The sequence below is a fragment of the Malus sylvestris genome, chromosome 16 (genome assembly GCF_916048215.2).
Source record: "Malus sylvestris chromosome 16, drMalSylv7.2, whole genome shotgun sequence".
Lineage (NCBI taxonomy): Eukaryota > Viridiplantae > Streptophyta > Magnoliopsida > Rosales > Rosaceae > Malus > Malus sylvestris.
This window is the reverse complement of record NC_062275.1, coordinates 4,191,120-4,256,548: the sequence shown is the minus strand read 5'-3', so window position 1 is coordinate 4,256,548 and position 65,429 is coordinate 4,191,120. Positions and strand designations below refer to the sequence as shown.

Here is a 65,429-nt window from a genome sequence, read left to right as displayed (position 1 = left end):
ATTCATTACATAACAAATTGGGATTCCATCAATTTACCTCACAAAATAAATGGACATAAATCCTCTCCAGATTTCACTATTTGAAGTTAAGAACACGTAATTCGAACTACTCAAATTGAATATGATGGTCTTCATTAACTTATTTTGTTGATTCACCTTCCACACACTAAGAATTTCGATATTTCTTTCATACAAACCAAAAACCCGAACAAATTAACTAGTTTTTAACTAATTTCAACAATTTTTTTTTTCGGTTCAGCGGAGCCTCTCACCAAATTACCCATCAAATGATAATAAAATTAGCATTACTTGACCAAAAATCAAACATTTTAATATAAAACGCTTGAGTCAATCAAAATTTGTGGGACCTCATGCACCATAAACCGTTGTGGGGACCTTAACATCTTGTTTGCCAAATCTTCCACTAGTTGGAAAGCCACACACATTTTCCATGAAAGTGACCACGGGGGAAATAACGTTGGGAAAAGGACCACAGTTTAGGTCTAACGTTGGGAAAAAGATGGAAAAATATCTACGTTGATTAAATAAGTACTTAACTGGCACCCAGTTATTCGCTGTGCTTAATTAATTGCATTTTGGCATGAATGAATTTTTCATTGTGATCGAAATACAAATGGTACACCATGTATTTTTACAGAAGTAGTGAAATTTTTTATATTTTAAGTTATTAACTTTTTAAAACACATATCTCATCATTTATATAGTGACACGTGATATACCATTCAGTGTACCGGTCACACTGAAAAATCTTTCGTTGGCATGGTAGGTTGGATGGAATTGAGAGTTTGTTTATAGTTAGGGTAGAAGAGTGGGTTAAGCTTTACACTGGGCTAGTCATAATAATGTGGTTCGAATTCACCTTTAACGAGAATTGAATTTAAAACCTCTCATCTACAACTAATTTCTAAAACATGTGCTCTTCGTGTGCTTCATAAGTTTTCTCACTTGTATGGGTTGAAAATTTAAGTGCCCGTTTGGTATTTAGCTCAAAATATTTAATCAATTTTCAAAATAACTTAAAAGAACTCCTCTTTAAAAGTTTACTTTTTATTTTATTTTATTTTTTAATCCAAAAATTTGTTTGGTATTGAACTCGTAAACTGTTTTAAATCTTAAACTTACTCGTAAACTGTTTTAAATCTTAAACTTAGGTAAGTCCTAGTCTGGTTTTATCGTAATGGTCGGGCAAGTAGGTTAGAATCTCATTGGCAACTACATTCCCCACTTCTTCCCTCACCATTATAGCACCATCCAACGCCGGCATTCCCTTAATCTTTCCGCGTAGAAATAACTAAGTGGAGCTACGGTAAAGTCGAATTGGTCGCATCGAACACAGGTCGACAGTGAACCCGAACTGATGCCCGACGGAACGCAGGACTTGATCGATGCTGGTAGCGAAGATCACGAAAAGAGAAATGAGTTTTTATAAAATAGGCAAACCAAACAAGAATTTGAGTTTGAAACTCACAACTTGTTTTTAAGTTATAAAAAAGTATGATTGGATCGAATGTGGAACATGCTCTAACATATCAAATGAAAAGGACGAAAAGAAAACATGAAACAAATACCTTACTTGTTTATAAGGTTATTTCTTAACCTACGAAGAAATTCGAACTCAAATATATTTAGAGAGCGCTCATTTTCAACTAAAGTGGCTTCAGTTACGTATGCTGCTTATTTCATTATCCTTTGACTATAAAAGTTGTCATTTGTTCAAACTTATAAAAGGGTTTAACTATATATTTAAAGTAAATTGCTTGAATATTTTTGGGTGAATTAATCAAAACCACTAGTGTGTTATGAGGTACAGAAAATTCTGCATTTAAAAAAAAAAAGGTTTATATAATATATACTACTGAGAAAGAGGATTGAAAAGGAAGTTTGACTCAATGAGTATGCACGAGAAAAGGTTTTCATGTCAGCTAAAGACAATTAGAAGTGGTAGATCAAATACAACTAAATAATATATTTAAAAAAAATATATACGTAATTTCTATCTTGATCTTAAATTAATTTTCTAACATTAAAAAAAGGGGTTTTTAGATCTAGGTCCAAAAATATAGATGGTTTTTAGGAGTAAGTCCAGTTATCTAATTACATGTTTTTACTTCTTTTATACTCATTTTATATTTTTTAAAAATATTAAAAATCTTCTAATATTATGCATTTTTCAACTCCAAAAAATCTAATTAATAACAAAAAAAAAAACTAATATACTAACATAAATTATCTACAAAACATTCTACCTTAACTCAAGTAACAAATATATGAATGTATATTATACCTGTAAGCAAGATATGAAACCTAAGTAAAAGGTAGGAAAAAAACATAATATACCTACAAGTAAGACACATTAATATGTGACACGTTGATTATAAAAAAGAATATGTCATATAGATACATAAAAATAATTAATCTGTGATATAGGTTGCTTATAAAAATTAAAAATAAAATCTATAAATGAGGTTTAAAGCAGGTGGAAGAACAAGAAATAACAAAAATAAATAAATAAAAAGAAATAATCAAAGAGATAATTAGGAAGAAATTTGATTTTTATAATAAATCTTATCATTGAATAGATAATTATTGATAATAAAATAATTAAATTTAAAGAATTGGACTTATTTTAATAAATTGGACTATTCCTACTATTGGCTAAAAAAATTAAACTTATATCAAGTTTTCCCTAAAAAAAAATAAAGCAGACTTTATAGTGCCAAGTTGACTAAAACAAATGTGCTCTCTTGTAAAACCTGAATCCCGATTACGATTTCCTCTCCTTGCCTTTAGGTTGCTGCAACTTGGTTTTGATTTTTTGACCAGATTTGCCCTAGGGTTTTGGACAACTCAACCTCCATATCTCTGTCACTTGAGCTAGGCACCATGTTTAGTTTATGTCCAAAACTGGTATCCACCAGATGCATTGTTTGCTTTGCCTACACCCATCCACTTATGCCTTTTTTGGGATTGTTAGGTGTGGTTCCCATTTTTGCTGGTTTTGTTTGATAGACGTTTCTATATATATACATATATATATTCTCTGCTAGCTCTAACACTGGATAAGACCCGAGTAAAGTTGAGAGAGACTAAAATATGTTATTGTTCAATGTGCTTTACAGATGACGTGATTATGTGAGTTTCCTCATTTTCAATTAAGTACTAGTTTTGACATTATGGATTAGAATTACAGGAATTTTCAAACGTCATTTTCGGACAGAGTGAGTTTTCAAACTATATCATTGAGATAGTAACTGACAAATATTTAGTAAATTAAGATTTGCTAACCAAATTAATGGATGCATTTACAAACTTTTTATTTCGCGAATAATACATTTAAGGCAAATTAATTTATGAAAATCTAGTATAACCAACCGCAGATTAATGTCACCTGAGTAATTAGTTTGGTAAAACGAAAAATCATGATTAATTAGCTTGTAATAAAGTGATTAACTCTCCTAATTGACCTGGCACACGCATCGTGAGATTTAAGATTTAGCTCAAAAAAAGCCACGTGGCACAGGCTCCTACATTATCTGCTTTTATAAGGAGGTACACAGTTTCCGAGCGTTCTTTCAAATGACAGATACACACACACTCGCTAGTACAAGAAAAACAGAGGATCGGCCAATCACTGCCAAACAGCAGAAGCATCGAGAATCCCATTTCCGTAAATAAAGTATACCCAGAAGGGCATTTGTTTCCTGTCCCTAAAGCCTTAGGAAACCGCATCCTTGCCACAGTACCAGGGGGACCCACATTTTGTCTGCTGGGATTAACCGATTAATCACTGATTAAAATGGAAAATTGCAGTGCTTTTTGTGCTAATTAGTAATTAATCAGTCTTTCTTTTTTTAACAAACCTGGGCTCGGAAAGCTGCTTTGGTGTGCCTGTGCCCCCTGCTGTTGCAGCAATGCAGGCGTTGCATATATAAATGCATAATATATATATATATATATATATATATGTATATGTATATTTTATCTGATATGCAGTCTAAAAAGACTTGTTTAATATTATTTTTTGATATCTGTACCAAAAGCAAGGAAGGTGGAGAGAATCTAGAAATGCCCATTTCTTTTCATTTTCTGAAAAACCCATAAATAAATTATTGGGTTATAAATGTTAATGGAGAGAAAAATAAATAGAGAGAGAGAGTGAGAGAGAAGTGAAGAAAAAGCAGAGAATAAAAAGAGACCGGATGTTGACAAATTTCGTGTCACTGTTCTTAGAAGGTCGTTTGTTTGTGTGAAGATTTCTTATCTGGGATCTCTCTCTCTAAAAAATAGAAGTCTTTCTCTCTCTAAAGTTCTGTGCTTTTCTTTTTTAATTTTTTTGTTAGAGAGAGAGAGGGTGAGGGAGATAGAGATGGAGAGAGAGAGTGGCCCATCAGATCGAAATCTCCTTTTTTTTTAACCTGATGACGATCTAAGCTTCCTGAATGGTGTTTGCAAAAGCACCCACTTTGCTGTTTATTTGTATAATTTCAGATATACAGTTTTAGTTTTCAGCTGCTTTGCTGTTTTTTCATAGCGTGAATTTTCCACCATGTGAAAGCTTCTGCTGAATGATTCAATCTGCTGGGGATGATGCTTTGAGGAGGAGAGGTGAAAACAGGATGTGGGTCTGAGGTAAAATTCTTATATTTTTTTCTGGGTAGATTGAATTTTCTGAATTCAGATAGTTATTTTTTTGTGGTGATTTGGTGAATTGGGTATTCAAATTGACCATCACGTTCGGGTAATTTGTTGGGTTTTATGGCTTGAATGTTTGGGTTTATGGGTTTGTGCATTTGTTTCCTCATTGCAAATTGTCGACTTTACAAAAAAGTTTTCAGGTTCTTTTCTTTGTTGATTGGTTTGTTGGAAAATTAGATTGTGTGTGTGTGTGTGTGTCTGGGTAATTTTAGACTTAGTTACTGTGGATGCTGGGTTTCTGTAGTCTGCAATTTTTCGAGATCTGTGTAGTTAACTTTTATTGCAAAGTTCAATTCTCGATCATAATATTTCTGAATGTTCCAGTAAGTTGGGCTTTTCCCCTCAAATTTCGCTCTGTATTGGTGATACTGTGAAAGCATGTCTCTATTTATTGCTTATTTTCTTTCAGCTTTTTTGGCCTTTTCGGTTCTGCTTCGAATTGCATTAGTTAAAGATACCTCTTTTGTTTTCTCAAAGCTTGCATTCATTAGGCTTGAGATCGAAGGGAATGGTAAATTTAGTTTCAATTGTTGTTGGTTCATTGAGGTTTCTATTGGTGGGTTGACTCCGCTTTGGTTGCATCGATACCCATTAAATGCAATGGTTTCCCAGTTCGAATATAGATGACATCCACTGATTTGGAAATCATATTAAGTGTTCACTTCTGTGTGTCTTTTGTAAATTGAATGGTTTGGTATATCTTTCAATTAAGCTGTAATGTCTGCTACTTGAGGTTGTGAAACACTTTGTGCATATGCTGTTTTGGCTCAATTCCTTTAGTTGTCGCTGGTTTCCCTTGTATACGACAAATGTGGATTCCTGCTCTTTTATCAGCATTATGTTTTTTCTGGTCGAATAGCAGCAGCGCGTTGGATTTTGTTCGAGAGATCATGCAGAATTTTCAGCTGAAGTGCATTAATATTCGTTGTTGAGGCTTTCAAGCGTGCAAAATTTTCTATATTTGGATGAATTATAAATAGACTTCGGATAGTAGCATTTATCATATTTGAGGCACCGTCAAGTTTTCAACTATAGTGTACAGGACTCGAGAGTGTCTGGAGGTCTTTTTGTGTAGCAATCACTTGCATTACTCTGACAGTTCTCGGTGAAGATGGAATTCATGTAATTTGATTGAAGAAACATTAGTTTCTTAATTTAGCCATAGTGAAAGCAAACCATGTTGCACCGTTGGCCCTTGCCCTGATTTGTGCATGAGAATTTCCTCATCTTTGTGTTCCTAGTTTGTACCAACTTAAGCGGTTAGCACTGTTGTCATTCCCTTCATCTCACCTTATTTCAGGGTGGGGTGGGAACATGGATGATTTAATAGTTCTTATGAGTTAAATCTAAGCATCTTTCTTATTCAGGCTAGTGTGTCATATTGCACGGAAGATTTTTGTTTCCTATATATAACTGAAACCATTTCCCTCTCCGGTCATATGGAGAGCCGGCATGAGTAGTTCTGCTAAATAGGATTCTTTAACATGTACTTGATATCATTTTCCTTCTGTTGTCCATCAGTTTCCCTGTTTGGTATGCCCTTAATTTTGACACTGAAATGTTTCTTTATTGTTTTCCTTTTCCAGGAATGGGAACAAAAATGCAGTGTAAAAGCTACATGCCCGGGTATTACTCAATGAGGGATCTTAATGAGGATCCAAACAATTTTAGCTGGCCCTTATATTACGGAGATAAAACCTTATCAAATAGGCAGTATTGCAATGGTTTCTTGCCGAGGGCCATGACTGATGCTTTTCCACGGTATGATAAGGATGTAGTCAAGCAGACCATGCTTGAGCACGAGGCCATATTTAAGGATCAGGTACTTACTAACCTTCTTATCATACAATATTTCTCAAACCTTGACAAATTCTTCGTGATTCTATCTGTTGGATATCTTTGTATATTTATTGAATTCTATATTTGGAGGACCTTAATTTGGTGTATTGACTGTTTGAACCCACATGTAGAGCCTTGTTTGCTAATGTATTATTGTACTCGATATAGTAGGAACTTGAACATTTATGGGATTTTCATGTCTTCCAGGTGATTGAACTTCACCGGCTGTACAGAATTCAAAGGGACTTGATGGATGAAATAAAACGGAAAGAACTACATAGAAACCATATACCCATGGAGACATCATTGTTGTCAAGTCCCTTAGCATCTCAAATTACATCTGAAGATGCTCGGAAATGGCATGATTCCAGCTTTCCTTTGGTAAACTCTGTTAATGCTGGACCATCGATTCCAGGTGTTGAAGGTACCCATTCTCCATCTAGTGCCGTGAAAGGAAACAACCAAAAAATTGGTTTGTTTCCATACCAAAATGGGATTAGTTCGAAAGTTGTTGAGGTGATGGAGTCAAGACCCACAAAAGTGAGGAAAAAAATGTTTGATCTTCAACTTCCAGCTGATGTGTACGTTGATTCTGATGAAGGGGAGCAGTTCACTGATGAGAAAGCTTCTGGCACTCCTACTTGTCAGCCGAATAAAAATTGTAAAACCACACTTGGGGGTGGTGCAAAGCTCTTTTTCTGCGAAGGTGCGAAGACAGATTGCAAAGGACATGTTTCAAGATCTGATACATGTTCGAGGAGCACAAATGGTTTGGCTGACTTGAATGAGCCTATTCAAATTGAAGAAACAAATGCTTCAGAATACGCTGATCCTCTGGGCCATGACTCTTATCATGGAAAGATTCAGGGACCCGATCAGGCAGCTAATTCTAGGTTGCAGCTTTTAGGTTTGCCGAAGGAAATATCACTCAACCCTCATCATCTCAGTGATAAGGTTATCCCGAACAAGATATATTTGGAGAACGAAAGTGGAAAAGGGTGGTTTTCCCATGTTCTTGAAGCAGGTATACATGAAATTTGATTAAACTCTAAGTTAGTCCTTTTTGACATCTGCATTTCCTTTTATTTTAGTATTCGTATGTGCAGTTATTGTAGATTCTAGATTGTTTGAAAGAAATTTAATCAAAATTATAAATACGAATGTATTAGAAAAAAAACAAGTTTAACAGAAATATAAAAGATGAAATAAAGGATTAATCAAACAACTTATATTAGTCTTCAGAGCTGTGGGATCATCTCATTCTTTCACAATTGACCATGCACGTATTTGGTGAATCTTTAGGCACCTGTTAAGGGCTATGTTGCCATTCGGCTAGGCTTTAGAATGCAGAATTTCTTGTTATAGATTTCTTCCATTATAAAAATTAATATCAGCTCTCATTGTATTACAGGGCAAAGTAAAAGCTGCCTTAAAACTGTTTCCCAATGTCTCCAAACAGAAAGGTTGCCGATAGCGTCCCATCCAATGCAAGTTTCTATTAACAATGTTCACGAAACCGCTTTCTATCTGACTGATAAAAGCAAGGTGGACTTGTGGAGAGAGAGGACAGTTTGTGGTGCGGAGAATTCGGATAGAAGTCATGAAATTTCCAATAATAAGCATCAGAATATTTTTGTGACTTCTCATATGCCCAGTCCATATCATCACATTCTTCCTTCCTCGGATGTGGCCAGGTCATGGACTCACTCGGTTTCATCTTGGGAAAAGCCAGGCAGTGGCGTAAGCCAAAAGCCAATATCAGCTCTAACTCACCCGTGTTTTCCTTCATCTGCTACCTTGAGCAAGAGTTCCCAGTCATCAGTTCAGAGCAATGGGATCTTTGGAGATAGGTGGTATCTTAACAGCAATTCTAGTTCTAACCATGGTTCTGGAAGTGAAGTACCATACCAAAATGGTTTTCACCATGGTTCATCTTCAGGGTCTAAGGAACTAGTTTGCTTCCCATCTCTCAGCTGCGACTATCAGAGCAGCAGTAACGATCACAACGGAGGCCCTGAGCAGTTGAGGAGTCAGGGTTCAGCGACACACTACAAGGGTTCAAATTGCAAGGATGTGAAGTTTGCAAAGGAAGTAAACTTAAATGTAGTGCTTTCAAAAAGCTCATCGGATGAAGAAATGCCCCAGCAACGTCTTAGGATCGTAGGGGGGGAACAAAAGCATGAGGACCATCTTGCAGCTTTGCCGTGGCTAAGAGCCAAGCCTGCTTCTAAGAATGAGTTTGCCAATGTAGGCAGAGTTTCAAAGACTGATATGCAGGATTTAAATCAAATTTTTGCTGAGGACATAAAATCAGTTCCTTGCGAGAATGATGTTGAGGCCAGAAGGACTGAACTAGGCGACAGCCCGTGCAAGAGAAAACTTCTTGGGTTTCCTATTTTTGTTCAGTCCCATAACACTAAGAACGAGTCTTATTCTGTTACCTCCCCGTCTGTGGAAAATAACAAGAGAAATGGAGGACTGGATATCAACTTGCCTTGCGATCCTTCAGCTCCTGACTTGGCCACAAAGAATGTAGAAGAAATCGTAGTTGTAGAAGAGAGAATAGATACGAAGGTTGCAAGTTTCAGACATGTCATCGATTTGAACTCGTGTGTCAGTGATGATGAAGAATCTTTGAAACCTTCTGCTCCAACCACCAGTGTGAAGATCACAGTAGACATAGATTTGGAAGCCCCAATTGTACCCGGGGCTGATGATGGTGTCATTCTTGTGGAAGCATCTGCTGAAAAGCAGAAAGCAATGCCTTTAGCATCGCCACAACACCCAGCTGAACCTCCTCAAGGGGAACTTGTGAGAGTAGCAGCGGAGGCAATAGTTGCCATCTCATCATCTGGTCCCTACAATCATACTGATGAATCCTCTTGCAGTCCACCGGAAGCTTCTTCAATCGACCCCCTTCTGTGGTTTGTGGAGATAGCTTCCACTTGTGGGAATGATCTTGAGAGCAAGTTTGACATCGTTGTGAGAGGCAAAGATGGTGATGATGATGATGAATCTTTATCAGACGCGTTTGATTACTTTGAATTCGTGACTTTGAAACTGAGAGAGACCAAGGAAGAAGATTACATGCCTAAGCCTCTGGTTCCAGAAAACTTGAACCTGGAAGACACCGGAAACACATTACTACCAAATCCTCCCAGAAGAGGCCAGTCAAGGAGAGGGAGGCAGCGGAGGGACTTCCAAAGGGATATCCTTCCCGGTCTTGCTTCCTTGTCAAGGCACGAGGTGACAGAAGATCTCCAGACATTTGGAGGATTAATGCGGGCAATGGGCCATTCATGGCAGACGGGACTAACCAGGAGAAACTCAACAAGAAACGGTTGTGGTAGGGGCAGGCGACGAGCAGTGGTGAATCCCTCTCCCCCTGTGGAAACTATCCCAGCTTGCAGTCCACTGGTACAGCAGCTTAATAATACAGAAATGGGACTGGAAGATAGAAGCCTAACCGGTTGGGGTAAGACGACCAGAAGGCCTCGTAGGCAAAGATGCGCGGCAGGTAATAATCTCCCATCATCCGTTCCTTTAACCTAAACAATGGGAAGAAGGTCTTAACTTATTGATTGAGTTTCCATAGAGAAAAATTAGGGTGGTGGTTTCTGTGGCTGCAGGGGTTTGAGGTTGCCATGGGGATTGACTGCCCTCTGTACATTTCTTAGCCCAAAGTTTGGGTTGGTTTGATTTTTCTGTCTTTGGGTGGTACCATCTTTGTATTTTTCATAAATAATGTTGCATAAATTTATTCCCGGATAGATACCACTCCTCTCTTTTATTTGCTCATACATTGCTTCTCTTCTGGGAATTTAGATGTGATTTTATCATTTATTTCAGATGTAAATATTCTTCTTCTGATTTATGTTTATTCAACCGATCCAAACTTCGAAGTTGGAAGGAGATTCGAAGTAGGGTGCAGAGGCGGGAACACATTTTTACTAGCCAACTTGGCTACACTCAGGTCTACAATATGTTTCCTAGATTGACCCCGAGTTCTTTTTTTTCTTTATACAACGATATAAACGGATGAGGTTTGAACAAAGTCACACAACGAGCCAACAATAATCTTTAGCATCAAATTCGCTTTTCATGAAAGTTGAACTTAAAACTTATCGCTTACGAGAGTAAAGAAGAATACTACAAAATTGTAATGTTAGTGGGAACGGAAATTTGATATTTGATTCGTTTTGGTTATGTTGTTGCCACATGAGCACGTAAAACAAGAGACCAAGTTTACACGTAGCCACATGATGTGCCTTGTTTGTTTGCGAACCAGGAAAGCGATTATAGTTCATTGTCTAACTTTTTGCAGAAATTAGTGAAGGTTTTGGCCAAACATGTCCCACCAATAAGCTTCCTTTAATTTCCAATTTGCATTGACAAAGCTAAGATTAACAAATTAAAATATTATGGACCCAAAAGCATGAAAAATGAAGGACAAAAGAGGACCAACCAACAAGCTCTAATTGGAATTTGCCGTGGTCGACGCAATCTCTGCCAACCTATTACTTTACCTAACCTCCACCTTCTCGTATCTTCTTCCTTTTATTAGTAAAAAAGTTGATCAAAACTTTCGTAGTGCTGTACGATCACATTATTTATAAAATAAATTAAATAAATACCAGACTTGTCGCGTGTTTTTGGCTTAATTGATCTTACGCAACCTATTCGGTGGGAGATTATGACATTAATCAAAGATTTTGATATTTAATATATTTATTCACAACGAATAGAAGATTGACATTAATTGATAGTAAAAAGTTATATTCTTTTTTACTGGTAAATGAGAAATTTTATGTTTGAATCTTGTTGATGGCGAGTTTAAACCAATTTACTCTCCCGCTCTTTAATGTAAATATATAGTTGTATTTGAAAAAACTTATTATTCGTGAATAGAAAAGTTCTCTTATCACCAAACAATGCAAGAGAAGCAAACGCACGACTTGAAGCAGACCCTCTCTCTATCTAAACACATATACATATTCATGCATATGTAAGGAGAGAGAGACACACACACACTATGCAACGCATGCATGACTTCCTAAAATCCAACCCAGGATTTTGATGAAATTAAAGGATAGATGTCCTATTCTTGCTTTGTTTTTTGGAAGGGGATCATCTCCGGATCCCTTTCCACCTAATCCACTTAATTCCGGATCCGGACTGTTGAAATTTGATCCAACGGTTACAATTATTATCACTTTTCAAAGGGCTCTCTGTTTGTAGCCGTTAGATCAAATTTCAATGATCCGGATCCCGGACTATGTGGAAAGGATCCTCTCCGGATCCCTTTCCTTGTTTTTTAACCAAAAAATAAAAATAACAAAAATAAAACAGACCTTAAGCTTCAGAACTGGCCCATAATATTTGGGCCGACCAATATCTCAAGGCCCATAATGTAACTCAAAAGTCAAAACCGCCATAAAATCAACAGCTTTTCAAAAACTGAAAAATTTTCCGACAAAATTAAAAACAAAAGGAAATTTGATGCGGACGGCGGTGAAGAAATTCGTCTCCCCCTTACATCTGCAAATACCCAAAACGCCCTTACGTCAGGGTCGGACTCTGACGCATGCCATCTACCAATCACCACCGTCGGAGCCACCCGACCTTTCTCAAACCATAGCGTCGACGCACGCGGTGTTTTCGAACCCGTGTTTTAATCTTCTCGTTTTGTGCAGGAACATCGATTCCCTGAAGAAAGTCCACAGCTTGCTCGTCCTCCACGGCCTCGCCGACGGTCTCCTTTGCCGAACAAAATTGATCAGTTTATATGGGTCATTTGGGTACATCAAGTGTGCCCGGTATCTGTTCGATAAAATGCCAAGCCCAGATTTTTACTCGTGGAAAGTGATGCTGAGGTGGTACTTTATGCACAATTTGTATGAAGAGGTTATAGGGTTTTATAATCGTATGAGAGTGTGCGTAAGAGAGCATGACAACGTTGTTTTCTCGATTGTGTTGAAGGCGTGTAGTGAGTTGCGAGATTTTGATGAAGGGAGGAAGGTGCACTGCCGGATTGTTAAGGTGGCGAGTCCTGATAGTTTCGTATTGACGGGTTTGGTGGATTTGTATGCGAAGTGTGGATGGATTGAGTGTTCTCGGGCGGTTTTTGAAGGGATTGTTGATAGAAATGTGGTTTGTTGGACTTCAATGATAGTTGGGTATGTGCAAAATGATTGTCCGGAAGATGGGCTGGTCTTGTTTAATAGGATGAGAGAGGGGTTGGTTGAAGGGAATCAGTTCACGTTAGGAAGCGTACTTACGGCGTGTACAAAGTTAAGATCTTTGCATCAAGGAAAGTGGATTCATGGACATTTGATTAAGAATGGTATTGAACTTAACTCTTTTCTGGTGACATCCCTTCTGGACTTGTATGTCAAGTGCGGGGACATTGGAGATGCTCGTTCCATATTTGATGAGTTTTGTGGGAGGACCGATCTTGTTTCATGGACAGCAATGATTGTAGGGTACACTCAATGTGGGTATCCCGACGAGGCTTTGGAGTTGTTTACGGATAGGAAATGGGTTGGTCTCTTGCCCAATTCCATAACTACTGCAAGTGTGCTTTCGTCTTGTGCACAGTCAGATAATTTGAGTTTGGGAAGGTCAATCCATGGTCTTGGGATAAAACTTGGGTTGGAGGAGCCTACTGTGAGAAATGCTCTGGTGGACATGTATGCAAAATGCCATATGATTGGTGATGCTCGTTATATCTTTGAAACAATCTCCGACAAGAATGTGATTGCTTGGAATTCAATTATTTCCGGGTATTCCCAAAACGGGTCTGCACATGAAGCCCTCCAACTGTTTCATCAAATGAGATCAGAATCATTCTCACATGATGCGTTCACATTGGCAAGTGTCCTCTCAGCTTGCGCTTCCCTTGGTTTTCTTCCAGTTGGTTCATCGCTTCATGCTCACTCCATAAAGGATGGCCTATTAACTGCAAATATCTATGTTGGCACTGCACTTTTAAACTTCTACGCCAAGTGCGGGGATGCTGAATCTGCTCGTCTAGTTTTTGATGCAATGGGAGAGAAGAGCACTATAACATGGAGTGCAATGATTGGCGGTTATGGAATTCAGGGTGACAGTACAGGTTCCGTTGCACTTTTCAGTGATATGTTGAAGAATCATCTGGTGCCCAACGAAGTAATCTTCACGACCTTATTGTCAGCTTGTAGCCATACGGGAATGATTGCAGAAGGGTGGAGGTATTTCAATTCACTCTGCAAGGACTATAACTTCAAGCCCTCAATGAAGCATTACGCGTGTATGGTCGATCTATTGGCTCGTGCTGGTAAACTTGAAGAGGCCCTGGAATTCATTGAGAGAATGCCGATTCAGCCAGATGTTAGTTTGTTTGGGGCTTTTCTCCACGGATGCGGACTCTATTCGAGGTTTGATCTTGGCGGAGTGGCGATAAGAAGAATGCTAGAGCTGCATCCTGGTGAAGCTTGCTATTATGTGCTAATGTGTAACCTTTATGCTTCAGATGGTCGATGGAGCCAGGTTAATCAGGTTAGAGAGCTAATGAAGCAGAGAGGATTGAGCAAGTCCCTTGCATATAGCCAAGTAGAGATGGATATCAGAAATCACATTGCACCTGTTAGGTTGGCATGTGTTGCTTAGGATATAAAGAGTCGATTTTCGAGTGAGGAGATGTAGCAATGCCAGGCGTCAAATTGCAGGGGTGCCCTGTTGATTACCGGTTCTTGCACAGGAACTGCATCCAAGATCTGGATGAATGGATGCAAAATTTGAAGCCCCAAGAGTAAGGCACTTTCTGCAACTTCAGCATACTGTTGGTCTGAAGGTAACGTTCTCGGGCATGCTTCTTCAAAAGCTAATGAAGAAACATGGCATTCTGTACGGCTATCCTGGATGACTTAACAGCATTCGATTAACAGATCATCCATGACGATCGTTGATGCAAGACTTGAAAGGCACAATGTTCAAGGCGGCATGCGGGTTGAGTGAACAGGTTTGTACTTGGATGTGAATAGTGGTGCACCAGAAATGAAAGAAATAATGGGAAAATTCAAAATTAATCGAATGTTTGTGTTACTATTATTGTCATTTGACAGAATAAATTAGTAAAATTACAACCCTTTGGGTGTTGAGCTCCAAAAATACAATGAACAAACTCAAATCTCTTACCTGCCTGTGATTTTAGTCTTTAGACACACTTCAAGAACGAGTAGCACGCACAAGGCAGGCGTTCCTTAGAAATTCAAGTGCCAATTCTGAATGATCTGCCGGCTTCACACTCCTACTTGTATATAATTCTAACAGTGTCAGGATTCAACATATCAAATTCTACGTTATCCCTTATTCACGAGCGAGAGACTGAAATTTTTCCAAGAAACTGTAAACCTCCTTCATTTGGGGAAGAGGGGTATCTCCAGCTCCAAATCTGTGAACTTGCTTATCAAGCTCAATTATACTGTATCCGGGGACCTTCCTTAGACCGATACCTTTCATCATTAGTCTCACATTTCCAAATTCATCCCAGTTCCCCCCTTCAGCGTATATGTTAGAAAATAAGGTATAGTATCCAGTGTCATCTGTGCTGATATCTAAAACGTCTCTTTTAATGCTTTCGATCATGTCCATCCTCTGGTGGATTCGACATCCATTAAGCAAAGCGCCCCATATGCTGGCATCTACAGGGGTTGGCATTGATTTGATAATCTCATATGCTCCGTTGAGATCACCAGCTCGACTTAGAAGGTCAACTATACAAGCAAAATGTTCAGCAGTGGGCTCAACGCCGAAATCCCTCATTGATCTGAAATAGAACCTTCCCTTTTCGACAGCTCCTGCGTGACTGCAAGCTGAAAGAATATTCATGAAAATGATCTCATTTGGTTGCACTCCTGTTTCCACCATATGATCAAAGAGTGATGTGGCAGCATTAATCCGGCCATGCATACCATACCCAGCAATCATGACACTCCATGACACAACGCTTCTTTCTTCCATCATATCGAAGACTCCCTGAGCTGACCGCAGGTCACCACACTTGGCATACATGTCAGTTAGAGCTGTATCAGTAAACAAATCTTTCCTGATGCCCAAGGTTATGAGCTTGTGGTGAACCCATTTCCCCTTTTCCAGATAACCTAATTCAGAACAAGCTTGGATAATACTTAATATAGTGACTTCATTGATCTCATGACAGTTCAAGTACATTTCATCAAAAAGACTGATCGCCATGACAGGGTTACCATTTTGAGAAAATCCGGAAATCATAGCATTCCATGTTACGAGACCAAGGTGTTTAATCTTGTCGAATATCATGTATGCTGAATCTACAAACCCACATTTTGAGTACATGTCAATCAGTGAATTCAACACAAATTCATCCAAATAGCCTCTTTTGATTATATGACCATGTATCTGATGTCCAAGCTCTAAAGACCCGACCTTTCCACACGCCGAGAGAGCACTTGACATGCTGAATGAATCTGGCATTAGTCCATGGGTCTGCATCTGCACAAAGAGTACCAATGCTTCTCTCAACAAACCTTTCTGACAATGGCCTGAAATGATTGTGTTCCATGAAACAACATTTCTCCCTCCAATTGTATTAATAACTTTCTGGCAATAGCTTAGTCCCCCAATTTCAGAGTACAATTCGAACAACGCAGATCCTAAAAAATCAAGGTCAGGGTCTACACCATTCCTAATAGCAAAGCAATGAACAGAACTCCCTTCTCTGTGCAAGCCTAACCTAATACAGGACCGCAGAACACACATCAAGGTTACCGAATTCGGTTCCACCTTAGACTCTTGCATCTCAACAAAAGCGTCCAGCGCTTCCAAAAAAGAACCAGTTTGATTGTAGCAGGATATCATTGCGGTCCAAGATGCAGTGTCCCAATGAGTAACACTACGAAAGATCGTTTTTGCACTTTGCAAGTCACCACATTTACTGTACATTGAAATGAGAGAATTATCCAAAGACCCATCAGTCTTAATTCCCCTTCTAACAACATGGCCATGTACTGACCTTGCTTCTCTCAACAATGCCAACTCCCCACAAGCCTCAGCCACACAAAGCATTGTAACCGAATCCAGTTCAACACCTTCAAAAACCATCCAACGGAACATATCCAACCCTTCACTTGCTTCCCCATTCTCCACGGAGCACGAAATAATCGAACTCCACGACACCACATCCCTCACCGGCATTGCGTCAAACACCTTCCGGGCATCACCTAAGCTACCCAGTTCTCCATACAAACCAAGCAACGAGGTCTCGACCACCGCATCGGAGTCAAACCCAGATTTGATTATCCTCCCATGGACCTTCCCGCCAACACCCAGATCACCAAACCCCGAACAAGCTCTCAAAACAGAAGGAAATATAAACCTGTTCATGCAGTTTTCGCGGTGCAACATTTCGTGATAGAGAAGAATCGCTTCTTGGAAGCAGTGATTCCACACGAAGCACTTCATGAGCACGCCGCACATGAAAGAATCTGGGTTAGGAAAGGTTTTGAAGACGTGGGTGGAAGATTGGAGGGAACCCATTTGGGCGTAGGATTCTATGAGCTTGGTGGAGGCCTGTGGGTCTCTGTGGAGACCCGAGACAACGAGGTGGGCGTGGAGTTGGGCGAGTGTTCGTGGGACGGTGCAGGACCTGAACAATGGCATGTACAGGGTCATGGCCAAGCAATGACATGGGAGATGGATGAGTCAAGGACGAAAAGTGAGATTCTGCGTGTGTCTGTGTCTGTGTCTCTCTCTCTCTGTCACTGAACTTTTGGGTCAGAGAGTGGCGGCAAAACTCGGCAAAAGATTTAAGTCCATGCAGCTAGCTCGAGATGGGAACGGATCCCACGAGTCAAATCACACGGACTGTTGAATTTTGATCAAATGGTTACAATTATTATAACTCGTAAAGAGGCTTTGTTTGTAATCATTAAAGAATCAAAATCCAACAACCTGTGTGATTTGCGCAGAAGGCTTAGCCTCCTAAGCACAGGAGGGGATCCGTTCCCGTTCACTTTCGTCCGTGTGATTTGCTAGATATGCTTAACATGCCCATCTATGTGATTTGCTCAGAAGGCTTCACCTCCTAAGCTCAGGAGGGGATCCGTTCCCGTTCACTTTCGTCCGTGTGATTTGCTAGACATGCTTAACAAGCCCGTATTTCGTTTCTAACATTGGTCCAATCCGGCCAAATAGTGCTCCTGAATGCAATAAAGGAGCACTAACTGTGATTTATGTACAGCTTATTGTGCATTTTGTACCCCAACTACTATTTTTGATAAAGAGTTTGTATCCGTTCCCGTTCTAATTGTGCAGATTCCTCAGTTTAAATTCAAATGTTAAAAGTAGCACTATAAAAATTATGACAAACCGCCGTCGTATAAGGCAGAATAAAATTTCAGACAAACAGATACGAGACTTGTTTAGATAAAGAAGAAAATAATATATTGATGGGCAGTACGTGAATCAGCGTCTTATAATACAAGGGTCTGTTGCCGGGATTTCACTAAGCATCTCTTCCTTCCCCCTCGTCTTGAGGATCGTAGGGGATTTCATGTCGTGGCCGATTGTACTTCTCTCGCAATTGCTTGATGGGGATGAAATCTCCAGCTGCATCCATCCCATAGAATAGAAAGGAAATGTAGGGATGATCAAATTGATCCTGCACAAGGTTAACGAACAACGAAACAGACTGGATTGATAGGGAAACTTTTTATGTTCCTTGAGGACAAATACAGCTCAACACGAGGAAACAAAACATCAGTGATGAAACGAAACAAAAAGAGGGAGACTTCTACTTACCAAGTCGGGTTCTTCAGGGGCTAACAGATTCTCCTCAGAAACTGCAAAAAAGACAGGCGGATTAAGTGCCTAAAATGCAGATTTATAGATAATGCGAGAGCAGAAGACTTAAATCTGAGAAGGAATTGGGTCAAAAAGTTCGGGTATTACCATATGCCACCAGAAGGTTGGGGTCCGCATGTACATCAACCAAAATCTGAGGAAAGATGATGTAGATATCATTCAAAATCATATTGCATTGCATGCAATGCTTGCTCACCCGCACAGCGGTAGTATGATAGAAACAGGGATGGAATCAAAGCAATCAATCAGAAACAAACCATGCATCGTGTGCCATATCATTACTGTTGTTATTACTGATATTCCAATGCATTTTAATAGATCGTATCAGAAGCATATGTGGAGTGCATAGTCATGAAGGGCTTTAAAATAGGTTTCAAACCTGATAAAATGGCTGATTAGAACCGCGTCTCAACTTTTCAACCTGTGCAGTTTCCATCCATGTACTTGATTCAGAACACACCGGATCCATCCCACAAACCACGGCGCGATAGCCTGATAAAGTAACATAAGATTTGTATAACAGAAGAAAGCACGAAAGAAAATGAAACAATGAAACACATAAAATCCAGTTTTACTTTTTCAAGCTGCTACTTGTTAAACAGATTCTTCAAGGTTTTTGTAGTGAATTTCATTGAAATTGCTCCAGATTTATAAAATACAAGTACCCAAATATGCACCCAACATGACTAACACAATCGAGAAGCATACTTTTTCAGACTGCTGGACACCACAGCTTACATAAAAAATAATTTGGAAGACAAATCTCAGCAAAAAAATACGGAATACATACCAAAAATTTTATGCCTCACTCTCTGTCCCAAACGAAATGAATAATTTGCATTTTCATGTGCTAAAGCTTTGGCGGATGCAGCCAGTGACTCTGCCTCCAGTTTAGAAATTGTATCTCGTAGCTTGGCTGCCACTGCATAATTCTCACTCTCAATTGCTTTCTGCAGGTCTGCACTGTAAGGAAAGACAAAGAAGCAGTATACTTTAATGAATAGTTGACCGCATATGCCAAAATCTTCGAAGGGTCAAAAGGAAATAGAAAGAAGAAACATATAAATTCCACCATTTGTACTGAATTAAACTCTTAATTAGATAGAATATGGAAAATTTTGGGGAATTACCGTAAGCGAATGATACTTATCGCCTTATCTTGAGCTTCACTCTTTGGGGACGAACCCCTTTTTGCCTCCTGCTGCTTAATAACCTCAGCTTCAACCTTCCAAGAAGAACACTTATTAGGAAAGCCGCAACTATTTCTTTCTCCGTTCACCAGGAAGCTTACACATATTGATATGGGACACACCAAAAGATTACATCCCAACAGTCCTTTTCAAAGACCAAAAAAGCGGCTACCATAAATCCTGTTTACAGCACTTTTTGGTTTTTGTAATGTTACTAAACTTTAAAAGTAATCCAAAGTTTCGTCATTGGGTTCATAGAAAAGCTAGGAACACCAAACCTGCATTAACAATTGCTACTGTTTCTCAAGATATTCCTAAGAAAGTCTACAGAAGATTAAACGGCCTTCCTTCATATTCTTTACCTTTTGTAATTTGAAGCTCAAAATTTGTTAGATTAAAAGAAAAAAAATGAAATTCTAAGCAAGCCTTGCCCACCTGGTTAGCATATCACTTATAATCGGGATGAGAGATCTAACCTCAGTCAGCTTGTTTCTTAGTTGTTGTGCAACATCATACTGTTCCGTGTTCAAAGCATACTGCCAATGCATCCCAAGAATCAAATGCTTGTTAGACTAACAAAATTGAGAGAAATCCACACTAGTTAAACCTAATACGAAATGAAAGCTATAAGAGAAGAACCATCGAACCTGTACTCGTGTTGCCAGGTCCAGCTGAAAAAAGAATATCAAAATATCTTCATTAGCACTCTCGCTCTGCTCCGAGCTTGCATTCAACCCCTGATCACCCCCTTTAAACAGCCAACCAGCTTCCACCCTCATATTCCTTTGTCTTACCACATCGGTGTTACCTCTTAAGAATAAGCTTTGACGGCACAGATGCCAGATACCACACCTTTCGACACCAGTACTTATCCGGGTTTTGCTCATTAGTTTGAAATGCCTCCTCCACGAAGGCATTGATCCACATACCCCACCATTGCAAGACGCAGTCAGAGCACTCAGTGACAGACCTTGCTCCATTTTGTTCTACTGATCAAACTCGATACCCTTCACAGGATACTACGCTTCCTCAGTTGTTCTTCCACACTTGTGTATAGAAATATCAGCATCTATACATATACAGTAAGTCCACATTACATTTCAATTCATGCAGATATCCATTTTTGAAACATGCAACCAAAACAAAAACACAAAATACGAACCGGGTCCCGGGTCCCGGAAACCCCACTTCAACAAAAATCATTCAAGCAAACATTCCTGATATGTACAAAAACAAGTGCAAGATATCAACTTCCAGGTGTGAAAAAATGGAAAAGTAAAATAATCACATAAACCCAGTGGAAATTCACATAAACCCAGTTGAAAACTCGAATCAAAATCCCATCTTTCTAAATTATCCCATTAAATAATCATTAATTGTGTTCTAAATTTTAGCGGAGCAATCCTATTCCAATAATCAAACAAAATAGATTAGCCTGAGTATTTATTTGCTCACCGGAGAGTGGCCGGAGAAAGCAGAGAAGAAGCAAACTCCGGCGGCCTGGTTTTTGGGTTCGCCTTCGTCTTCAAGATTTTTATGAGAATTAATTTGCAGAAAATGTAGAAAATAGTGTGTGGAACCGGAACGGTTTCAAGCTGAGTTGCACTGGGATTTATCGGGTGCGCCGTGGATTAGGATATTGACTGTGTTTCTCTGGAAAGTAATCTGACAAGTGTAACCAATAGACTTGGACAGCAGACGGAGAAATATCTATATACTTTTCTTAAAATGAATTGTTATTAGTATTTCAAAAATCTCATTTGACACTTCAAACTTTCTATAATTAGAAATGAAAAAACTGTGTAGAATGAGATTTTTGGAGTACTCATAATAATTCATTTCTTAAATTAAACTAGTTTTTATATTACCGTGCGACTTTTTAATTTTTTTTGTTTTAAAATGGAAGGAGAGAGGAAGATAGTGAAAGAGAACGTGGGATGAGGAGAGAGAGGAGAGAGCCTTATTTATCTATTTATTTATTTTATTAGAGACATGTTAGAATCATAGGTAGGTGAGGCTTTAAAAAAAATAGCAAAATTTTGGTTGTGTGAAATTACATTACTACCCACATTTCTTATTCAGTTTTAATTAGAGGGTTAGAATGGTAATTTCATGAGCTTTTGGTGGTTCTATTAATATGTAGTTTAGATTAACCAACTCCTTATTTCCAACTTTTTTTTTCGGTAATTTTAACCTTTTGGATTCAATAAAAAGAGAACATTTTTTAGCCAAAATAGTTCATGCGATTGGCTTTTGAAATTTGAAAGCGATAGAATTGGTCTCTAAAATCGTCCACTGTCTATTATTTTAGTCATTTCGTGATAACTCTCCATTAAATAAGAATGAAATGACAAAAATACCCTGACTTTTTGTCAAATTATTTTCGCCAATTGTTTATTAAATTGAGGGTATTTTTGTCATTTTGCTTATTTAATGGTTTTTTCACTAAAATGACCAAAATGATTGATAGTGGACAAACTTAGGGATCATTTTTATCAACTTCAAATCAAATCTTAGGGATCAAAGTGAGGAGTTCAACCAATATCGGGGACCATTTTAACTAAAATGCTAAAAGATAATCAATAGACAAAAACAAAAAATGCATAAAGAAAAAACTAGTGTGTAAATCTACAGCAAAATATATTTTTTGCTGAATCACGTAAATCTTGAAATTCTTTGTGAAAAATGATCATGAAATAATTGAGCAGCTTTAACATTATTTGGTGAAAACTAATTTTCACACATAACATTCATCTTTGGTTATCCGATTAATTAAATTAAATAAAAATAACAAACATGATCAAACAAGAAGAGAAAAATAATGTGTTCTAATCATTTCTCTTTGTTTTTTCTTTCCCATTACCTTATTTATTTACCCAACCAATGTCATGTTGTAACCAAATTCGACCATGGTTATTCTTAACTGGTCATGTCATGTCAAATTCGTTATGCTAATAAGTTTTTAATGACCAGAGAACGGCCTAATTTATTAACAGGTCATGTTGTATCATTTTGTGTTGGGTGACAAGTCATGAAAAAATTGCCATGTCTAGTATCTAGTTTTGACAAACAATATTTTGTTGAATTTTTAACAAATGACCCGTCTCATTTTTTTTTTAAAAAAAAATTGCTTATTTCGTGGCTTTTTGTATTAGTAAATTGTGCAAGAAATAGCCATGCCTACTAGCCAAAACGGACTTGGGAATTTGACAAACAATATTATTGTATGATTTTAACTTGTCAAGAACCCTTCTTTCAGAAATCTCAAACCAACTTTACATTTTATTGATAATTCATCCAAGACAATACAATAAAAGAATATTTATTATCAATTTCCATCTTTAGTTTCAAACAACATTTGCTTCATAAACAACTTTCCCAAAAAACAGAGAATATCTTTTTCTTCACAGGAAACCGGCAAATTCAACTCCCATCTACCTATAAGATGCAATAAAAATAAAATAGAATCAAGAAATCGCAAGCCATGGCCCTCCTTCATTGCCTCATGGAACCCTGTATTCGCAATGCTACGGTCGATGATACACATACTTGGTTCTCGGGTCCACGATAAGACCCTTCCCACCGTTCACTTCCAAATCGTGCCTGCATTGATCACAGACCCAAAAATCATTAGAATCAAACGTCTGTTTACCTTCTAATGTAATCATTGCATGCTAGGATGGAGAAAAGGAACAAAGAAACTCAACTGGAACACAAAGTCGGGGATGGTCAACTGCTCACGAGGAACATATCGAAAGAGCTGCAGTAATCTATCTACATATACCACTTTCTTCCAGACCTAGGAGCATACGTTAGAATAACATTCACTTACAGCAGACTTTTTAAGTGATGGAAGTCTTGATAACAAGAAATCGCAAACAAACTTAGACATACCACATTGTCCACGAACAGTTGCAGGGCAAATATTGCAGCCTTCAGCCCAAATGTCGGGTGAAGGACGTATATTGCCTATGTAAAAAAGATAAAGATTAGAGAGAGATAAAGATTAGAGACATGATAACGGACATAGTTCCTAATGTATATGGACAAACGCAGTGATACCTACATGCAGATTACGTTGGTGTTTACGACCAAGTATCTGTTGTACCCTTTTCATCCACCCCAAGTCTGGCTGGCTGCAAAACATGCACGAAAGGATACTCAACCAGTTGCAGAGACTTGCTATCAATATACGCTATTAGTTTACTGATCATCACTTGTGTTCATAATCAGAAATTAAAATTCCACCGAAGAAGTTACTTCAATCTACGTTATTTCGGCAGTCATTGTGAGTGTTTGAAAATTCTTTTTTCATCTTTCACAGAAACTGAACTGTCACCTGGAGTGTGAGTATAGAATGACGTGAAAAACCTTATGACCCTAGAATTGTTTGAAGTTTTGCATTTTCTGAAACTCAACTACGAACAACTTACAGCTGTAAAGATGCTGCTGAGTGGAAGTATACAATAGTATAAGGCTTTTGTATTAAGGGTTCAAACTCCTGCAAACCAATAAACAAGATTAGATATACTAATCGCCAACAACATAACTACCAAATATACAATAACTCTACAACAAATGCAGATTAACCCCAAATTTAATGCTGTACTACCTTAATAACATAGTGTACAAATCGTTCTAGATCAAGACATCGCAAAAGAAAATGTGCCCCCACAACCACCATTACAGGACGACCCTCGCTGTCAACCCCACCTCGGTAACTGAAATAGACAGAAAAATAGACATTAGTTTAAATGAATACATCTCATACAACCATTTAGATGCAACCATTTTTGGATTTCATAATATTATTAGGTTCAGCCACCATTAGGTAGCAACATATCAACATTTGCATTGTTTTCCTTTTTTTCTGTGTACAAGATATGAGCTAACGGAAGTGCCACTGCTACCAATAGCAAAGAGTAAATTAGAATGAAAAGCACTTTACATATTAGCAACTGTCCAACTGTGAAAATCTACAAGCTTAAGACTCCACAACTGCCACTAAGTTAATGATGAAAGAGTTATAAATCCTACACAATTTTCATTTCTGCAAGTTCTGAAAGATTAAGAGAATTTGCTTTAGCAAGGTATCTTGAATGAAGCGAGTATTCTTCTGCAGCAGACAATGGAGGTCCACCAAGGTCGCCAAACCCAAGAATTTTAGCACAATTCCATCCACTTTGTGCTTGAGCAGTTTTCTCCCATTGTTCCTTGCGTCTCTGATCTGGATCTTTTATTAAGGACATGAAGGCAGGATCCAAATATGAATCCAAATATGGTGAGTTCCTATATAACAAATTCAGCAAGTTAGTTAAGAATTTTAACCAAAAGAGCTAATGATAATGGTATAGCAAAAGGAACAATAAGCTTGATAACCACAATAACAGAGAATTTAAGTGCATAGACATCTATGAAATATGAAAATTGACTTATGAAACATGGAATTCTTCAGCAGCTTTCTCCGGCAAGAATTTTCTAGGCATTTCTCTTGATTAGTCAAAGCTGCCCTAAGTTTTTCATGATATGCTAAAAAATTCTAAATGAGTCATTGACTGACCTTTGTACCAAGCCAACATCACTCACAGGAAGCTCAACTGGAGCCTGGGGAGGCTTTGGAATATTCTTCTTGGGCAAAGGCTTTATTCTGATTTTGCGCTCATCTATAATTGTCTCGCCATTTTCATCACCTACATCTGCAGGAAGCTTCGACAAGGCAATCTCCTCTTCAAGTTTATCTCGGGGAAAGTAAAGCGGAAGCAATCTAGGTTGGGAAAAAAAAGTGAAGGGGAATGATTTCTCAATATTTTGTAACAGTAAAACCAAGAATGGAGTTTATAAGTCACATATATCATGGTGAAGCAGCTTGTGCTCCATAAATAAATAACTATGTTTATTAACCTTTTGTATATCTCTGTATCCATTGATGTGGTAGTACAAAAAACAACAGCTGCGATTTTATCTTTCTGCTTTTCCAGAAAACGTCGTACAGTCCCTGAAAAAAAACAGAAGATAGATAAGTTGGAGAGTAAAGAATGAGAGAAATAATCGAATATTCAGTGAATTTTATCCAGCAGCAACTAAAACGTTGATGTATATACATGACTAAAATTTGAGTAATCTGGCACTCATACTAATAGATAAGCAAGTTATATGTATCATAGAATGCAAAAGACATGCATATATTTTAAAGATTGTACCATAATCTAACTCATCATAAGAGACTACATCTGCAAGAGATAACAGGAGCCATCCTCACATTGTTATCCTTTTACTCTGAACTTTTATTTTGAATATTGGTTGATTGTTATCCTTTCCTTACCATGCGATATTAATGTTATGATTTTTTTTGTATATAATCTAACAAAAGCTAGTATCAGGCCTTTCTATTTCCCATGGATGCACAGATATGCTCAATGTACTTCACGTGCTTCACATAATACATCATTGCAAAGAAACTAACTTCTGAAACATGTAAGAAAGTAACTCACTTATAGCAACATGGGCAGCTGGCTCACGAGGGTAGTTCTTAGCTTCTGTATATATACAGCCCATTGCAATGCTACAATACATTGGCCAAACAAAATAAACTTCACACTTTACAAAGAACAAAACAAAAGGGAAGAACAATCGATAGCACAAATCATCTGCCAAGCACCTTTGCAGCCCATTTTCAATGAGAAGTTCAAGGCAAGAACGATAACAATGGCTCAGAGCATTTTCTGCAGCAGTATGGTATTTCACTGCATACTTGGGACCGACAGTATGGATAACCCTCCTGGAAAAGTGTACAAGGAAAGAAACATCATTCATTTAGTCAAAATACATACATGAAATAGTACTTGTGCACTATGAACTCTCTAAATGAAAACTTTACTGCTATACCCACCTAGCTGGAAGGTCATACGCTTTAGTAACCTTTGCCATCCCTGTTCTACATCCACCCTGCCAACAAACAAAGGTATATCAAATCAGTTGACTCTTAATAAAAACTAATTCTGACAGAACACCACAGGAAGCTTTAAAAAGCCAACGACATTGAAAATTCCATGTCGTATCCCATTCAACATCTTCAATTTACCCATAAATCTGTATTTACATTGGATTTCAAGTTTCAAGAACCGACGAAGAATGTTTGAAGACAAGAGTGCATACCAGTGATGCACATTCTTCCGCAAGACCAGGTCCAGCCGCAGCATGCAGACCAGGACTACAATGCGCTTCATCCATGTTCTGTAAATCGTCCAATCGAAAAGCATGTCAGACTGGTACAATCTATTAGAAACTTGTTTCTTTAACCAATGTCACCAGGTTTATATATCACGAAATCTCTTTCAAAGATTCATCATCATAACCTAGTACTCACCTCATTTGTAGAATTCACTACCGCATCAACTTCGAGATTCCATGGGTTCCCTCTCCATAGATATATCTTTGAATTAATTTCATGGTCAACTGGAAATCTTGAGACTATCCCATTGCTACTGCTCTCTCCCCCAGATTGGGAAGTTAAAGGATCAGGAAAAAACGAATTTGAAAACGAAGGATCTTCATTGTCATATTCCAAGGAAGAACGATGCTCTGAATTGCTCCACCGTGGAACTTGATCCAAAGTGACAACACAATCCCCACTATCAGTCGGAGATCCGCCCCTGGTTGCAGTTGTGGCTGTAGCCACGGTCCGGTACATTTTTGTGACTCCGAATTGCAGTCACAATCCCGCAGCGAAAATCACTAGTATACACCAGAAATTTCAAAATTCAAGCTTTCAACCCCCACATGAATTCTACAATGCTAACCAAACTAATCACGCAGAATTTCCCTGAAACCGAAAGAAACAAGCTATTTAACAATCAAATTTATCACATTTATATACAAATAAGATCATGATTTTCAACAAAGTTACACAAGTTAGCTAAAAACAAATTTGAAGTTTTACACAACCAAATAAACCCTTTACCTAATTTTACCAGTTACAATTCCGCGCGTAATTTCAACCGAAAAATCACCTTTTCTTCTTCCTCCCCTCTTTTTGCTGAGAAGCCCCAATTCCAATTCAAATTCTGATAGAGCAAACTTTCAAAACACCAAACAGCCAAATTTCTTAGAAATCCCGTTTACCTGTGTGACAGAGAGAGAGAGAGAGAGAGAGAGACAGCTATGATTGCTGGGTTGCTGAGCTTGCAATCCCCATGGGATTTTGGCCAAGATTAGGATATACACACGAATAATGTAAAACTAAATTATTAGTTTTTTATATATTTTTTTTACTGGACTTATAATTTTTTTAATTTGGTTTTCTTATCTTTTGCCTTTGATTACCTAGGAGATCTATGTTTGCCGAAAACATAAATTGCGTTGTATATCATTTTAATATTGTTATAAAAGTGAATAAGAGCGTTATTGAGTTTCGGTTGTAAAAGTGAATATGGTGAGAAATTTTTTTTTTTTTTTTTTGAAATAGAAGAAGAGACGAAGAGAGTGATAGAAAATGTGGGAGTGTACAATTTTATTTATTTATTTACTTTTTTTTTAAATTAGAGATAAGTTATGATTACATGTAAGTGAGGTTTTGGAAAAAAAAAACAAAATTTGGTTGTGTGAAATTACATTTCTGCCTCATATTTCTTATTCATATTCTCTTTTAATTAGAGAGTTAAACTGGTAATTTCATAAAATTTTGGTTGACAATAAGTGTTTTATTAATTAGTAGAGATATTAGAGATCCACATATTATGAATTGAGTAAATAATAATATAACGCATTTTAAATTCATTGAAATTTTTCTCAAAAATCACATTTTTCCTATAATTCATTGTGAGACCATGCATTTTAATGTTTTGAGAAAATAATAGTCACATGAACGCGTTTTCAATAACATAAATTACCCTTTTTCTCAAAATTTCTTCATACGATTATGAAGCAAAAGTAGAAAAATCCGCATGACTATCACTATGAAATGAAATCATAAATTCAAATGTTTGGAACTTTGTAATTTAAGATTGTAAAAGCCTTTACCTACTTTTTAAAGTTCATTATTTTCCTTTGTCCTACATCTATATATAAAGCCAACACAAAAGGTAAATAGTGATTTTGATGTCACCAAGTTTCAACAAAAATATTTGAACAAAAATGCTCCCAAGACAAAAAACTTCTAAGGCATCCCAAAATAATGCATCAAATAAGACTAAGGGGGAGGGGGTGGACTTAGCCTCACAATGGGCTAGCAATAATATGATTTAAGTTGTTTATTAAATATTATTTTCTCTATTTTAAACGTGTTCAAAACATCTTAAGAGGCATGTAATGCCGGTTATAAAAAAAGTCTTTTGCACGCAAATAATAATGTGATTAAATTAATTGTCAAATGTTTTTTTTTTAACAAACGATATTATCTACACTAAAGGGAATGAGGTGGGCTTAGCCTCATAATGGGATAACAATAATGCGATTCAATCAATTGTTTATTAAATATTATTTTCTCTATTTTTAATGTAAATTCTACATGGACAGATTTTATTATGTGAATTCAACTACCTTAATTGGTTCATAAGGGGTTTCTTCTAGCATGATATTAAATTATTTATTAACTTCAAATATTTGACTTTCCTTTTGTCAATTTACGCATATAAATACATTTAAAATGTATAAATCGCGCGTAGCACGCCGTGATTCAAAAAATGTCTTATGCATGCACTTAAGCGCGTGCAGAAATGCTAGTCTTTGTAATTTGAGGGTATGTCCTAAATCATGCAAACACCTACATAATCCTCTTACATACTAGTCTCTTACGTGCATAAATATCATAGTTGTACGCTCGTAATAGTCGTGGTCGTATCTTCCATACTGCGCATGAATTGAATCGTTGTATGCTCGTAGTAGTCGTGGTCGTTTACTCTTATTACAAATTTATCCATCTCTTCAAACGAGAAGATCCTACGAGTTACTTGGAAATTAGGGTTTACAGAAAGCAGAGAGCTTGCACGAGTTAGTAAAAATCAATCCTTGACGCCAGCCTTCTCCTTCAACATTGCGATGAACTTGTCTTTCTCGTCAGGTGTCATTCCCTCCGCTGAGCAATCTCCTACTCCCCACTCCGCCCCGCGTATGCAGTACTTGTCTTGAATTTCCTTACTATTCCTGCACATTTTCAATTTCGATTCACATAACACTTTACTAAGTAACATACTCGATTCATCTGTATTTTGTTTCAACGTTGGAATTGTTGCTCATTCCTCAACAACACGATTGTTTGACATAAATGATATCAAAACCTCGGTCGCTCCTTTGAAGCTTCCAGGCTCGTGCTACTGTATATTTACTGTTTATATATAGCAGTAGCACAAGCCTAGAACTTTGGCGGTTGAATTATGCAAGAACTGACTTACTTTTCTTTGTTGAGCTTGGACTTTTCTAGTAGCTCCTTGAGTATTTGAGTTGATCTGAATCTTGCATCATTTTCTGCATACTTCTTCTGATTTTCTTCTGCAACAACATTTGGTCACATATTTGAGTAAGCTTGATGAATGTAATTCTCAGTGGACCGGAAGAGGGTGAAAGTTGAACCATTGAAGCGTTTGAGGAAGTCGATTTGAGGCAACTCAGGACCCGGAACTGATTCTATTCCGGTCGATCCTGATAGAAATCCTGCTTCAGCTGCAAACAGGGTACATAAATTTAATTTTTCGATCTTCTCAGCTTCCCTAATTTGAAAACTATGCCAGAGGACTAATACCTTACTCAATCATAGCAATTATTCATAAACAATACCATGATCTGCATTCTGTTCCCTTAGTTCTAAAACAATGGTTTAGCCATCCTCCAATTTAAGGGCAAGTTGCATGGTTGACCGAACGGCCATACCTACTGTTTGGTTACTTACATGTAAGATGTCGTTCATTCATTAATGTCAATCAAAATTCGAGACATGCAAAACATTTCGTTAAAACTACAAAAGGAAAAGTTGCTACGAACATGTCAAATTCTAATTTGTCTACAAACACGTAACTCCAAGAGGCCAAATAATTTCCTTTTTAAAATCCAGGGACGAAAATGCAACTAGGGTTTCAAGTTGAGGACAATTGTTACAATTAAGCCTTTTCGCATTTGTTATGTGTTACCGATATCTCAAGGGGAACAAATAAAGAAGAAATCATCTTTGGGTCCTTTGAACTACATACCTGGATTTGAGCAGAGGAGAATGGCAGCTGAAGCAGCCAAAGAAACGGAGCTTTGGAGAAGAACGCGGCGGCGAGACGTCGGAGCCGGAGAAGAAGAACCAGAACAAACTACGACTGTGGTAGGTCTTTTACAGCTCTTTACTTGGACTCTGCTATGCAGGTTACCAGGTTTTTCCCAGACATTTAAATTGGTGCTTGAAATATTAAAGGAAGAGTGGGAGAGAGCTGAAGGTGAAGAGGAAACCATGGTTTTGTTTGGTCCCCAAAGCCGAATAAGAGATAACAAGCAGAGGGATATTAACTTATATTTACGGCTTATATCGACCACAGAAGCATCCAACTACTTTTGGCGCTTTTGAACCTTTTTTTGGCAGTGTTTTTGTACTCGTCAAGATGTCGTTTGAGGTGACAAAACAAAAACGACGTGTTTTTATTTGCTCTGTTGTTTACGGGAAACAATGGTCGGTACGTTAAGTGTTATAACACAAGTAATTGAATTTTTTTTTAAGTATCTAACTACTTATACTTTAATACCTTGTGTACCAACCGTATTCTTGACACACTAAAAAGCTTCTTGCCGTTTAGGCTTTTGAAGTCTTTTTGATAGAGGCAATAGTAGAAGACTTTGAGTAATGGAGTAAATGTTCTGAACTTTGAAAGTTTGAACATGTGTCATCCGTACAAATCACTACAAAAATATGAGTATTTTTTTAATACGACTGTCACACTATAATGTGATGTTATTAATTCATTTATAGTATATCACGATTCACGTATATATATTATTTACTAGAGGATGCTTGTAGCTATCCCAAAGTCCACTTCGATACCCGCTTAGTTGTGATATTTAAATGACGATTAAGAATATGGATGATTCACGTGAAAATTCAATATTGTTGACACATTATTTTCATAAGAAAATTGCTTTGCCTTTATTACTGAAACAGAAACCAGACTGAGAAAACAGAGAAAGCTTGCCAAGACATGCCTCATGCATGTTGCTTCTTCCAATTCTCAATGAGCTGGTTGAACATTTATTTATAATCGAGAATAATAAAAGTACATGATAACTCTCACTATTTTCTCCATATTCTTCTTCCTATTTTTTCTCTCTTCCTTTCTCTTTCTCTCTGCCGTCTGTTGTGTCCTCCTTCCCATTTCTTTTATAAACACAATTTGGGAATGAAGCCAAAAGATGGTGCTTGCTGCCAGCCAAGATGTGCTGCTCCCACTCAAAATTCCCATGTGCGAAAACGCAGGTTTGTGACCTGCATGGGCGATCCATATTTTATAAAGAAATATAATGAAAATGATTTGAAAACTTTGAGTTTTAATGATAAAGACAAAAAATAAAGAGTAAAATGAATAGTATCAGAATTAACTTTTTAATATAAAAATGTAGTTTTTCGTTAAAATGAACCGTAATGAGAACTTTTCATTAAAATTCCCTATTTTATAACATGATACATTATTGAGAAATTATTGACATTATTATGTGGTCTTCCTGGATGTGAGATATTAGTTTCACTCGGTAGCGATGTAAGCAAGTTTTTCTGAGGCCCCATGTAACTTACGAATTGAAGCATATAATTGACTATTGCTACCATCAAACCAAATATTGTAAAAAAACTAACACGTTTATGGGTTGCTCACGTATTATAATCAATGTTAAATATCGGTATTGTGGAGCAAAAAATAATCAAGAAAAATATGAAGGTGACACGTGGATTCTTGAGTTAAAAAGACAAAATTATCCTCGAGGCGCACCGAAACTCCCACACGCGAGCAGCGGACAATCATAACTCAATCAAAGTCAAAAGTAATCAAAATAGGTATTTATTTAAAACATATTTCATCAATCCTCATCAAATCATCCACACAAGGTAACCTCCAAAATATTTATTCAAAATATGATTAATTACCTAAATTAATTGATTAATTTTCTAATTAATTAATTAATTTTCTAATTGATTGCAAGATATTATTTTGACATAATATCTTGCAATTACACCCAAAAACCACCAAATGTGGCCGGTTCCCATCTATCTCAAAAGGGGCCGGCCACACCCCTATAAAAAAAAAAATTTGGACAAACAAAGTAAAATTCATTAAAGAGAAAGCTAATACAAGGTAAGGAAAACTCCAAAAGAGAGTCCAAAAAAGCCAAGCAAAAGCCTAACACCATAAACGAAAATTACAATGAGAAGGGCCCAAAGTGAGCAGCCTATAACAGCAACCAAATCAAAAACCATAGACAGCCACCTCCACCAACACAACCGCATCGCCACCGCGGATCTGTCACCACCACCCGGAAAAAGGGCCAAAGAACTAAAATGATGAACAGAAAATGGGGGTAGGCAAGCTCCTCGTGTTGGAAGCGCTCCCATAATCCTACAAAATAGTGCAAAAAACACTTTAAATTATGCGAAGTAGCAAGGGTAGATGGTAGGAGATTCACGGTGAGGAACGATGATTGGAGAGGAACAAGGCAAAGAAAATAGATCTGAGATAAACTCAGGGAATACTGAGACCAAACTCAGAGCAACCTGAGACACAAAATGCTCAAACAGAAAGTAAACGAAAGCTAAAAGCATAAATAGATAAACTAAATCTCCAACCATGGTGGCTTGGAGAGGTGGAGCTAGAAGAGAAAGGGGAGATGGGGAAATCGGGAGGACAGAGAGGGAAAGATAGGGAGAAAGAAAGGAAACAAGGGTGAAGAAAAATGAAGAAGAAGAAGGGCGAAAAACAGGAAGGGATAGACGAAAAAGATGAAAATATAGGGTGGACGGGCGAGGAAGATAGAGGAGGACGAGGAGGGGAGGGCTAGGCTGCTGCCGACCTCAAGCCGGAGCAAAGAGGCCGACGGTAACGGAGGTTTCAGAGGTTAGGCGCTTTACTTTGGGGGAAGGAGATGGCACAGAGTCATAGGTAGGGGCACTATGAATACCTCATTTCTCCAAAAACCTAAGTCCAACTCTCTTGCTAAATTCTCCAAATTTCTCTAAACACTTTTCCCTCAAATTCTAACTTTGGCATTGGAGTTTCTTCGGCCAAAGCTCCCTCCCCCCATTCATCGTGAGCGCATGAGGTTCTTAGCCTTGACCTAAGGTGTTAATTGTTTTGTAGGTGAAGAAGAAGGTGGAAATTTGCATCTACATGTATTAGTAGAATTATCGATATTTAAATTTGTGAAATGTCGACGAATATATCGATATCGGCTGTTTTCAATGAAAATTATGACAATTTGTTCAAAAACATGAAAATTTAAATAAAACTTTAGAGAATGTCAAACACTGGTTTAAACAAAATATAAAAGTTTTTCCGATATTACCTGATATGTCAAAAATATCGAGGAAATCTATCGATTTTAGCTAAAATTTAAGAATTTCTTTAATAATGGATTAAGTTTCCATATTTGTCTCTGATTTTTTCTGATATTTTCACAAAGATATTAACCCTATTGAAAAAATCTCAAACAGTGGTTATGAATGGACAACAAAGTAAAACATTGTGCATAACATCTTCCACACTATTTTCTCACCATTTTAGAGTCATAGACTTGTTACATACTAAATGGTCACACACAAATTTGGCTACGCTTTTATTACCAAAACTAGAGAAACACACAAAAACATAAAAAAGTCTGCCAACCAGCTGCAAGCCTGCAACATTTGGATTCAACTCAAACCGGCCATACATGCATAAATTCAACTTCAATCACTAAACCTCCTTCTTCCTCCACTCCTCAACGAGTCTCTTCAGCGTCTCCTCCCTTGCACCACCGGCTCTGGCAGCTTTCTTAGCCGCTTCTCCGATCCTCGCAGCCATCACTGTCCATCAATTCCTTAATCTTCACAGCAATCTCATCTCCCTTAACCAACTTCTTCTCACGGTCGCCACTCCAAAGCCATGATTTCTCCCAAATTCCGAGCCCACATATCTCAGCCACCTCCGCAACCACATTTTGGTCCCCGTTCTGCGGCCATGCAAGGTCCCTAACGCCGTGCCACGCCGCCTCAACCACCGAGTTCCACCCGCTGTGGCTCAAAAACCCGCCCACTGCTCTATGCCCCAAGATTTCCCCTTGCTCCGCCCACCTTCTCACCACCAGCCCCCTCCCCTCTATTCTTACCAAATTACCCTCTCCTCCTTCCTCTTCACTGTCAACCATCTTCTCCTTCACCACACACAAGAACCTGAACCTGCTTTTCTCCAAGCCATCTCCCACCTCTCTGATGTGCTCACTTGACAGAGCTGTCTTGCTTCCGAAGGCCACATACACCACCGACCCATCAGGCTGTTCATTAAGCCACTCAAACGGTTGCGGTTGCCCTGGATCACCGCCGCATTGATCACCATCCCCATGTGCAGGCAGCTTCTCAAATTCGCAGGGTACGAAAGGCCCGACAGAGAAAACTGGAGGCGACCCGCCGCTGATCGCCTCCGGCCCCTCTGCTTCCAGCGCTTCAAACGTGAAAATCAGAACTCCAGCTAGTTTCTGGAGATTCGGACCGTCCTCTATGAAGATATTGGAAAAGAGGCTGTTGGGAACGCAGAGCAATGGAGGAATCGTTGATTTGCGTAATGGCGGATTAATGCCGGGGATGGGAAGAACATCGTCATCGTTGAGTTGGGCTATGGAGGAAGCAAATTTGTGAAAAGAGATGACAAGAGAGAGTACATTCTGGTGTTGGAGGGGATGATGGTGTAGGCAGGAAGATGATAAGGGAGGGTTTGGATGACGGGGAGGACGGGGGAGAGTAAACTGATGTCGTAGATGAGGGCGGAGGCAGGAGGAGAGAGAGTGGAAAGCAAAGGAGTTAGGAGGTGAGCGGAGCAGCGGATGACTTCAAACTGGATCCAAAACGGGTCGGTGGAATTCACGGTGGAAGGGTCTATAGAAAAAGGATGGAACTGGAGGTGAGTAACTCGGTCGTGGTAAGCTGAGAGGAAGCGGGAGATGAGAGCTGACTCGGCGAGGGAGACGGTGGGGTGGGCGGTGATGAGGGTGAGCCTCAGTGGGCAGTAGTTCTGGGCAAGTAATAAGGCGGCAAGTCGTAGCATGGGTGTCAAGTGCCCCATCTGGGAGCTGGGTAAAAGAACGACATGAGTTTCGGGGGTTTGGAGAAGGCTGCCGGAGTCTGCTGCCATCTTGGGAGGGAGGTGGTGGCGATGGTGGTCGTTAAAACAGAGAGCTTTGAGTGTGGAGAGGCCACCTTGTGAAGCACTGAAGCTTGCATTAAATCATGACTGAATTGAGAAAAATGCCAAAGGGTATCACACCGTAGAGGTCAATTTTGTGGGGTCAAAATTGTGAAATTAGCATTAAATTATACGGAGAGACCAAATTTTTGCAAAACCAAATTATTTGTCACGAATAGAATATAAGACCGAATTTTTAAATTAAATTTTGTAAATCAAATAATGTGATTGCTGATAATTAGATTATTATTTAAGTGTTGATTAACGAGCTTATTTTTTATTTGTAACACATCATTTAATTTACAAATTTAGTCTTCTTAATATTATCCTTACAAATTCAGTATCTATAACATTATCCTTTTTGGATGCATTAACCTCCTTAACTATTTAAAATCAGCCAATTAACCCTTACCATGAGATTTGAAGAAATTCATCTACTTTGCCGTCGAATTTGAGGATAAATTCGTCTTCTTAATCTCAAATCCAACGGCAAAGCAAATTAACTTTTTCAAATCTAAAATTGAGAGATAATTGGTGTGTCACCAATCGGATATAAGACCAAATTTTTTAAACTAAATTTTGTAAACCAAATGATGTGGTTGGTGAAAAGAGGAAACAGAAAGGGATGGTGATAAGACAGGGCCGACATAGGCCCAGTGCGGGCACGGCGACCGTCCAGGGCCCAAAAAAATTAGGGGCTCCAAAATTATTAGTGTGGCATATTTATATACGTTTTCATAAGAGTATAAATTTATAAAATTTGGTTCAACGACAAAGAAATTTAATTAGAACCAGTAATTTTGTGTTTGAAATTAATGAGGATGTCTTGGGTTCAAAACACCATGTGTGCTTATTTAAATTTCAATTTTTACAAATTTCTTTTCATAACAATATAAATTTATAAAATTTGACTAATTGATTAGAAGTTTAATTAGAAGCAAAGATTTTTGTATTTAAAATTAACGAGAGGTCATAAGTTCGAAATGCTATGTGCATGCTTTTTTTTTCAATTTTTACAAATTTTTGTTTGGTTATTAATTTATCTTTAATTACTAGCTAGTAACTATGTAGGTTGTTATTTTTAAACATTAGTTCCAATTCAAGTCTAATCTTCAACAAAGGGTAATGCGTAAACTAAATTTTTAGACCAAATTTGCAAATCATATGACGTGTCATCCAAAGGTTAATTTGGTGCCTTTTCATTACTTATACATATCCTTAAAGACTCGAAAATATCATTATTTTTTTTATTCTTATATTGACGAGGTTAGTAAATAAGAAAAAACACCTCATGATTTATACAAAAAACTTTAAAAGTTCATATGGAAGACAAAACTCATAATCCATCTACTTGTAAGTCTGAAGTTTTTTGGTTTCCTTCTTTCGATACAAAATAAATAAGTTTTTCTGTATTTCTAAATTACTGAGTTTGAAGTACTTTTCTAAATATAATTTTATCAATGTCTTACGTGTAAAAACAAATAATTTTTTTATATGAAGTGAGGGCACATTTTTTCGCTTTGCCCCAGACCTCAAAAATCTCTGGACCGGAGAGATAATCCTAATCAAATTTTCTTTGTTAAAAAAAAAAAGAGAGGTAATAAATTGATTTAAATATTTTAGGGAGTTAATTTACCAAAAAATAGATCATTCAAATTTTCATTTTTTTCTGAGAGTAGGTCAACATGTGGGAGGAGTACTGAAATAGTGAAACCGAAATTGTCGATAGCCTGCAAGAAATCCTTTGGTTAAACAGCACGCAAAATTCCTATTTCCTCTTTGTTTCTGAGTGGCTATTTAAACATCACTCGTGCAGTTTGCTTCCACAAAAAACAAAGCAAATCGAGAAAATCATCCTTCAATCATGGCCTTAGCAGCGTCGATCAAAAGTGGTCTAAATTCTTTAGAAGCTCGACCAAGCACCGTGTATCCTTCCTTGTCTTCCACGTCCACGTCCGCTCCGTGCCTTATTAGAAGGAGACAAACCTGCCATCGACACAAATGATTGGAGATCTCAGAAAAACTATGAATTATGCCTTCTGTTTGACAAAATTAGATGTTAATACAAACTTCTTCCCATGTCAACTTGGTATTAAATTGATGACTGAGAAGTGCACCGTTAACACGTACCAATGACGAAACTAATGAAAATAACTTCAAAATGTTGAATCTTAATCAAAACGTCTAATAACTTTATTGAACAAAATATAATAAAATATTAACCAAAACACAAATTAGACTCTCTCCTTTCTTTCTCTCTCCTTGTTTCCTCTTCACCAATGCCCCATCCGTTTCTCTCTCTCTCTTCCCTGGGGAGAAATTTTTAATTGTGACGGGAACATGGATGGTACATCATGTGTTTTTATGCAAGTAGTGAAAAATTATATTTTTTAAGTCATTAACATTTTAACATTCATATCTCACTATTTATGTAATGACACGTGGTATATCATCCTGTATGATAATTCCACTATTTATGTAATGACACATATCCCACTATGGAGTGATGGGGAGAAAAAATGAGGGAGAGGGATGTGGCAAGATGCACGGGAATGCGTGTAAGTTTTTTAATATTAATTTTTTTTATCATTTCATTAAATTTCAAGTTATTTTTATTAATTTTCAGTCTTTTTCAATCAATAAAGTTATTAGATGATTTTTTTGTTCACAAACAAATTTGGTGAAGCTTTTTTCAATAAACCTCCCTAAATTATATATAACCTAAACCTATACAACAATATGGTTCAAACCAAGAGGGAAACAATATATGCAGGTCATAATAACTATTGCAACCTCTGCAGAATTTCTCATCATTTTCTCTACAGCATCAACACACTGACCATTGTTCTATCCTTCGCATTACTTAACCCGAAGGCAGAAATCACTGAGCATAACAGTTAATTTACTTCCCGTTTACAACGGGCCTATTTGTCTAGCAATAACAAAAACAGAGATGTAAAAGAATGCCACGAAATTGGAAGAAGAAATTAAACACCACAGGCAACATGCATTATATATCACACGCCATCAAGCTAGAGTGAACAGGTTAAGCACTCATTCAACGGGCTCTAAAAAGCCAGGATCAAGGTCAGTGTTTAAAATCAATTGGAGAAACACCAAAGATCTTCAAGCCCTTCTTCACAATAGTTGCCATTAGGCAGAAGCATTATATGATATGGAGCTGTCAAGCCGTTAAGATAGTAATTTAAGGCGCATATTACAGTCAAGTCCATATTAGTCAAACAAAGACAGAACGAAACACAGTAAATTGCAACCAAGCATGCATTTCCTAAGACTAATCTCTTTATAACCTTTATTTCATTGCTCTAATCCGAATCAGAAATGCTCAATCCCAACTGGCGTATTAAAACGAGAGTGTAGAGAGTAGACTCAAAAGGGGCAATAAAAGTGGCATTCATGGTGTAATTCTTGACCAACCAAACAAATATCTCCATGTGTTCGGCAAAAATAAGAATCTCTTTCTCAGAGTCACCGAAACATACCTCTTTGTTATCGCAAATCACCGCACCCATAAGAGGAGTCTGACCAGCTCTATCAATAGCATCAACCTCTGCCCCTTCCTCAATTAAAAGCTCACACAGTTGTGATTTTGCAGTGCTAGCTGCCCGGTGCAATGGGGTGCAACCAACCTGAGCACAATGCATACCATATGTTCACAATTTAGCAATTACAAATAAACTAAACACTCCATCAGTGCACGATGTTCATTAAACTGGATACATACTTAAATTAAAGGTTCCCATTCCCTAGATAAAACACCATTATGTTAAGTTACAAACCTTGTCCTTCAGATTAACCTTTGCCCCATGGGAGATCAAACTCTGAGCAACCTCAAACCATCCCTTACTGGCAGCATAATGAAGGGCAGATCGACCGCCATTGTTTTTTAAATTAACATCAGCTCCTGTTAAGAACCACAAAATCAGAAGATTGAAATAGCACAATCAGCCATGTTCAAGTAACTATCATTGTTTTTCACACGATATTCTACTTTAAACTCAATAATACTTTAAACCCAATTAAACAGCGAGAAGGGGGATTTGAAACTTGGGTGCATAGAGAAGCACATCCGCTCTAGCCAACGTGACTACGCCCACCACATGTACTACATTGCCTAGTTAACGGTGATACAAACAACATGAAGCAGATAGCAATGAAATCTGACAAATTTACCTTTGCTTAGCAACAGCTCAACTATTTCTGAATTCCCAATGCTGGCCGCAGAATGAAGCGGCGCCCATCCATCTTCATCCGTGCTGTTTATCACACTCGTTGATTCATCAGCATCAATCAGCAGCTTCATCACCTTTGTAGCGAAGAGCATTCACAATTACAATTGAAGCTAAATGAGAACGAATTCAAAGTACCGATATTCAATTGAAACAGAAACCAAATAGAAAGCAGAGGGCACCCTCAAATTTTCTCAATTTTCTCCACAGTTTCTTGGGAACCAAACAGGATATTGAGGAATGTGGAAGAAAACGGACCTCGGAGCGACCTGACGAGACAGCGACGTGGAGGAGGGAGCGGGCGTCCTCGTTCCTGAGAGAGAAAGCTTCGGCGAGCTGTTTCACTGAGAGAGATTTGAACGCCAAAGAATCACCGGTCTCGGCGGCTTTGAAGAGATCTTCGGCTTTGAGTTTCTGCTCGGACGGCGTTGGATGATCGATCTCCATGTCCACGGCGAACTATACGGAGCAAGATGGGAGTTAGGGCTTTGGGGATTTTACAGTCCTTCCCGGTGATAGTGTGACGGTCGTTCCAGTCAGCGGTGGCATGGACATAGTGATGTACCAATTTGTCATATATGTTAAACCGAACCAAAAACCAAATCAAACCAAATAGTAATTTCCGTATAATCCTTTATTTTGACAAAAAATCGAACCGACTCAGTCCAACTTAAACAAGATAAATAAAAATAAAAACAATATATCAATAAAAAAATCTATTATCAGGACTCCAAAATCTTATCGTGCACTTATAAATCAATTTTTATTCTAAATAAAAAAAATTTAAAATGCACAATAAGATTTTTAGAGTGTCAGCATTATATAAACCACATTAGATTTTACCTACAAAAAAAAAACAATATTAGATAAATTCCATATGATATTGGACAAAAGTTATGAGTTTGAATGTCTCACTTTTGTATCAAAATAGAAAAAACAACCAAAACTAAATGGATTACGAACTCGAATTGTATCATTGAATTCGATATCTTGAACTCAAATACAAAGTGCATGTAAGCAAGGTGCCCCAAAGGGGTGACCTGAGAACACAAAATGCGTAAGCAGTGCTTACAATGTTTGTCGCAGGCAACACCATTTGTGTTCTCAGTTTCACACCTTTGGGGTGACCATCTGCTATATGAACGGGGATCAATTTGCAATGTTGAAGAAGAAGATCTAGCTATTTTTGTTATTTGCCAGGTTGCTGTCTAATTTATAAGGGTGCAGTGTGCAGAAATTAAGACCTTATGGGACACGATGTCGTCATTTTTTCGACATCAAAGGATGTTGTCATATATAGATAGAAACACCAGGCTCCTTTGCCCTTAATTGAATGGAAACTTGGAATGACAACATTCAAATTAATCTCGGCCGTCAAACCTCAATCAAAAGTTGACAGATTTGTTAATTGATACAATAAAATTGAAATCCTCTCAAATTTATTCGTTTTTGCTCTAATTTATTCGTTTTTGCAATTTCACGTCTCGAATCAATGACTTTTTCGTCATAAAAAAGCAACTCTCTGATTGCGCTAAAGCTCATTCTAAAAAATAACGTTTCCTTATCTTAAAAAAATAATCATAAGCTTTCTTTGGTCCCAAATCGAAGGCCCAGAAAACTAAAAATGCTAAAGCAGGAAGTAGCCTGGACATGGCAGGCATTGACGTATAAGCCAGAGAAGCCCAAGACATATCAAACTCTGAGCCCATTGCATACGTGGATCCTTCCCATTCCTTTCAAGCAGAAGCTTGGCACTTGGCAGTTTCAAAGTCAATTTGAAGAGGGAGCAAGCCGGACCACGGTGTCCTACCACGTGTCAACGTGAGATAGGGTTTAGGAGGGGACCAAAATGTTAGAAAGAGATCCTCTTCATATCTCTTCCACCAAAATCTGTAGATTAAGTGATCTGGATCTTTGAAATTTGATCCAACGATTAAAAACAAAAATTTATTTTAAAAGTTATAATAATTTTAACCGTTAGATCAAATTTCACTAATTTATATCACTTGATCCGTCAGTTTTAGTGGATGAGATTCCGAAATGATCGCTTCCCCAAAATGTTAATACGAAACAGGATAAGATGAAACACGAATATGCCATAAAGATACCGAAATCTGAACGCGGTGACCAGCAACAGACACCGCCACAAAAATTCTCGCCACAAGAATCATGTGGTTATCATAACACAAACCGTATATCACGTGTTTTTTTTATATAAGTAGTGATTTATTTTACTTTTATAAGTTATTAATTTTTTAACACGTTTGTTTATTTCATCCTTGACATAATAGCATACAGGACATTACCCCGTATTCTGATCATACTGAAAAATTTCTCTTGCCGACAGATTTATTTCCTACCGACAATCATAAATATTTTTAATTATCCATCCATCCACCCATAAAGCAAGAGCAAGTCAGTATTAAATATCATCACCTTCAACCCGTTTTAGCAAACCCTCCTCGCAAGCAAAAGCACTTCTACCTTTCTTCACTCATTAATGGATCGGCTTTCAGCAGCTTTCTCTTCCGGAGGTTACGGGGACAAAGACCAGGAAGATCAATACGGTGGCGAGAGAAAGTCCGCCACGGAGGGTCGCCACGGGTCTGGAGGTTACGGGGACAAAGACCAGGAAGATCAGTACGGCGGCGAGAGAAAATCCGCCACGGAGGGTCGCCACGGGTCTGGAGGTTACGGGGACAAAGACCAGGAAGATCAGTACGGCGGCGAGAGAAAGTCCGCGACGGAGGGTCACCACGGGAAGCCGGGACGTGCGCCACCGACGACGAGTGAGCTGATGTCGAGTGCAAAGATTGTGGCGGAAGCAGCCAAATCTTCGATGAACAAAGGGGGCGACGAAAATATCGACAGAGCTAGGGTTTCCGAGGCTGCTAGTAACATCTTAAGCGGTGCCGCACACTATGGCAAGCTGGACGAGAAAGAAGGACTTGGGAGTTATGTTGGTAAGGCCGAGGATATGCTCCGCAAGTACGGCAGCGGCGGTGACGGTGAAAGCGGCGGAGGAGGAAGTCACAATTCTTCTGAGTCTTATAAGTCTAGTATGGGGAAGGACAGAAGAGACGATGATGAGAACTATCCGGTGAGCGGAGAGCATGAGACTAGGAAGAAACCTAGTAAAAAGGAGGATGAGGAGGAGGAGGAGGAGGGTGGATCAGGTGGGGTTGGGGATTACCTTAAGGTTGCTCAGGGTTTCTTGAAGAAGTGACGATCGTCATAATTAATCACTAATTAAGTAACGTTAATTATGCTTATTCCTCCGGAACTTTCACTTAATTTGGCTTAAGTTGTTTACTTAATTATGATGTTAGATAAAGTTTGTTTGAGTGTCTGCATTTGATTTGGGGTGTGCTGTTTCGGACCCAGTCCTTATATGTATCAGTGTATGTATTTCTTTCCCAAAAAATGAAGTAACTGTGTTTGTGTGTAGATCAGTAGATGTATCTAAATCTTAAGATCGGAGAGATCACATCGGTTACACGTTAGAGTCTCTACGCGACACTAATCGTCTAATGAAACAATGCAAGTTATGTTACATGCTAGAATCTCTGAACGGCATCGCATGCTTAATCAAATAATGCAAGTTATGCAACCATTGTAATACATTGTAGCATTAGAAATTCTCTGTATTCAAGTACCATCCGGCTCCATGCAAGTATAACTTCTAGTGCATAACATAAGTATAAATTTCAATGCGAGAGATCATACATGCTGATTTTCTGCTCTACCGAAGTTTCTCTCCAGAAATGAGTGGTCGACAGAGAAAACCCGTGTCCAACCAATATTTGGCTTTCTACAATCTATGATAATTGAAGAATAAGAAAAAATTGAACCATCAATTAACACCACCCAAAATAGAAGTTGCTTGTGAATAACCCGTTGAAAACGGGTACTTCACAAAGTCGAGAGAGGCATGCGTATATATTCACCAACAAGCTACTCAATTTCTCATCACTTACAGAAAAATTAACAAGGCACTGCTACATTTTCTTTGAATTAATCAATGGATCGGCATCATGGTTCTGAAGATTACGAGGAGGAAGAAGGAGCTCATAGTCAACCCCGCCAGAGAAATATGACCAAATCGAAACCTGCTGGAGGAGGGTACGTAGACGAAGATGACCAAAGCCAACATCGCCAGATAAAACCAGCTTACGGCGGTTCTCGCGAAGAGTATGGCGACGAAGAAGATCGAGACCGACATGGTGAGAGAAAATCCAGCAAACCGAAATCATCAGCAGCTTACAGTTCGAGGGAAGATGAAGATGAATATGACGAGAGAAAACCCAACAAGCCGAAAGCCTCTGCGAAAGCAGCTTACGGTTCGACGGAAGATGAAGATGAGTACGGCGAGAGAAACCACAATAAGCCGAAAGCCGCTGCGAAAGCGGCTTACGGTTCGAGGGAAGATGAAGATGAATACGGCGAGACAAAACCCAACAAGCCGAAAGCCGCTCCGAAAACTGCTTACGGTTCAACGGGAGATGAAGATGAATACGGCGAGACAAAACCCAACAAACCGAAAGCCGCTCCGAAAACTGCTTACGGTTCAACGGAAGATGAAGATGAATACGGCGAGCGAAAATCCAACAAGCCGAAAACCGTTGCGAAAGCGGCGGCGACTTACGGTTCGACGGAAGATGAAGATGAATACGACGAGAGAAAACCCAACAAGCCGAAAGCCTCTGCGAAAGCGGCTTACGGTTCGACGGAAGATGAAGATGAATACGGCGAGAGAAAACCCAACAAGCCGAAAGCGGCTGCGAAAGCGGCTTACGGTTCGAGGGAAGATGAAGATGAATACGGCGAGACAAAACCCAACAAGCCGAAAGCCGCTGCGAAAACGGCTTACGGTTCAACGGAAGATGAAGATGAATACGGCGAGCGAAAATCCAACAAGCCGAAAACCGTTGCGAAAGCGGCGGCGACTTACGGTTCGACGGAAGATGAAGATGAATACGGCGAGAGGAAACCCAACAAGCCGAAAGCTGCTGTGAAAGCGGCTTACGGTTCAAGTGAAGAGTATGGGGGCGAAGATGATCAGGATGAATATGGCCAAAGAAAACCTGGCAAACCAAAGGCCGCTGCGAAACAAGCTTATGGTTCTGAGGGTTATGGAGATGAAGATGATCAGGAACATCGCGAAAAAAAACCTAGCTCGGGTTCTGCCGGGAAAGCAGCCAAAGGCGCGAAACCTGAAAAAGATGGGGATGTGGAGGATGATCAATACCTCGAGAAAAAAGCTGTTGCTGCTAAACCATCAAAGTCAACTTATGGGGATGAAAAGGATGAGCAGAGTGAACATCGTGAGCGGAAAGTGGGCACTGACGGGAAACATGTTGGTGGTGTGGGGGCGGAGAAAGCGAAAGCGGGAGGAGCGAAGGAGAAAGGTGAAAAGCCATCAATGGGGGAGGTGATGTCGAGTGCGAAGATTGTGGCGGGCGCCAATAAAGGGGACAAGTTCGACAAAGCTGAGGTTTGCAAGGCTGCCAGTACCATTCTAGGTGCTGCCTCTGCGTACGGCGGTTTCGACGACAAAGAAGGCATCGGGAGTTACCTCAGCAAGGCAGAGGATATGCTTCGCAAGTATGGTGGCGGCGGCCAAGAAGGTGAGGGAGGTGGCCCCAAAACTTCTGTTTCTCATTCTTCAGCTTCTGAGGAGAAGAAGAAGAAAAGTAATGATTCAAATGAGAGCGGTGGGGGCCCGAAGAAGCCCACTAAAAAGGATGACGGTGAAGAGGATGGTGGTGGTGGAGTTGGGGGCTATCTGAAGATGGCTCAGGGTTTCTGGAAGGGCTAATCTGATGATTATCATTAATCACTAATTATGTGAAGTTAATTAAGCTCACTTCGAGAAACTTACATACACTGAGATACCACTAAAGTGACAATGCAAGTCAATCATGCAGTGCATCCTTGTCACAAAGTATAGTATGATTCGATTGATGTATCGCCACGAGCAATATTCTCGTTGCATGGAAGTTCTTTCGTCTTCTTGGGTTGATGATCATAGTTTGTTTCTGATTTTCTGTATTCTATTTTGGGCTACTTTGGGCCTTCTTTTTGTTTTCCGGCTTGTTTTGGGCTAGAATGGACTTATGGTCCTGGGCCTCCCTTCCTCTGTGTGGAGCCCTCTGTATTTCAATATGTATTTTTGTATTTCTTGCTAAATAAGTAAAGTGGTGTTTGCATAAATTAATTTTTGTAATTTGAAATACTTATCTTTGTTGTGTAAATGTATTAAATATCCCTTAAATATTTCATAGATCTCATTTCTAAATTTGTTAAATAATCCAATTATTATCTTATTAATATTTTTTTCTATAATATTAGAAGAGGCCCATAGTTAATCCTTCCTCATAAGATAAAAATATTTTTCTATATTAACAAACATGTTTATTTACTTGGAATTGTTACTATTTCTTAAATTTTATGAGTTAGGTAATACGTGCATAATATAATATAATAAATTTTACATTGTAATTCGTAATCAGATACCTAAAAGAAATTAAATTGATTAACAAGAACCAACTAATATACACATTTGTTTTATCGACAATACATAACTTATTCGATTCAATAACTTCCCTCGTTCCAAGTCAATAAAATCAATGTCCAATGCCTAATTGGTGTCTCTAAACATAATCTAATCAGATTTAGGTGATAGTTAGACACATCAAACCAACCCATCTATACTTATATCAGGTCTGCTCAACAAAACATTGATTTTTCTTGGGAACACACACCAAATAGCATTGAATAATTATTATTTTTGTTTAAAAATAAAAATATTTAATCTATTTTTTCACTAAAAAATATTTAATTTGTTATTCTCCTATTGGCCAACGGCCACTCTGTTTGCGCTTTTGTTTTCCAATAAGGACATCAAGGTCATCGGATCAAATGATCCGGCCTTTGAAATTTCATCAAACGATCTATTTGTTTTGATAATTTAAAAATTATAATAATTTTTTACCGTTGAATGAAATTTTAAAGGTCCGGATCATTTAATCTGGTGACCTTGACGAAAGAGATTCGGATAAGATCTTTTTCACCCAACAAAAGAGCTAACCAGAATCCTTGTGACACGGGCTTCGCCACCTGGCACCTACCCGCATTTTTAACACCGTTACATTCTCCACGGCATCTTTGCCATTTTTTAACACGCGAGGCAGCTACGACGATCGGAGATACAGAGGAACCGAGCTGCTCGCTTGTTCATCATCTGCCGCTTTCTTTCCAAATCCCCTTGGAATTTCAGTCAGTCTCGTTAAAAGGTGAGATTTTGACCTCCAAATCGTCCTTTTATGTCTTAATTTTTATTTTATTTTATCATCGATTCGAATCTACGTAAAAATTTGCCGCATTGAGGTGTTGAATTGCGATGATTGTTTGTTCGGTTGATTGTAAAAGCTTGTTAATTTCGCTTGTCAACGGTGTCACCGTTCAAATTCCTTGCGACCCAAATCATATTTTGCTTAATTGTTTGTTGGGTAGTTCTATCCCAGCGCTTTGGTTTCTCCATCAGAATTCAACTGTGACGTCTTAATTGGGGTTTTTGGGTAATTTTTGGTAAACTTATGCTGTATTGTGCAGAAATTAAGAATTATAATGTTAAGCTTAGAGAATGGTAGAGGATTTCATGTTCCCCAGTATATGGAAAGTGATTAAACAAATTATAAGGTGTCCAGTTGAACTGGTGTATTAAGGACTCTACTGTGAAAAGGCTATTGTGAAAGAATTGCGGTGTCTCGATTCGGACATATTTTTCGTCATTAAGGCATTTTGGTGTTGGATTGGTCTATTGTTTTGGGGATTCCAATGCATGCTTGCTGTAATTCATACTATGTTTGTTGAATAAATTACTTATTCACATTGCAAAAGGATAATCAAATTTGTGGAAATACAAACTATATTTCTTTTATGTTGTCGTTTATCCTAGAATTTCTCTATAAACTAGCTTGTTGTTGACAGGACTTAAAGGATTTTTGAACATTCATGTTTCTTGGCCGAATGCTGTTGCATGTTCTTTAGGGTTTTATCATTTAACCCCTTCGTTTGTATCGGCCTGATTTGTTTGTTAGGATGTGGGGTTTTGCTTCAAATGCCATCACAAGCATTGGACTAAAAAGAAGCTCATCAGAGCCAAGTCGGGTATGCTTGGACTCCTCGGATGATGAAGTCTGCTCGAATTCAAGCCGAGAGGAAGGGTTAGAATGCCCTATATGCCTGGAATCTTTCAACATTGTCGAGAATGTGCCCCATGTCTTATGGTGCGGCCATACCCTGTGCAGAAACTGTGTCTTGGGGCTTCAATGGGCCACTGTAAAGTTTTCCTCTCAAAAGTTTAAGATACCATTCTTCATTTCTTGCCCTTGGTGCTACCTGTTGTCTTTGCGCCTGATTTATAAGGGTAATCTAAAGTTTCCTCGCAAGAATTTCTTCCTTCTGTGGATGGTTGAGAGCTTTAATGGTGATAGGGTAAAGTTTGTTCCTGCAATCAGTGGGGAAAACCAACAAATTGGTTCTCCAAGAGCAAGTTTCGCTATAGGAAATCAAGCTGGCAATGGTAACCTGAGGAGGAACCATTCTAGTTGTCCTTCACTATCAAGGTATAACCGTGATGATAGAGGTGGCCGTGTGGAGCGGCATCTATTCTCCCTGCACAAGTCTTTGGATTGCTTCATTCACATTACATCCAAGTTCCCATTAGTCATATTGTTTCTCGTGATTGCATTTTTTGCAATACCTGGCAGTGCTATAGTTTTGGCAATCTACTTGTTACTCACAGTGGTTTTTGCAATCCCATCGTTCTTGTTATTGTACTTTGCATACCCTATTTTGGAGAGGCTGGTAAAGGAGATAACCTCGTGACCCATCAACCTGAGTCTTTGCTATCCACATCCTTCTCAGATCTCGTGCGTATGATGGTGGAAGTTTCAAGAGTTTAGTGGGAAGTTTCTTGGGTAATTTGTAAGTTCCGACTTCTGTGTCTAAACGATTGTCACTACTGTAACTATCATTATTTGTTTGAAGTAGCTGATTTCCTTCTGCCCAAGCTTGAGTACTCTCAAGATTATTGCTCTCAAGTGATTTTAGATGAGGTATTGAAATATATTGTAGTGGATTACATACATGCTTATTTGAAATCCGGAGAAAATGAATATACGACTTTGAAGTGTAATTTACCATATGAAATGAGTGTCTATTAGTTTGTTTGTAATTGGGAAATTCCTTTGTGTTTTATTTATACTCGTTTTAAATATGGGGCAGCTAACCATGCGGTGGAACTGCCATCTTATTGTGATTGACTCTCTGTGAAAATACAGTATCTTGATAAAAATATTTACACTCGAAAGTAGGTGAGTAATTGGTCTAATTAGAAGCAGAAGCATGTTGTAGGAGCTTTCCCTGTTCTTCTCATTTCATTTGCCTTTTGTTTCACCTTCAAGACACCATTTCTGTGCCTCTCTGCTGCCTGTGCCCTAGCTCCGTCTGCAATCTCTTTGATATATTCCATCTCTGCGCTGAACTTTCGTAGTGCTTTTTCTCTTTTTTCCGCTACTTCACCTTGCTGTTCCAATAAGTGGATTATTAGTTCATGATCTTAATTTTGATTGTATATGAAAATAAAATGAAGCAAAACCTTTATTTTATCGAGACGTTTTCTGCATTTCGTCTTCTTGTTGTTCTCCCATGCAAGTATTGTGGCCTTTTGCTTCTCATACCTGACAATAATGGCTGTCAGAACCTGAATGTGACAGAATGTTTGAACTATAAATTATGCAAAATGATCGCCGATGATGAGTAGCTACCTTGCTTTGAGTCTAGCAATCTTGGTTTCTTCCCAAATATCTGCTTGTGTTTTCCTTGTTCCAGGTCCTGTTGAAGTCGGCTTCTTGGTTTCATCCCAAGGACTTTCGGGTTTCGTAGTGGCAGACAAATTGGGTTTTGCTGCTGCAGTTTCAGGTTTTACACCGCCAGCGCTGCTCGACCGTTTATCATCAAAAGTTGGAGTTCTCTTGATAGATGGGGGTCGAAGGGGGGGTGGTGGTGGTGGTGGCGGCGGTGGTGCAGTTTGACGTTTTATACTGTCAGGAAGGACAGCCTTTTCTGGGCTCTTCCCGGTTGTGGCAATGCTTATTGGCACCTTGCCATCTGGATCTTCTTGTGCTGGAGTACTTTTCCTCGAACCTGCACCTAATACAGAAAATCTTGGTTCTGGCTTAAAAACCGGAAAATCCGTGTTTAGGGTCGTTAACAATGTTATTAGATATTTTTACCTGAGAATATTTTGGAAAATATTCCAGGTTCCGGCTTTGAAATTGCCGTTTCTTCCTTTCCGCTCGTGATCCTCACCAAATTTGGTTTACGCTCATTGCCCGCCATTTCCTTGTCAGAGATGGCCGAATCTTCAGTTGATTTAATGGCAAATGCAGCAGCTGCCACCGCAGTTGCATGCTCCATTGCTCTGTTAGCATCGTAGTCTTGACTCATTTTTGCTTAGAGCTGTCTCTGGAACCAGTTCGGGTTTCCTTTTCTCTGCAAGAAATAGCTTAAACCACTGAGAAAAGTTGTTTCCAAACCAGAAAATTTGTATATTATGCAGAGACAAAGAGCCATGTATTACCTTTGAAAAACTAAGTTTTCTGCAGGTCGTAGACGCTGCCGGACTCTTCAGTCTTCTCGTCCTGCGCCGGAGAATCTCATCCTAACAATAGTGATTAGTCAAATATAAACGGATATGATCCTCTAGTTACAAATAGTAATCATAATTACATAATCGAAACAAAGTCGAATATTTTCGGGGTTAAGGGGCGAATTACCTTATTTGGTTGATCAATCTATTCTTTCCGAAGAAACGAGCCCCGAATTTTCTTCTCTGTGAATTAAGGATTTGTTGCTCATAGTTTGGTGTTTATTTGAAGGATATTTGAAGGATAAGATTAGAGAAGAGATGCTTGTTTAAAGCTAGTTCATAGGCTAGTTTTAGGGCAATGCTGGCAAGAAAGCTTGAGGTTACTTTGCACACAAGTTAGGGTTTCCTGGTGAAAGGAAAGTATTTCTTCTTTGCAATGATTCTTAGCTTTCGGAATTCTTAAGAAAAATTCCATGAAAAGTTTATGCTACTCTTCTGTTTCGAAAAAAGTACTTAAAATTACATAAAAAAGGCACTGCAAATTAACCCTACCAATACTTGAAACCTTTAATCTAAAGAACAAAGAAAGGTGGAACCAAAAAAAAAACGTAAGAAAGATATTCGATTAAGCGCAGGCCGGGGCATGGAAATTTTTTATAGATACAAAGACGATTGAATCCGCTGCGACGCTGATCGTCGAAGTGGGATCAACGAGTTTTGGTTTCATTTCCGGAATGTCTGATGAGTTTGTGAGTTTCAAAGGAGTTCCATTGAGCAATACCACATCACTTTGAATGTTGCCACCTTCTGGTGTCAAATGATACTCTTCTCTTTCTGGTTCATCATTAGCACCGTACTTTCTGGTCGTAAGTATTTGCCTCGGGTACAAATTATAGTCGGGGAGAACAGCGACGTCGAAGGTGGTGGCGTTGGACATGTTGATCAGAAGTAGTGTGACCCCTTTCTGTAACAAAATATGTTAAGATGCTATAAATGTTAATAAAGGAAAGGCTAATTAGGGTTTGAGGTACCTGATTCTTTGTGCAATGGCAATATGCTCTCAGATAAGGAGAGCCAAAGTTCATGGTGGAAAGAACCCTAGTTCCCATTAGTCTATGCCACAAGAGTGCACTGGTAGGGGAAAAAGCAACAGAAAAGATTTAGAAAAGTTTAAGAACTTCGGTACTGTTTGATAACCATTTCAAATTTAAGGCGGAGATTCGAACCCGTAATAATCGGGATTAGGGATGAATGTGGTGGTGTTAAGCAGAGCATAGTTCCCTCCAATCAAGGCTTGTCGGCAGTAAACCTTGTGGTTGTAGGTTGATGTCATGCCAAGCTGGTCCAAATACCTATTTCAATCAAAGTCACATTTGTTTATATTTGCTCATAGATTTTCGGGTATCGATTTTCACACTCTCGTTTTTTCTGTCACTCCATAATGTGCACGGAGAGAACAAAGGAGTGCAAAATTCAGTTCCCAAATTGTAAAGGCAAAAAATGTGTTTACCAAAAGCCATCAGCAAAAGTATGTGAGACATCTTTGCCACCACTGTTATAAGCTCCACCTGCTTCCCCAACCCAAGCTTCTGACCATGGCCCAAACTGCTGGATTGTATTCGATAAGTCGTAAAATGTTTGAGCTATCTCTGACAGAAAAAATGGATCTTGAACCTTGTCGATAAGCTCGGGATCAACACCTGAAAAAAATCATAAGATTTTCCCCAAATCAGACATTTTTCTGCCAACGATCAATACTTATTAATGATTTGTAATATTTGTATTACCTGCACCAAGATTGTATAAGTGATGAGTTACACCATCAACAACGCCTGGCCCCGTGGCCTGCAGGAAGTTTTCGAACCATTTCTTGTCGTAAAATCCAGCAGGGCCTAAAACCTTAGGTCGATTTGAGGCTTCGGGGTACAATTCTGTCACAACTTCTTTGAGCTTTTTCATGTCTTTTGCATATTGCTCACTTTCTATTCTTGGAGATACTCCACTCCCGGATAGCTCATTCCCTGTTGGCATTTGCAGTCAAATGAGCAACAGTTACATATATCGAACTCACAATCCTTCTACAGAGCGATTAACTACTATAAAAAGTCCGCATTTAAAAAAACAAAAGAAAAGTCATTTACCAAGCTCATATGAATCAATCTGGTATCCCTTTGCAATTGTGTACTCCATCAGATCACGAGAATTTTGAGCGTTCCAATCGCCGATTCGAAGACTTTTGTCTTCAGAAGACACTTTCTTCCCATGCAAGGCATTCAAACCAAATGTGACTTTAGCTCTGCAAAAAATGAACGTGTGAGTGTTTAGTAAATCAAAGTGCCATCTTATTTCCTGCATTGCTTTTTATGGAGAAATTATCATACTTTGTTTTGTTAAAGAACTGATTGAGCTCATCCCATCTTTTATGATGAAGGCAGGCTTCGCTGAATCCGAACAACCCCGAATCATTTTTCTTGAAACGGTTGCATGATTTATCTCCAAACCCTACACCATAACTGACCTGATCTTGCAATGAGCCTCCAACTCTGATTCTCATTGGATTGAAAGCTGAAAATTTTCCAACAAATTCAGTCCTTCATCAACACATCGTTTTCTAATTTTAAAACGAAAGTAGTGAAGCCAATCACGGATTAGGCGAGCAGAACTAAACGTCAGAGTTTCGATAATCGAATTCTCAAAGTGTTACTCGGAAACACTTACCCTTGACAGCATTGTGCAAGATCTTGTTACTCAAATCCTGCAAATACGAGCAAAGTTTAAGATCCTCACCAATTTGTTTATTTAGAAGATGAAAGAGTACGACTAGAAAACATAACGAGAAAAGACTCGTTAACAATAAGGAGTTAAGCAGTGTTCAATGGAGAAAAAGACGCTACAAACCAGATTAAAAATGCCAGCCTTCCCCCATGGGCACTGATCGTAGTCACATTTGTCAGCAGGCCACCAGTCCAAAGTTGCACAGATGAAGTTATCATCTGTGGTGGCTATGGAAGTCACTCCCTTGACTCTCACTTCAACGTACTCAGCTAAACCTAATGAAAACCACGATACACAAATAAAAAATATGGCTCCTCCTCTAACCTCCATTTTTTCACACACAGTAAATCTGGGAGAAAAATCACGTTTATATATAGTGCTTTTTTTGAAATACATAATATGGATAAGGATAAATCTAGGTAGGGTAATTTGTTTGTTTGTCAAAATCCAGTGTTTGTTCATGTACGTATCACTCACAGTTTAAAGATTTTGAAAATCTCTTTTATATATCCTGCTATATATCTTATCCAATTTGAGATAATTTTGTTGTAGTAATCATTATGTTTAACCGAAATAGTGGGTTTTTGTGTGATATCGCAATTTAGGTTTAATAATTTTACTTGCATTGTCACAAATTGATATTTTATGTGATTGATAAAAACATATGAAAATATTGTGGAGCAAAAGATAATCTAAATTTTTTTGAAGTGACAAATAACGAAGATGCTCCCATTAAATCAGTACGTCCCACATTTATTGTACTACCCTCTTGAAAACATGAGCCTGTGATTACAATCCCACCAAGTAAGGGGAAAAGTCAAATGTATTAAAGATATCATTAAAATCTTATCTTTATGCTTTCCTAATTGAAGACCAACCCAATCAAATAAGGAATCACAATATAATTCAGTAATATCTCTGAAACAATTCTTCCAATGGATGACATATCTTGGCCAACTGAATTTTGACACATGTCATGACAAACCCTACACATGTGGCTATCTCTAGTTCTATAAATACCCAATTTTCCATCAATTTATAGTAAGTTTTGGGCTATCCCGTTAAGCCATAAACTCTCTTTATTTTCAAATAACCTGACTTAGACATCAAATATTCATTAACTAAATTTCCGACTGAAAATTGAACGAAATAGCAGTTATTAATTCATTTGGGCTCAGCTCAAGTACATTACAAAAGACAAAGAGAGCCCAATGCAGAAACAAGACAAAACGGAGCTCCAAAGGTCCAACATAAAAAGGCCGAAAAAAAAAAGAACTTTAACGAAACGTATTAAGTAAAATCATATTTTTACATTAAAAAGTCAATCATACTACTATTTATTTTATTTTTATCGTTAAAATTTAAAATTTTCAAACATTAAAAAGAGAAATACAACTTAAATGCTTTCATTGAGAGTTGAACTCAAGACCTCCCGCTTACTAAACGGGTGCTCTAACCAACTGAGCTATGAAAGCATCCTTGGGGATGCCTTTATCAGATTCCTTTTTATCCGGTGAAACCAATAGAATGGCCTTTTGCTTGAACAAAGGATAGTAAACCAACATTTCGATAATTTGAGCATGAAGGTGAGTGCCCATATGAGCACGTCTCCAACTGTTGGAGAAATGCAGGAACATGAAGCACTTGCAGCAAGCTCACGCCCAAGTCTTCACATCCGGGCTCGGCAGCAACAGCTTTGCCGTAAGCAGACTCTTGGCAATCTGCTCAGACCCACGCCATGGCAGCCTCTCCCATGCTTGGAACTTGGAAGCTCTTCCAACACATCCCACAGCCCACAATCTGCTTCTACAACAGTGTTAAAAGCTTCGCTGCTCAGAAACGAACTCATCCTGACTGTCGATGTATTTACCAAGATGTTGCAGAATGGGATGTGCCCAGGTAATGATACCCTCCCTTATTTGCTAAAGGCTTGTGCGAGGATGCAAAGGTGTCGTCTTGGGGAATTGGTTCATGGGTTCTGTTTGAAATTGGGTTTTGTTTCTGATATCTTTGTGGGTGACTCTGATTTTTATGTACTGTTGCACTGTACGTGTTTGATGAAATGCCTAGCCTAAGTGCAGTTTCATGGATGGTCATGATTTCTGGGTTTGCAAAGGTGGGCAATCTTGACATGGCGGGATTGTTCTTTGATGAAGCTCCGGTGAGGGACAGGGGGATATGAGGTGCCATGATTTCTGGGTATGTGCGGAATGGTTGTTTCAGGGAAGGTCTTTATTTGTTCCAGTTGATGCAGCTTAGGATACAGAACCCGATGAGGCGATTTTTGTTAGTGTTTTATGTGGTTGTGCTCATTTGGGAGCTCTGGATATTGGGATTTGGATTCACTCGTATTTGAATCGGCTTCGGTTGCGGTTGAGTGTTCGATTGACCACTGGTCTGATTGACATGTATGCCAAATGTGGGAGATTGGAGTTAGCTAGAGGACTGCTTGCTGAAATGCTGCAAAGAGACACGGTTTGCTGGAATCCAATGCATGGAGATGATGTTACTTTCATTGCTGTGCTTACTGCTTGCAGTTATTCCGGCATGGCAGACGAAGGAATGAAGGTGTTTGATAAAATGCGTAGGATATACACATTGAGCCAAAAAGCGAACACTACGGATGTATCGTTGACCTTCTAAGCCGTGCCGGGTTCTTCGAAGAAGCAAAGGAGATAATTCAAAGTATACCCAGTTGCCAGTTCAAGTAAATCATCTGAATAAGCAGTAGCTTGGAGAGCATTTCACCTCGAATTTCACATCGGCGTCTATGTCTTGCTGTCGAATTTGCATGCAGCTTCAGGGAAGCATGGTGATGCCAGATGAATGAGGTATTTGATGAGAAACGGAGGCGTAGAGAAGGCTCCAGGTTGCAGCTCGGTCGAGGTCAACAGTTTTGGAGACCATAAAAATGCAGTTAGAATTTTCAGGCAGAGATCGATGTTCGTTTCAAGTTGACAAGACTTGAATCAAAGCTTTAATGTTCGATTGCCGAATTCCTAACCTTCAACACATAAAAAAGAACTAAACCAAACTTGCGGTATCGAGATTTTTCTTACCAAAAATTAAACGGTTGATTTCTATACTATGATTTAAAACATGCATTAGTTCTGCAACTAATGTGAAGTCCTGCTACTATTTACCATATAAGCAAACTCCTTGCGGAGTTGAGCAACATATGAACTCATCAGTGACAGCAAAACTTCATCGATATATATTTCCATTTCGTTCCGATACTATAAGAACCCTTGTTTGGGCAGTAAAAAACACAACCGGTTAACAAGTAAATAGTAGCTTGATGTCTTGACTAGACGAGAAATTCTGAGTCTGTGAGCTCGAGAACTTTGTGTATGCCTATCGGTTTTACACCTGGTCGGAATGCATTCCCTTCAATATACCTGTGAGAAAACGATTGACCAAAGTATCAAACACATTACTGCATAGTTTTAGTAATTCGAAGTTTCCAAGTTCCGGAGACAAAGAAACTCACATGTCTTTCAAGAACGGGTGTTTGTAGAAGGCATCAGGAATTCTTCCTGAAAACTGGTTGTGATCCAAGTACCTAAATTTGATAAAGACCCGAACAAGAAATGAATGAAACTGCACATTAATTTTCCTTGATCTAACGCAGTAAAGGGAAGATCCTTCATCAAGGCTGTTTACTTTCCAGAGGTACAAGTTGACCGTATAAAAAAGGAGGCAAGCCCTTGATCTTTGATGAAACTACCCCCTAAACACCAATTAGTCAAGCACAAACGCAAAGAGTAGAAATGTCGTAAAAAGGAACTCACAAGTACGTCAGTCTCGGAATATGGGAAAGTCCTAATGGAACTATCCCAGACATCTTGTTGTAAGATAGGTACCTGTAACCAACAAAATAATCAACCCAACAAGCTTCGTGTCAGGTCAAAATGTAATGAAACCAATCCAAATTGATGATGCTCAACTCAAGATTAGAAACAGCCCATCGGGACAGGAACGGAGAGAGGGGAGTAAGACATACAGTATTTCCAGTTTGGACAAGCTTGCAAGCTGAGCTGGAATTCCTCCGGTAAGATAGTTGTTGTTTAGGTAACTAGATACCCCAGTTGCAAAAAGATTCACTTCAGTTACCATGTCATTTATACTATTGAGGTAGAGATAATTATGTATTCGCCAACTTGGACTAACTTACAGGTTACGCAAAGCGGGAAAGCAGCCCTCAATACGTATGAGTTCCCTAATAGTACCCACCAAATGATTGTTACCAACGTCCCTATGAACAAACAGCACCACAAGGGCACACATTAGTAACCAGATACAGATGCATTATCTTGACAAAGTGTGAGGAGTAGTTATGTAAACATACAAGTGCCGAAGATTTTGCAGAGTTCCTAGTTCTGGAGGAATCCGCCCAACAAGGCGATTTTCTTGCAGATACAGATAGCGAAGCTCAGGAAGATTAGCAAGCTCCTTCGGGATTTCTCCTTTAAAACTATTAAAGCTAAGATGCCTGCCGAATTATTAAGTAAATCATGGTGAATTAGCCCTTACAAGAAAAATTCGTATACATTGTAAAAGAAAGAAACAGAATTCACTCACAAATGGGTTAAACTCTTCAGTTCACCAATTTCAGGAGGAATGACATCTTGTAGCTTATTCCATCTCAAGTTACTGAGAAGCAACAAGAATTAGTAAACGATCAAAAACAGAAAAACGAAGACTTCTATTAGAAAAATATGCACATGAGTTGAACAAAAGACAAATTATCTTGAACTAAAAAGGATTAGAAAAGGGCTGTACAGCATTTTGAGACGCTTCAAACGTCCGATTTGCGGAGGAATAGGGCCGGTTAACTTGTTGTTATGGAGATCCCTGTGACACAGACAGAGTCACATACAGATATAGTAGATTCTTCAAAACAAAGATCAAACTTTTAAGTTTTGAAAAAATTAAAAACAACCAGAGGGTTATTGATTTATGCATTTGTATCTGATAAATTTATAGATTTTGAAACGTCAATTTGTATTAATTGTTATAGTTTTGGATAAATTAAATATCAGTAGATTGAAGAGGTGTGTGTTCTTACAGCCTAGTGAGATCCAAGAGATTGGTGACAGCCGTAGGAAAAGGCCCAACAATTGACACTGCATAAACCTCCCTGCAAATTTGCAAAACAATAAACAACACATAAATACGTAATTTTAAGTTAAAGCTAAAAACTTTGGAGCGAAATCGAAGGGAAGGTGGAAGAAGTGGTGTTCTTACAACTCGGTGACGACTCGGTAATCGCCTTGAGTGGAGCAAGTGACACCGGACCACGGCGGAAGGTCGCCGTCTCCGCACGGATCGTCTCCTACCCAGGCGTACACCACTCTCCACCCCAGCGAAGCCTTGATCTCGTTCAGTGCTTTCACTGTCACAAAAAACCACCCATTTCCATAATTCCCCAATCACATTCGCAGAAAGAGAGAGAGAGAGAGAGAGAGAGAGAGAGGTGTGAGGAGTCGAGGACTTACTGTCGCGTTTGAGGGTTTTGGCGTCGAGAAGCAGCGGAGGGAAGACGATGAGGAGGACCAGAGAAAACGCGGCAAACGGAAGACGAAGCGCCATTGTCGTCTCCAAAAGGGGATATTGGAGATATCTCGCAGCAGATCTCTGATCTCGGACTTCTTCACTTACACACACTTTCCACTCGGAATAATTAAGTGGCACTTAATTATCTAATTAGATCTAAAACCCTGTCCTTAATTATGATTTGTTAAGTAACTACCTGAGAGATTAGTGATTTCCCTTGAGCTTCTTCGATCTCTCCAGTCTCCAGAGATTGGAACTCTGCTTTCGTCCTCCCGAGTCCCGTCGGTGACCCTTTTTTCTTATTTATTTTTTCATTTTTTTCCCTTTATTCTGATTGGTCTGGCCTCCTTCCGGCTGTTTTTTCTTTGGGCCTCTTCGCTGGTGTTTCTTTTGGGCCTTGTCTCGTTTAGTAATCTACGGGTGTACTATGGGCTTTTTTGGGCCTCTCGTTTTTCTCTTTTCTCTACTAATTGAGCAGTATTTGAGTACATCAATATTTACATTTTACACTAGAGGCGAGCAAGAGTTCGACTAAACTACACAATGAACACTCTAATTTGGTATCAAATTCGTCATTCACGAGATTCGAACCTAATACCTCTCACTTCTAAGCGAAGAAGAATACCACCAGATCGTAGTACTAAATAGTAATTGAGCAGTATTGAACGAGAGAGAATTTCAATTCAAATTCTAGAAAAGATAAATGATTCTAGTCAGCTGAGTTAGAAGTTCTGTGCATCTTTTGATTTTTTTTTTTGTACACTCGAACTTCATTTTACTTATTTTTGTAATAGCATTTTAAACTCGGGGGTAGAGCATATTTTTTTGCTATGTATTTCTCTAATGAGAACTAGATTTAATCGTCGCCACTGTTCAAATAAGTAAGTGTGTTGAGGAATGCAAATATTTCCGTTTACACCCAATAACGTATTTCATTAACATATTTCACTTTCATGATATGTGATTCATATTTCACCTTATTATACAAAAAAATAAAAATACTTGAGATAGAGAAGTGTTATTCGCAAACCGCAAAAAATTGAAAGCACAAACAAGAACTCTAAATTAAATTCACGTATTCATAAAAAAAGCTTGAACTTAATATAAATACACGATCACTTTTAAATTCGGACCCACATGGTACATTTTGGAAAGCAAAATGTCCACTTTGACCTCGAAAAAGAAAGCGATAGCTTCAAGTATATTTATGATATTCATAGGCATCTTTTGAATTACATGATGACGATATCTCCTCCCCCACCCACCCAAATTTGAACTGGCGCCTCCGATCCCATGAAGAACATCAATTCAAGAAAATCTGGGACCATTTCCTTGCTTGTTTTTCCCGCTTCCACGAGAATTAATTTCCCATTAAATTATCGGGATAGCGATGATTAATTCATAAACAAATATGAAAATAACGTGTACATGCGTCGATGAGTACTAATTCATTAAGAAAACTAATGCACTAAATATAGCAAGAGGATTAAGGAACTAAAGAACTAGCTAAACTCCTTGATAGCAATATTATACCGGTCCCGATGCATGATCGTCGTTCATCATTTCGTTATGAAGACGGAAAACGGACTCGAATATGGCTGCTGGAACGCTCAAGAACGACTTTGGTGATGAAAGATGCCAAGAAACGCTCAAGAACCGATCAAGAACGATAAGTATTTATATGTTCGTGGTAAAATATTCAGAAATTTGTTTGATGAGGACGTTACTTGGGGTGCAGGACTTGCACTTTCAATTGTGAAGAGGGTTGGGACCGGAGGGGACGAGTCTCTTCTCGACACCGTATCTTGGATCAATCTGGTGACCATCTTGATCTTGATGGTCGTCGTGAGCCGGCTGTGAGGGGCTCGACGAGGATAGTGGCGGCGGCGAGAGGGGAAGGTAGCCGTGGAATATTCTGTGGTGGGTGAGTTCAAGGCACAAAGAACGTAACTGAGCACTCGACCATTCCGAAACTGAAGTCGGATGATCGCAATTACGGTGGTGGTGGGGGTTTCTTGGCGTAACATTGATTGGGTTAGAGATGGGTGCGGCAGCAGATGTGACAAAAAGTAGTGAAATGAAGACTGCCGCCGCGGCCATGAGAAAACGCCGCCGGAGGCCGAAAGTGGAGGAGAGAAACGAAAAAGAAGAGAGAGAGCTCTTCGTCATTCTTGGGAAGAGAGAGAGAGAGAGAGAGAGAGAGAGAGATGGGAAGGGGGGGTGGTTTAGAAGGGGAGAAACTTTTTAGGTGTTTAGGATGATGGTGATGGTGAGGGTGATGGAATTGTAGTAGTAAAACTAAAAGGAGTTTAATGCAAAGGAAAGGCGCAAGAGGCACATGAAGGACTTAAATTTATAAGGGAAAATTTGAAATAGATCCCATTTTATAGGCTACTTTTGAAATAGGTCCAATTTTTAATGAATTTTGACTTTTGAAATAGGTTTAATTTTTAACTATTTTGGACCCATATCAAAATACCCCAATTTATAATTACAATTGCCGTGTGAGGAGAAAATTTTCGGTGTCATAGGGACACAAATTAGTGTTTCGAGTGTTATAATATAATTGGTTAGAAATATTTTTTTATAAATTTCTACCTAATTGTAATATTACACATGAGGTACTGGACAATGTTCCCAACACAATGAAAAATCTTCTGTGCCGAGATACATTGTCTATTGGAGTGGAGTGGTGGTTAAAACTCACAAACACAAATTCACAACTCATTATCCGTTCCATTATCTCCAGTCACCAATAGATTGGATACTTAACTCATTTCTGTGTCTTTATTTTTTAATCGGTAATTACTGTTCTCAGTAATTCTATTTACATACGTAAAATTCAACATATATGTATTTTAAAGTGTGTCAGTAAATATGTGTTGTTATTATCTTCGTCACATGATTCACATAAATATGTTTTGGTCTACTCTTACTCCTATATCTTTCTTGTACACTGACATGTTCAAAATGGACAAGGATTGTCTGCCCTTCACTTCTGGTGTCCTTCCCGTACTCTCCTGTTTTGTGTGGTTACGGTTAAGCCACGTTAACCTTTTATATTGTTTTTTTATAGATATAATAAGACAAAAATGAATAGTAATATAAAATGTTGACGTGGCTTAACTGTATCCACACAAACAGAAGGGCACGGAAAGGGCACCGAAAGTGGAGGGCAGACAATCCTTGTTCGTTCAAAATAAGACGGAAAATTTTCAAATAGCCACTCCTTTTCCTTTTTTTTTTTTTTTTTTTTTGCTCATTATTTGTTCAGAGACTTAAGGATTTACGCCATTTTCTTCAATTTTTGCATCATTAGGGGTGAATTTAGGTACACTAGGTTGGTTGCCACAAGGAAGAAACTTACTTATGTTGGAAACCATGATGGGGAGGTGCACGACACGGTTGAGATTCTAGCGTCGGGGCAAGTTCTCGGCTGTAGTGGAGCTGGTGTAGGCGGTATCAAGTCTGTTGATATCGGTAGCGGTGGTGGTGCTGGAGTTATTAGGAGCAGTGGGGAGTGTACATTCTCATGGTTTGTGAAGGGAACAAGCGTGTTGGTGCTTGGGGTTTTTATAGGATATGTTGGGGGGTTACATTTCATATTCCAGGAAAAAGGCCGTCCCAGGAAATAACTGGACTCCTGTGACGAGTGAGGAAACGTGAGCGGGAAGGCATCCTGATTGCCTGTTGTACAACTGCAGATGGCAGTGTTTGTAAATATTCAAACTTTCTTCACACAGTTGGTATCGGTAGTGATTTTCACTCCCGTTTTCTCTTCCCGCCATCATCCCCTTATTTCTGTCCCGTCCCGGGATCTTATTTGATTTATTCGATCCAAAAGTTAGGAAGAAAAGAGGAGTGGAGGAGAAGAAAATTGGAATGCAGAACTATATATTGTGATTTAGAGCTGTATGGTGAAATCTGAACAAAAAGGCTCATTTTATTGCATGCATATCCCAAATAGGGGGAGACCAGTTATATACAATCGAAAGTGGAAAAGATTTCTGTAGTTACAGTAACTAATGTTAGGCTGCTGGTATTTGTAAGGCTGTTGGTCTTCACCCAAGCAATCGTCGTGTACGTTGATTAGCACCTTTCACTCGAGAGTTAAGCTCATCAACATCGTCAGAGAGATTATCAATAGCTTTGTTTTGCCTGCATTTACCATATTATTAACAATAATGCAAACATGTATACGAAATCGTGAAGAAAGTTTACAGAGAAGAACAAAGATATTAACCTGTCAATTTCACTTCCCATATCCATAGCCATACCCTTCAGATCCCCCAATATATTGCTTAGGTCTGAAAGAGCATCTTCTTGCTTTGCCTTCTCATGCTGATATTGACAAACCGGTCCCATATAAGTAAATATGGAGAGCACGTAGCCATATTCTTGACAATCGTAATCGCAAACACTTACCTCGACTTTTTGCAAGGCACCTGATCCTTCGGGAGGAGGCGTTGCAGGAGCTGACCGCCCTTTCGGAGCTATACCCAACTTTTCCTTCTGCTGTGCGTCAGCTTTTTTGGGTGCAGCTGAACATGATCAACAGATGCAATAAGCTTTATGAGGTTTTGAAGAATTAGGATATGAAGCAAGCAGATTATAACAGAAGCAAACCTAATGAAAAATCAGGCCCCGAAATATCCTTGGTCTTCTTCGGCTTCCAAGGCATTGAGAACATGCCTCCAAGATTGTTTAAAATCTTCTCACCCTGTTTTCAGAATGCATCAATAGGTATTAAGATCTAAATGCTGCTCTTCAAGATTTATAGTTTCTTGTGTCACAAGAAAATATAAATCGTCTGGGAATAACTACAAGCATGACAACAAGGAGAGGTTACCCGACTCAAATCCTTATCGATATCAACAGCCGCCATGTGAGTCCTTGTAATTTGCTCACCCTGCTGGTGCAACATGTCAAGTGTCCTTGTAGCATCCCCTCTGATGTCCTCAGCAATCCTGAGGCAGTTGTTGACACTCTTTGTTGTCTCCTCGGCCTTGTTAACGGCATATTTCTCTAACTCTTGCATACTCTGCTGCTCTAATGGTTTTTTTTCGTTGCTGAAATCCGGGGTGACAAGCATAGGCTCCGAAGAAGTTCTTCTCGCGGGGTTAAGCACGTTCTTCCCGGCATCTGAATCAGCTTGAGCAATCTTTGCAGGTGATTTTTTTGACCCAAACATTTTGGCAAGAAACCAATGGTTGTCTAAGTGGTAAGGTTTTTTTAATTATTTTAACCAAAAGTCACTAAATCAAAAGGAAATTGATTGAATCCTTGTGAAGATTCTAATACGGTACCTACAATCTCAGAAAAAAAGTTAAACGATGAGAAAAAATTCATAAACTAATAGCAATTAAGTATTTAAGCGATGTTCTAAACTACTAGAAATCATTTTAATATATGAGACGGGGATCAAACTCGACTACAAGCGTGTGAGCATGTTGTATTGTCTAACTAACCTAACTCACGTCTGTAAAAGACCACAAATTTAGAAACAAAAGATCAAAACTAGGGTTTCCCAATTTCTTTCTAATACCACATTCTTCACTTGGCCTACATTTTCATACCACATTGCAACATTCCACTAAATTCAATAACAAAAACGAAAAGCTCAATAGTTGATCACCAAAAATTACCACATGCGATGTGATCAAGACCAAAAAATGTACCTAGAAATTTCGATAAAATCCGAAACTTGGCAGTGTTTTGTAAACAAACCACTACGGTTTTTGGATTACGATTTAGCTTGTGCTTGAAACGAAAAGAGGAATTTGAGAAGAAATTGGAGAGAAACAAAGAGTTTTCTGTGGAGAAGTATTTATTTTCTGTGTCTGTGGCTGTGAGAAAAAAAATCAGAGAAAAAAACGCCGCGCAAAAGCAGAAGAACTGGACGGCTCTAACCTCCTCCGAATCCAAGGTCCAACTTTGAGAGACCGTTGGGAGGGATTTACCTTCTTCCCTCCTCAAATTTCCTCAGTTTTGTATTATTTTTGTGGATAAATAAAGGATTATTGTCAAGACGTGTATGCATGCCACGTGGTGCCACGTGGGTGAAGCAGATGGCCACCTGTCACTGTGGTCCATTGGCAATTTGCAGGCTTCTTGTTGGGTTAATAAAATCCCAAAATGGTCCTTTTCCATTGGGTCTGATTTTGGGTTAGAGAGAGTCATT

The 65,429-nt window shown here is 38.7% G+C and overlaps 15 protein-coding genes, 1 non-coding gene and 1 pseudogene across 24 annotated transcripts; 6 read left to right on the top strand and 11 right to left on the bottom strand.

Moving 5' to 3' along the window:
- Window positions 1–3,883: 3,883 nt before the first annotated feature.
- LOC126609413 (uncharacterized) lies at window positions 3,884–10,398 on the top strand. Its single transcript, XM_050277358.1, has 4 exons — window positions 3,884–4,650; window positions 6,303–6,538; window positions 6,763–7,579; window positions 7,967–10,398. The coding sequence occupies exons 2-4, from the start codon at window positions 6,305–6,307 to the stop codon at window positions 10,105–10,107; spliced, it is 3,192 nt and encodes a 1,063-aa protein (XP_050133315.1). The 5' UTR covers window positions 3,884–4,650; window positions 6,303–6,304; the 3' UTR covers window positions 10,108–10,398.
- A 1,610-nt stretch (window positions 10,399–12,008) lies between these two features.
- LOC126609415 (pentatricopeptide repeat-containing protein At2g03380, mitochondrial-like) lies at window positions 12,009–14,643 on the top strand. Its single transcript, XM_050277361.1, has one exon. It carries the CDS (start codon window positions 12,055–12,057, stop codon window positions 14,200–14,202), a length of 2,148 nt encoding a protein of 715 aa, XP_050133318.1. The 5' UTR covers window positions 12,009–12,054; the 3' UTR covers window positions 14,203–14,643.
- On the bottom strand, window positions 14,591–17,474 carry LOC126609414 (putative pentatricopeptide repeat-containing protein At1g69350, mitochondrial). The gene has a single exon (XM_050277359.1). It carries the CDS (start codon window positions 17,242–17,244, stop codon window positions 14,902–14,904), a length of 2,343 nt encoding a protein of 780 aa, XP_050133316.1. The 5' UTR covers window positions 17,245–17,474; the 3' UTR covers window positions 14,591–14,901.
- Window positions 17,475–17,989: 515 nt separating this feature from the next.
- On the bottom strand, window positions 17,990–21,303 carry LOC126609417 (clp protease adapter protein ClpF, chloroplastic-like). Of its 3 annotated transcripts, XM_050277367.1 has the most exons (10): window positions 21,081–21,303; window positions 20,788–20,842; window positions 20,273–20,694; window positions 20,102–20,161; window positions 19,566–19,660; window positions 19,226–19,398; window positions 18,815–18,927; window positions 18,523–18,622; window positions 18,373–18,413; window positions 17,990–18,232 (listed from the first exon to the last, which is right to left on the bottom strand). In XM_050277367.1, exons 3-10 carry the CDS (start codon window positions 20,603–20,605, stop codon window positions 18,077–18,079), a joined length of 1,071 nt encoding a protein of 356 aa, XP_050133324.1. In that variant the 5' UTR covers window positions 20,606–20,694; window positions 20,788–20,842; window positions 21,081–21,303; the 3' UTR covers window positions 17,990–18,076. The 3 variants fall into 3 exon arrangements, with proteins under 3 accessions (XP_050133324.1, XP_050133323.1, XP_050133325.1); XM_050277366.1 differs by lacking the exon at window positions 20,788–20,842 and having other exon boundaries at window positions 21,081–21,302; XM_050277368.1 differs by lacking the exon at window positions 20,788–20,842 and having other exon boundaries at window positions 18,523–18,568; window positions 21,081–21,300.
- A 1,628-nt stretch (window positions 21,304–22,931) lies between these two features.
- LOC126609416 (uncharacterized) lies at window positions 22,932–27,901 on the bottom strand. 4 transcript variants are annotated; one of them, XM_050277362.1, is made up of 15 exons: window positions 27,747–27,901; window positions 27,586–27,688; window positions 26,992–27,447; window positions 26,781–26,858; window positions 26,515–26,570; window positions 26,117–26,403; window positions 25,527–25,620; window positions 25,186–25,389; window positions 24,663–24,914; window positions 24,238–24,346; window positions 24,059–24,126; window positions 23,692–23,761; window positions 23,520–23,594; window positions 23,333–23,424; window positions 22,932–23,228 (listed from the first exon to the last, which is right to left on the bottom strand). In XM_050277362.1, exons 3-15 carry the CDS (start codon window positions 27,313–27,315, stop codon window positions 23,153–23,155), a joined length of 1,785 nt encoding a protein of 594 aa, XP_050133319.1. In that variant the 5' UTR covers window positions 27,316–27,447; window positions 27,586–27,688; window positions 27,747–27,901; the 3' UTR covers window positions 22,932–23,152. The 4 variants fall into 4 exon arrangements, with proteins under 4 accessions (XP_050133319.1, XP_050133320.1, XP_050133322.1 ...); XM_050277363.1 differs by having other exon boundaries at window positions 27,586–27,660; XM_050277365.1 differs by having other exon boundaries at window positions 23,333–23,415; window positions 26,117–26,187; window positions 26,284–26,403; window positions 27,586–27,896.
- Window positions 27,902–29,448: 1,547 nt separating this feature from the next.
- LOC126609419 (uncharacterized) lies at window positions 29,449–31,108 on the bottom strand. The gene is made up of 4 exons (XM_050277371.1): window positions 30,806–31,108; window positions 30,192–30,281; window positions 30,014–30,110; window positions 29,449–29,765 (listed from the first exon to the last, which is right to left on the bottom strand). The coding sequence occupies exons 1-4, from the start codon at window positions 31,050–31,052 to the stop codon at window positions 29,624–29,626; spliced, it is 576 nt and encodes a 191-aa protein (XP_050133328.1). The 5' UTR covers window positions 31,053–31,108; the 3' UTR covers window positions 29,449–29,623.
- A 3,499-nt stretch (window positions 31,109–34,607) lies between these two features.
- Window positions 34,608–35,959, bottom strand: LOC126607801 (UDP-glycosyltransferase 708G1-like). The gene is made up of 2 exons (XM_050275521.1): window positions 35,490–35,959; window positions 34,608–35,349 (listed from the first exon to the last, which is right to left on the bottom strand). The coding sequence occupies exons 1-2, from the start codon at window positions 35,957–35,959 to the stop codon at window positions 34,608–34,610; spliced, it is 1,212 nt and encodes a 403-aa protein (XP_050131478.1).
- Window positions 35,960–37,641: 1,682 nt separating this feature from the next.
- On the bottom strand, window positions 37,642–41,449 carry LOC126609418 (uncharacterized). The gene is made up of 6 exons (XM_050277370.1): window positions 41,224–41,449; window positions 40,519–41,103; window positions 40,205–40,337; window positions 39,811–39,935; window positions 39,514–39,660; window positions 37,642–37,996 (listed from the first exon to the last, which is right to left on the bottom strand). The coding sequence occupies exons 2-6, from the start codon at window positions 40,705–40,707 to the stop codon at window positions 37,862–37,864; spliced, it is 729 nt and encodes a 242-aa protein (XP_050133327.1). The 5' UTR covers window positions 40,708–41,103; window positions 41,224–41,449; the 3' UTR covers window positions 37,642–37,861.
- A 1,186-nt stretch (window positions 41,450–42,635) lies between these two features.
- Window positions 42,636–43,707, top strand: LOC126607593 (nodulin-related protein 2-like). Of its 3 annotated transcripts, none has more exons than XM_050275250.1 (2): window positions 42,636–42,794; window positions 42,873–43,707. In XM_050275250.1, exons 1-2 carry the CDS (start codon window positions 42,761–42,763, stop codon window positions 43,484–43,486), a joined length of 648 nt encoding a protein of 215 aa, XP_050131207.1. In that variant the 5' UTR covers window positions 42,636–42,760; the 3' UTR covers window positions 43,487–43,707. The 3 variants fall into 3 exon arrangements, with proteins under 3 accessions (XP_050131207.1, XP_050131208.1, XP_050131206.1); XM_050275251.1 differs by having other exon boundaries at window positions 42,679–42,872; window positions 42,951–43,707; XM_050275249.1 differs by having other exon boundaries at window positions 42,682–43,707.
- A 143-nt stretch (window positions 43,708–43,850) lies between these two features.
- Window positions 43,851–46,495, top strand: LOC126607592 (stress protein DDR48-like). The gene has a single exon (XM_050275248.1). The coding sequence runs from the start codon at window positions 44,282–44,284 to the stop codon at window positions 46,076–46,078; it is 1,797 nt and encodes a 598-aa protein (XP_050131205.1). The 5' UTR covers window positions 43,851–44,281; the 3' UTR covers window positions 46,079–46,495.
- Window positions 46,496–47,389: 894 nt separating this feature from the next.
- Window positions 47,390–49,501, top strand: LOC126607702 (uncharacterized). The gene is made up of 2 exons (XM_050275408.1): window positions 47,390–47,555; window positions 48,363–49,501. Exon 2 carries the CDS (start codon window positions 48,364–48,366, stop codon window positions 49,150–49,152), a length of 789 nt encoding a protein of 262 aa, XP_050131365.1. The 5' UTR covers window positions 47,390–47,555; window position 48,363; the 3' UTR covers window positions 49,153–49,501.
- A 50-nt stretch (window positions 49,502–49,551) lies between these two features.
- LOC126607800 (uncharacterized protein At3g61260-like) lies at window positions 49,552–50,775 on the bottom strand. Its single transcript, XM_050275520.1, has 5 exons — window positions 50,562–50,775; window positions 50,094–50,478; window positions 49,925–50,006; window positions 49,712–49,852; window positions 49,552–49,593 (listed from the first exon to the last, which is right to left on the bottom strand). Exons 1-5 carry the CDS (start codon window positions 50,773–50,775, stop codon window positions 49,552–49,554), a joined length of 864 nt encoding a protein of 287 aa, XP_050131477.1.
- Window positions 50,776–50,908: 133 nt separating this feature from the next.
- LOC126607798 (heparanase-like protein 2) lies at window positions 50,909–54,022 on the bottom strand. The gene is made up of 10 exons (XM_050275519.1): window positions 53,816–54,022; window positions 53,636–53,672; window positions 53,299–53,482; window positions 53,059–53,213; window positions 52,705–52,938; window positions 52,428–52,617; window positions 52,144–52,269; window positions 51,949–52,048; window positions 51,105–51,881; window positions 50,909–50,989 (listed from the first exon to the last, which is right to left on the bottom strand). The coding sequence occupies exons 1-9, from the start codon at window positions 54,020–54,022 to the stop codon at window positions 51,543–51,545; spliced, it is 1,572 nt and encodes a 523-aa protein (XP_050131476.1). The 3' UTR covers window positions 50,909–50,989; window positions 51,105–51,542.
- A 1,071-nt stretch (window positions 54,023–55,093) lies between these two features.
- Window positions 55,094–55,167, bottom strand: TRNAT-AGU (transfer RNA threonine (anticodon AGU)). Its single transcript has one exon. It is a non-coding gene; the product is annotated as a tRNA-Thr (tRNA).
- On the top strand, window positions 55,160–56,739 carry LOC126607797 (putative pentatricopeptide repeat-containing protein At5g59200, chloroplastic; annotated as a pseudogene).
- A 144-nt stretch (window positions 56,740–56,883) lies between these two features.
- LOC126607701 (probable leucine-rich repeat receptor-like protein kinase At1g35710) lies at window positions 56,884–59,555 on the bottom strand. 2 transcript variants are annotated; one of them, XM_050275406.1, is made up of 12 exons: window positions 59,445–59,555; window positions 59,191–59,358; window positions 58,940–59,087; window positions 58,761–58,832; window positions 58,475–58,546; window positions 58,274–58,345; window positions 58,041–58,184; window positions 57,867–57,947; window positions 57,696–57,767; window positions 57,484–57,555; window positions 57,183–57,254; window positions 56,884–57,090 (listed from the first exon to the last, which is right to left on the bottom strand). In XM_050275406.1, exons 2-12 carry the CDS (start codon window positions 59,282–59,284, stop codon window positions 57,000–57,002), a joined length of 990 nt encoding a protein of 329 aa, XP_050131363.1. In that variant the 5' UTR covers window positions 59,285–59,358; window positions 59,445–59,555; the 3' UTR covers window positions 56,884–56,999. The 2 variants fall into 2 exon arrangements, with proteins under 2 accessions (XP_050131363.1, XP_050131364.1); XM_050275407.1 differs by having other exon boundaries at window positions 59,191–59,343; window positions 59,445–59,548.
- A 3,618-nt stretch (window positions 59,556–63,173) lies between these two features.
- Window positions 63,174–65,188, bottom strand: LOC126608449 (putative SNAP25 homologous protein SNAP30). The gene is made up of 6 exons (XM_050276325.1): window positions 64,927–65,188; window positions 64,098–64,554; window positions 63,875–63,968; window positions 63,674–63,789; window positions 63,492–63,589; window positions 63,174–63,406 (listed from the first exon to the last, which is right to left on the bottom strand). The coding sequence occupies exons 2-6, from the start codon at window positions 64,437–64,439 to the stop codon at window positions 63,310–63,312; spliced, it is 747 nt and encodes a 248-aa protein (XP_050132282.1). The 5' UTR covers window positions 64,440–64,554; window positions 64,927–65,188; the 3' UTR covers window positions 63,174–63,309.
- Window positions 65,189–65,429: the final 241 nt, after the last annotated feature.

Coding starts and splice junctions, on each gene's coding strand:
- LOC126609413 (XM_050277358.1), top strand. CDS start 6,305: ATGGGAACAAAAATGCAGTGTAAAAGCTACATGCCCGGGTATTACTCA. Junction 6,539..6,762: donor AGGCCATATTTAAGGATCAG/GTACTTACTAAC, acceptor CATGTCTTCCAG/GTGATTGAACTTCACCGGCT. Junction 7,580..7,966: donor TTCCCATGTTCTTGAAGCAG/GTATACATGAAA, acceptor ATTGTATTACAG/GGCAAAGTAAAAGCTGCCTT.
- LOC126609415 (XM_050277361.1), top strand. CDS start 12,055: ATGCGGACGGCGGTGAAGAAATTCGTCTCCCCCTTACATCTGCAAATA.
- LOC126609414 (XM_050277359.1), bottom strand. CDS start 17,244: ATGACCCTGTACATGCCATTGTTCAGGTCCTGCACCGTCCCACGAACA.
- LOC126609417 (XM_050277367.1), bottom strand. CDS start 20,605: ATGGAGCAAGGTCTGTCACTGAGTGCTCTGACTGCGTCTTGCAATGGT. Junction 20,162..20,272: donor ACCTGGCAACACGAGTACAG/GTTCGATGGTTC, acceptor ATGCATTGGCAG/TATGCTTTGAACACGGAACA. Junction 18,928..19,225: donor AGTGAGGCATAAAATTTTTG/GTATGTATTCCG, acceptor TTACTTTATCAG/GCTATCGCGCCGTGGTTTGT.
- LOC126609416 (XM_050277362.1), bottom strand. CDS start 27,315: ATGTACCGGACCGTGGCTACAGCCACAACTGCAACCAGGGGCGGATCT. Junction 26,859..26,991: donor TAGTGAATTCTACAAATGAG/GTGAGTACTAGG, acceptor GACGATTTACAG/AACATGGATGAAGCGCATTG. Junction 24,915..25,185: donor GATGTTGGCTTGGTACAAAG/GTCAGTCAATGA, acceptor TTTGTTATATAG/GAACTCACCATATTTGGATT.
- LOC126609419 (XM_050277371.1), bottom strand. CDS start 31,052: ATGGTTTCCTCTTCACCTTCAGCTCTCTCCCACTCTTCCTTTAATATT. Junction 30,282..30,805: donor TCTCCTCTGCTCAAATCCAG/GTATGTAGTTCA, acceptor CCCTGTTTGCAG/CTGAAGCAGGATTTCTATCA. Junction 29,766..30,013: donor TCCAAGCTCAACAAAGAAAA/GTAAGTCAGTTC, acceptor GAAAATGTGCAG/GAATAGTAAGGAAATTCAAG.
- LOC126607801 (XM_050275521.1), bottom strand. CDS start 35,959: ATGGCAGCAGACTCCGGCAGCCTTCTCCAAACCCCCGAAACTCATGTC. Junction 35,350..35,489: donor ATCCCCTCCAACACCAGAAT/GTACTCTCTCTT, acceptor CGTTCCCAACAG/CCTCTTTTCCAATATCTTCA.
- LOC126609418 (XM_050277370.1), bottom strand. CDS start 40,707: ATGGAGATCGATCATCCAACGCCGTCCGAGCAGAAACTCAAAGCCGAA. Junction 39,936..40,204: donor TGAGCTGTTGCTAAGCAAAG/GTAAATTTGTCA, acceptor GGTTCTTAACAG/GAGCTGATGTTAATTTAAAA. Junction 39,661..39,810: donor AGGTTAATCTGAAGGACAAG/GTTTGTAACTTA, acceptor CATTGTGCTCAG/GTTGGTTGCACCCCATTGCA.
- LOC126607593 (XM_050275249.1), top strand. CDS start 42,761: ATGGATCGGCTTTCAGCAGCTTTCTCTTCCGGAGGTTACGGGGACAAA.
- LOC126607592 (XM_050275248.1), top strand. CDS start 44,282: ATGGATCGGCATCATGGTTCTGAAGATTACGAGGAGGAAGAAGGAGCT.
- LOC126607702 (XM_050275408.1), top strand. CDS start 48,364: ATGTGGGGTTTTGCTTCAAATGCCATCACAAGCATTGGACTAAAAAGA.
- LOC126607800 (XM_050275520.1), bottom strand. CDS start 50,775: ATGAGTCAAGACTACGATGCTAACAGAGCAATGGAGCATGCAACTGCG. Junction 50,479..50,561: donor ATTTTCCAAAATATTCTCAG/GTAAAAATATCT, acceptor TTTCTGTATTAG/GTGCAGGTTCGAGGAAAAGT. Junction 49,594..49,711: donor TCTTGAAGGTGAAACAAAAG/GCAAATGAAATG, acceptor GTATTTTCACAG/AGAGTCAATCACAATAAGAT.
- LOC126607798 (XM_050275519.1), bottom strand. CDS start 54,022: ATGGAGGTTAGAGGAGGAGCCATATTTTTTATTTGTGTATCGTGGTTT. Junction 53,214..53,298: donor CAGTTCTTTAACAAAACAAA/GTATGATAATTT, acceptor CATTTTTTGCAG/AGCTAAAGTCACATTTGGTT. Junction 51,882..51,948: donor GCCATTGCACAAAGAATCAG/GTACCTCAAACC, acceptor ATTTTGTTACAG/AAAGGGGTCACACTACTTCT.
- LOC126607701 (XM_050275406.1), bottom strand. CDS start 59,284: ATGGCGCTTCGTCTTCCGTTTGCCGCGTTTTCTCTGGTCCTCCTCATC. Junction 59,088..59,190: donor CAAAACCCTCAAACGCGACA/GTAAGTCCTCGA, acceptor TTTTTGTGACAG/TGAAAGCACTGAACGAGATC. Junction 57,255..57,483: donor ATTCCGAGACTGACGTACTT/GTGAGTTCCTTT, acceptor TATCAAATTTAG/GTACTTGGATCACAACCAGT.
- LOC126608449 (XM_050276325.1), bottom strand. CDS start 64,439: ATGTTTGGGTCAAAAAAATCACCTGCAAAGATTGCTCAAGCTGATTCA. Junction 63,790..63,874: donor GGGGCCTGATTTTTCATTAG/GTTTGCTTCTGT, acceptor GATCATGTTCAG/CTGCACCCAAAAAAGCTGAC. Junction 63,407..63,491: donor ATGGGAAGTGAAATTGACAG/GTTAATATCTTT, acceptor TGGTAAATGCAG/GCAAAACAAAGCTATTGATA.